Here is a 72089-nt window from a genome sequence, read left to right as displayed (position 1 = left end):
TGCTTAGTGGCTGCATCTGCCTAGTAAGCAGGAGGCCCAGGTTCGGTATCCGGCCTTGGTAAAAATTTTCACTCGCCACTTCAGTCTATACACATAAAATCGTATCTATATAAGACCAGTAAAGTCTCTGAAATTGTGTCATTTCATTGGCAAGGCGATAGATCAGGATTTCGGGGTGACCACTCCAAAGATGGAGACAAATTCCATTTATCAGGAAATAGCTCACTGAGATATTCTATAACGTCAACAGCAAATTGGCCTGGTGCTCCATCGTGCTGCAACCATACTCGCACGAGCAGTCCCCGACCTTGCATGTACGGAATAAACCAATCACGTGACGTATTGAGATACGTAGTGTGGTTCACAGCACAGTTAAAGAAATATAGGACTTCCAAGTGGCTTGCTGACGTTTCAGACCAGATAATGGCATCCGATTGGTTAAGTTCTTCATAAAAATGTTTGTTTTCTTTACTTCAGAAATAAATGTTTATTGCTATGCACTGCGATGTATTGCATACTCGTCCTAAAACGACACTTCCTCCCTTGATGGAAGAGTTATAACGGTATCGAAAACTCGCCCACAAATCTGATGACTTTTTGTATGTCACTATCACTCATTTCGCGACAAATGAAGGTTGAAATGCTTTAAATCATTCTTCATATGCTTTTTAAAGTCGAGTAAGGAGCTCACAATACGTGTGACCGCTTACGAGTGGTCATTTTTTGGCCAACGTTCGACGGACATATGTTGCTAGTCGCGTTGGTGGTCGTCCGAGCGGAGTTTATCTTTTATGCAACCAGTTGCAAAGAGCATTTTCTCTCACCATTAAACTGTTGTCTTGCTGGTGAAGCTGTTAAGTTACAGTTAAATGGTGGTGAATATCTCTCATCGATTATCTGCATGGGGTCGTCCGTGAGCGCACGTGCTCATTACGATCCGTTCCACCACGGTGTCAGCCATAATTTATGGAGGATGCTAAGTTCACCGGACTTGGATACGATGTGACGTCATTATGACGTATCACGCTACATCGAAAACGATAGAAACCGTATATCGACTAATCGACTTTTGTGAACTTTCGAGAGGTTGTGACAGGGTAGCGCTGTGCTCTGCGCCATTCGTTTAAATGTGTTTTGCGTTCCTTGCGTTTAAATCGTGTATTGCACTCTGTGTGTGTCCTGTGCGTTGTTTTTCGTTGCTCGTCTCTAATTATGTGTTCAGCATTCGAGAGACTAATGAGAGAAAAGCTGAAAAGAGTTCAGCATCGATGACGACGGGCAATTGCGTGGTTATTGTGAATCTCAAGCAGAAATTGATGTACTTCTGACCCAGTTGAAGTGCGTCCGTTATTCGTACTCGGTGAGAAGAAGCACTCAGCAGCCAAAATCTTTAGATGCGTCAAGACACTAACCTTTCGTTAAGATTACATTGAGAAATCCACTTCCCCTCGTATTTCATCTCCCGTCGACGATTTTTCTTCAACAATGCCTCATATTTTTCTTTTTAAGTTCGAAATTCAATCATTCTACACACCAGTCATTACTGGACACTAAGGTACCTGTCTCTGCGGTCCGAGTGTAAAATTACTTGGAATTATGGTTGATAAAAGACTACCTTGGGATGGACATATAAATTACTTAGCTAACAAACTTGCACGAGTTCTCTTTCAGCTATATAAATTAAGAAAAAAAAGTCAGAAAGAGTATGCTGCTACAATCTAATATGTGCTTACAAGACCAATTCGATGAAACCATACTAAAATATTGATAATAAATAAATATTATTTTCGGCGTAAGCATTCAATACAACAATTACACAATCTAATCTGGTCTGGACATAAGAAGACTTCACTTTTTTACGAAACGTGTTGTCCGTGGTGTTTTCAAGGCCACGGTCAGGAATATTTCTATTAATATCCAGCTCTTTTATTTTGGCGAAATACATATACGCTGCCACACTGAGCTGTTATCAGAATCGAACGTGTCAAAACAAACCACTAGCTGACGACAGTTTAGAATCTCGAACGTTCGTAAAAGTCGATAGGTGTGTTAATCGACTAAAGCGTATATACGTCATAATGACGTCACATCATATCCAGGTTGGGTGAACTTAGCATCCTCCATAATTTATATGTAACTCAGCACCTGTAACAATAATAAACAAAAATTAATTAACATCTATGCAACACATGGGAGACTGCGATCAATTTTTAGGCGATTGTTCCTCTCAACAACGAAAAATGCTAAAACTGATAGATGGGCTTACGCCATGCTATATGACGTACCAGTTTCATTTTCTATGACACAGCTGAAATACGTTTCTTGCCAAAATGTTCTGATATCGTCACATGCCAAGCACGTGCAATGCCGATGACCTAAAAACGTGGCGAGACGTGAGAGTGGTGCCTTATGTGATAGGCGAGCTGTCGGAGGACGCCGCTCCATCACAGGTGTATCTGACGGGAGTCGTCACGGGCGCTGTTTTGGTAGCGTAGCTGTCAGGCGCCGAAATAGAACTGTCAACCAGCCAGATCTCGTACACTCGTCAGATGCCGTCACGTCGGCCTCCTATCGATGCGTTGAATATCGCACAAATACTACAACCGTTCCACTATGGACAACGATGCTAAATAACATTACGGTTGTTTGTCACCTTGCGGTTTGTCGTCTTACGACATAGGGAGAAAATTTAATAATTAAAATGTGCGCCAGCGTTTCAGACATATTCGTATTGTTTTTCCTGTTAAATACACATGCTCTGTTGCGCATATAATACCACACTGCCGCTACTCTTACCGCCAAAATAAGGCAGAAAAAATGAACTCATAAATTATGTAGCCGAAACAGCTTTTCCTCTTTTCTTTTTCTTATGCCTTTGTCTCGCTTAGGTGCAGGATTGGCATGGTGAGGAACAGATTTGGCATCATTAACTTACGCGGTGGCCAGGTGCCCTACTTGTCACTTTGCAACACTTTTTTTTTTCACTAGCTGCTTATATTTTATGACCCACCGTCTAATTTCTTATGGTGGGTCGTATATTGCCACTTAGCCGCTGTGACTGGGTCCGGGGTCCGCAGTGACTGAAAGTAACACCACACCGGCTCCCGTCCCCACTCACACCGTTGCCTGTGTCCCGCCACGTGGAGGCGGGCTCTGTTTAGATCCATTTGATATCTTTTTTTTTGTGCAGCATTAGAAAAACGTATAACTAATACAAAATCAAGTAAGATATTAATAAACAAAACGAAATTAAATATTTAGAAAGAAGGAAGGAAGAGAACTGAATAGAGAAGTTATAGGTATAATATTGCCCGTCACCTGGTTGTGGGCGGCGGCCTGGGTCTTGGAATGAACCTCAAGACGCTGGCCGTTGCTCACCATGCCTTTAACATCTACTATCCTAAAAACTACCTTAACTAGAAGAGATTAGGGTACATTAAAGCTAGAAACTAAGACTAAGACCTCCATGTCCAGCCTACTAAACTATTTACGATATACAATAGAGAGGTAACTGATTTTGTGCTTGGGTCAAAGTTGCTAATGAAAGGGTACTCGTAGTAACACGTGTAACTGAGGCCAGACTTAGGTACCATCCCGGTATTCACGTAGTGGGATGTATGAAAGCGCGTAAGAACCACATCCAGGATGGCCGGCACACGGAGCCTCGTCGTCAATCTGCCGGACGGCTGCGCTCGGGGCCCCTCCCGGAAGCGGAAGCGGCGCTTTAACAAGCACGGCTATCAGGGCGAGTGTAGCCGAAAGAATCTACACGAATATTAATTCTTTACGAGTAAATTTCGTCTCTTACGCCGCTCGGTTTGGCAGTTAAAACTCAAACTTAAACGTTTACTGTTTGCTTCCGTATTGTTTCACCGCTGACGAGAAGGTGATAAGTTATTCAAGTCGCTAGCTGCTGCGACACGTGAATGCGAAACTTCAGCAACATATCTGTCCTTATAGCAGCATGAATGTGCGCAATAAATAACTCTTCGAACAGTTAACAGACAAATTACTGATCTTGTTGGGACCAGCATGTAGCAGTTGGGACAGTCGCAGTATTGGAGAGAGGGAAAAAGGGAAATTACACTAACGAGGTGCATTCAAGTTCTAAGGCCTCCGATTTTTTTTCTAATTAACTACGCACCCGAAATCGGTGGAACTGGCGATACCTCTCGACGTAATCGTCCTGCAGTCGTACACATTTTTCACAACGCTGACGCCACGATTCCATGGCAGCGGCGAAGGCTTCTTTAGGAGTCTGTTTTGACCACTGGAAAATCGCTGAGGCAATAGCAGCACGGCTGGTGAATGTGCGGCCACGGAGAGTGTCTTTCATTGTTGGAAAAAGCCAAAAGTCACTAGGAGCCAGGTCAGGTGAGTAGGGAGCATGAGGAATCACTTCAAAGTTGTTATCACGAAGAAACTGTTGCGTAACGTTAGCTCGATGTGCGGGTGCGTTGTCTTGGTGAAACAGCACACGCGCAGCCCTTCCCGGACGTTTTTGTTGCAGTGCAGAAAGGAATTTGTTCTTCAAAACATTTTCGTAGGATGCACCTGTTACCGTAGTGCCCTTTGGAACGCAATGGGTAAGGATTACGCCCTCGCCGTCCCAGAACATGGACACCATCATTTTTTCAGCACTGGCGGTTACACGAAATTTTTTTGGTGACGGTGAATCTGTGTGCTTCCATTGAGCTGACTGGCGCTTTGCTTCTGGATTGAAAAATGGCATCCACGTCTCATCCATTGTCACAACCGACGAAAAGAAAGTCCCATTCGTGCTGTCATTGCGCGTCAACATTGCTTGGCAACGTGCCACACGGGCAGCCATGTGGTCGTCCGTCAGCATTGGTGGCACCCACCTGGATGACACTTTTCGCATTTTCAGGTCGTCATGCAGGATTGTGTGCACAGAACCCACAGAAATGGCAACTTTGGAGGCGATCTGTTCAACAGTCATTCGGCGATCCCCCAAAACAATTCTCTCCACTTTCTCGATCATGTCGTCAGACCAGCTTGTGCGAGCCCGAGGTTGTTTCGGTTTGTTGTCACACGATGGTCTGCCTTCATTAAACTGTCGCACCCACGAACGCACTTTCGACACATCCATAACTCCATCACCACATGTCTCCTTCAACTGTCAATGAATTTCAATTGGTTTCACATCACGCAAATTCAGAAAACGAATGATTGCACACTGTTCAAGTAAGGAAAACGTCGCCATTTTAAGTATTTAAAACAGTTCTCATTCTCGCCCCTGGCGGTAAAATTCCATCTGCCGTACGGTGCTGCCATCTCTGGGACGTATTGACAATGAACGCGGCCTCATTTTAAAACAATGCGCAAGTTTCTATCTCTTTCCAGTCCGGAGGAAAAAATCGGAGGCCTTAGAACTTGAATGCACCTCGTATCACTAGGGAGAGTTGAAGTCAACGTGGGTGACATCGTACTGTGAGTGAGCGTGGGTGTTGCGCACACGATAAGCACTGAGAGAATTGCCGATTAAATCGTTCCAGACCGTCGGAACCATCTCCAAGGATGGGAACTGTCACGAATTGCGCACCCCCTCCCGCCGGATGTTCGAGTCCTCCCTCGGGCATGGGTGTGTGTGTTGTCCTTAGCGTAAGTTAGTTTAAGTAGTGTGTCAGTGTAGGGACCGACGACCTCAGCAGTTTGGTCCCTTAGGAATTCACATACACACACACACACAAGGATGGGCACTCTATGTACGATTGACCAGTTACTGGTTCAACGGTTTAACTTCAGTGACAGTGAGTTGCCTAAGATGCTGTTGCTGGGTTGCTATCGTTGTGAATTCATGTAAATAAAGCCGTCTGGATCGCTTAATACATCTATTTATTACTATGTTTCGGCTACTGCCATTATCATATTAAAACTTAGAACATGTGTAACAACGTTCAGTATTAGTTTTAGAAAAACCTGCGCCTAAATCTCTACTGCCAAGAACTGGAGTTCCAGAAAAGAAATCCATACTTGCTTCAATATTTCGTTTGATACAAGGGGGCCTATAACGCTACCATGGGGAACACCAGAATTCATTTCTGTTTTACTTGATGACTTTCCGTCAGTTACTACGAACTGTGACCTCTCTGCCACGAATTCACGAATCCTGTCACATTACTGAGACGATATTCCATAAGCACGCAATTTCACTGCAAGCCATTTGTGTGGAACAATGTCAAATACCTTCTTTAAATCTAGAAATTCGGAATCAATTTGAAATCCCTTGTCAATAGCATTCAACACTTCATGCGTGTAAAGAGCCAGTTGTGTTTCACAAGAACAATATTTCCTAAATCTGTGTCAAAAGTGTGTCAATAGACCGTTCTCTTCGAGGTAATCACAATGTTATATCATTATTAGGAAAATAAGGTAATTTTACAAATAAATAAACACTTACAATTAAGATACCCTTTAATTAAAATTATTAATAATTCCCTAGTCGACCTACCAGCACCAACAAATATTTCACTTTGATGAAATTTTGGGTCCTTATTAGGATTATGTTTAGTAATTCAAATGGTGACTGGACTATTTTTAGCTGTACGTTATACATCAAACATTGAAACAGCATTCAGTAGTGTAGTCCACATCTGCCGGGACGTAAATACGGGTGAATAATTTGAGATTTACATGCAAATGGAGCATCTATATTTTTCATTTGCATATACTTACATGTGGGATGAGGAATCTATTATGGATCTTATATGTATATACACACCTGAATAATTGGAATAGTAATCCTGTTCTTAGTCATAGCAACTACATTTAAAGGATATGTTCTACCTCGAGGTCAAATATCATTCTGAGGTGAAATAGTAATTATTAATTTATTGTCAGCAATTCTGTACTTAGGAACAGATTTAGTTCAATGAGTATGAGGAGGATTTGCTGTTTTGGTAGCTGTGGGCCAGCTTGACTCAGGAGACGACACAACAGCTACATGACACTCTTCCCAACCAAATCATTGCACTCATCCAAGCCAGAGGGGTTGCAATATCAGTACAACTGTTTTTTGTTTTCCTTTAATGGAATTTTTATGCTGTTCACAAATTGCAGCACCACCTAAACTTTTTACGCTAGTTAAGGCCGTAGAAGCATCGTCTTTTTCGAATGTACTTCTCACCAAAAAGCGAATCTGGTAACTGCAGTCTGAGGTTTTCGGTAATCCTGCCTTTTGAGTTCTTGTGGTAATATTTCCGTAGAAACTTTCATGCCATAACAAAGATTTCTTTATTTCCAAGAAGTTAGTAGTTCACAAACATTTAGCTTTACAAACGTTTTAATATATAGAACTGTTTTATTACATATTTTCATCCCCTATTTCCCTCCATCCCATAGGGACTGAATTTTCAAAACGACTGAAACATGAATTGTTTATTTCTAACAAAAAAGCGAAATACAAATTTTCATAAATTTAGCCACAAAAAAGCCTTCAAAATGATACATTTCCATAATAATTTTCATCTCCCATTTCACCCCCATGTCAGTTAAATTTCAAAACACTGAAAAACTTTTTTTTAACTTAGGAGCCAAATACCAATTTTCATGGTTGTAGCTGGAGTAGCTCTTTAATAATTATTCATTAAATAAAACACCTAGTGTTTCACCCCGTTTGGGGGTTAATTTCCCAAAACGCTGAAACATGGATTTTTTTATTTCCAACCGAATAGCCAAATACCAGTTCCACTACACGTTATTTCAAAAATGCTTTCGGAACGAAATATTTCGATATAAACTTCACACCGTTGAACGTCCAAGAAGAATGAAACACGTATTTTTTTTATTTGTAACCTAGATATCAAATATCAATTTTCATAGATGTACCTCAGTATGCTTTAGTAGCTCTTTGATAATGATTAATTTTCAAAATAACTTCACCCCCTATTTTACCCTTTGAAACGTCCCCTTAGACAAATTAATGATCTACTGTGCTGATAAACCTCTACGTTATTTGATTTTCAAACAGCTGAGCAAAACTGAACGTACTCAGAGATTACTCTCTTTACTTGTTCCGATTATCACTAAATTGACACACAATATTTTTAGCGCAACGCAATCTGACGTTCAAAAATCCCTACAAAAGAATGGCCCTGACTAACAATAACCTATACCTTTCACGAATCACTTACCTCACAAAAATCTTCGTTACTCGCACTACTGCAATACAGCGAACGCCAATAGTGCCAGCTAAATAAATGATTCTAACTACTGAAGTCACTAACTACTGATAGGCATAGTTAGCAAATTAAAGATTTTGATTGAGAACAAACAATGTATTTACCTTAATAGTGTTCGAAAGTCATTATATATATATATATATATATATATATATATATATATATATATATATATATTATCAGTCCATGACATCCATTCTTACAAATGATGATGATTAGGACAACACAACACCCAGTCCCTGAGCGGAGAAAATCTTTGACCCAGCCGGGAATCGAACCCGGGCCCTTGGGCTTGACGTTCCATCGCGCTAACCACTTTTTTTTTCATTTTGTTCGTTGTTGATCGTTGTGTTTGGTCGTTGCGGACGTCACATAACATCCGTTCAAGTTCGTTGTTGATCCTGCCACTCAGTTTTTTTTATTACAGAGGCCAACCAGCTCTCTGACCGAACACGCTGAGCTACCGTGCCGGCAAAAATTTGGAAGTGGAAAGCCGTGAATCAGCGCCCGGACAAACAATTCACTCGTGGACAGTGACATTAGTCTTTACGCTAGACTGACAACGTAAAATTTATGCTGCAGCCAGGACTCGAACACGGGTCTTCCTGCTTACGAAGCAGAAAGGCTAACCAGCACACCACCACAGTACAACCACTCAGCTACCACGGGCGGACGGAAGGGCAAATGAACGTATCTTAAACAGTGAACGCGGCTCGACGGACCGAGGTGAATGGTGTGGGTCTCTCTAATGGACACACGTCCAGATCAGCCGCTCTAAAAACTCCGCCTTCTCACTCCCCACATCCACCACTGCTGGCGGCTCACCTCCAACTGTGCAACGCTACGCGCTGTTAACATCCAACTGCCCAACACTGTAATAGCAAATTCCAACAATGCCACCCAGCCACAGACTTCACACAGCACAGTTAGTGATTTTCATATAGGGCGCTACGTGGCGTTACCAACATAAAAACCTAAACAGCCTACTTACACCTGTTAGTGGTTGTATTTCTGATCGAGAAATCACATACCAGTATTCGTAGTGCTAGCTTCAAAATTGTCTTAACAGTGACATATACGAGGGCAGTTCAATAAGTAATGCAACACATTTTTTTTCTCGGCCATATTTGGTTGAAAAAACCGGAAATTTCTTGTGGAATATTTTCAAACATTCCCGCTTCGTCTCGTATAGTTTCATTGACTTCCGACAGGTGGCAGCGCTGTACGGAGCTGTTAAAATGGCGTCTGTAACGGATGTGCGTTACAAACAACGGGCAGTGATCGAGTTTCTTTTGGCGGAAAACCAGGGCATCTCAGATATTCATAGGCGCTTGCAGAATGCCTACGGTGATCTGTCAGTGGACAAAAGCACGGTGAGTCGTTGGGCAAACACCATAAAGAGCAAAGGAGAACCATCTGTGCGGAATTGCTTGCTGGTCATGTGGCTGAGGGTGACAATTTCTTGTCAAAGATTGTTACAGGCGATGAAACATGGGTTCATCACTTCGAACCTGAAACAAAACGGCAATCAATGGAGTGGCGCCACACCCACTCCCCTACCAAGAAAAAGTTTAAAGCCATACCCTCAGCCGGTAAAGTCACGGTTACAGTCTTCTGGGACGCTGAAGGGGTTATTCTGTTCGATGTCCTTCCCCACGGTCAAACGATCAACTCTGAAGTGTATTGTGCTACTCTTCAGAAATTGAAGAAACGACTTCAGCGTGTCCGTAGGCACAAAAATCTGAACGAACTTCTCCTTCTTCATGACAACGCAAGACCTCACACAGGTCTTCGCACCCGAGAGGAGCTCACAAAACTTCAGTGGACTGTTCTTCCTCGTGCACCCTGCAGCCCCGATCTCGCACCGTCGGATTTCCGTATGTTTGGCCCAATGAAGGACGCAATCCGTGGGAGGCACTACGCGGATGATGAAGAAGTTATTGATGCAGTACGACGTTGGCTCCGACATCGACCAGTGGAATGGTACCGTGCAGGCATACAGGCCCTCATTTCAAGGTGGCGTAAGGCCGTAGCATTGAATGGAGATTACGTTGAAAAATAGTGTTGTGTAGCTAAAAGATTGGGGAATAACCTGGTGTATTTCAATGCTGAATAAAACAACCCCTGTTTCAGAAAAAAAATGTGATGCATTACTTATTGAACTATCCTCGTATTTAAAAACCCTTTCTTCCTGTATTTCACCCATTTAGCAGTAGAATTTCGAACGATGCCTTCTTAAACCACGGCTAAGGAGCAGAACACCCTCTCCCAATTTCAAGTTTCTGCCGTTAGCGGTTTGGGCTGGGCGACGATGAGTCGTCAGTTTGGACACTTCTTTTTACACTCCTGGAAATGGAAAAAAGAACACATTGACACCGGTGTGTCAGACCCACCATACTTGCTCCGGACACTGCGAGAGGGCTGTACAAGCAATGATCACACGCACGGCACAGCGGACACACCAGGAACCGCGGTGTTGGCCGTCGAATGGCGCTAGCTGCGCAGCATTTGTGCACCGCCGCCGTCAGTGTCAGCCAGTTTGCCCTGGCATACGGAGCTCCATCGCAGTCTTTAACACTGGTAGCATGCCGCGACAGCATGGACGTGAACCGTATGTGCAGTTGACGGACTTTGAGCGAGGGCGTATAGTGGGCATGCGGGAGGCCGGGTGGACGTACCGCCGAATTGCTCAACACGTGGGGCGTGAGGTCTCCACAGTACATCGATGTTGTCGCCAGTGGTCGGCGGAAGGTGCACGTGCCCGTCGACCTGGGACCGGACCGCAGCGACGCACGGATGCACGCCAAGACCGTAGGATCCTACGCAGTGCCGTAGGGGACCACACCGCCACTTCCCAGCAAATTAGGGACACTGTTGCTCCTGGGGTATCGGCGAGGACCATTCGCAACCGTCTCCATGAAGCTGGGCTACGGTCCCGCACACCGTTAGGCCGTCTTCCGCTCACGCCCCAACATCGTGCAGCCCGCCTCCAGTGGTGTCGCGACAGGCGTGAATGGAGGGACGAATGGAGACGTGTCGTCTTCAGCGATGAGAGTCGCTTCTGCCTTGGTGCCAATGATGGTCGTATGCGTGTTTGGCGCCGTGCAGGTGAGCGCCACAATCAGGACTGCATACGACCGAGGCACACAGGGCCAACACCCGGCATCATGGTGTGGGGAGCGATCTCCTACACTGGCCGTACACCACTGGTGATCGTCGAGGGGACACTGAATAGTGCACGGTACATCCAAACCGTCATCGAACCCATCGTTCTACCATTCCTAGACCGGCAAGGGAACTTGCTGTTCCAACAGGACAATGCACGTCCGCATGTATCCCGTGCCACCCAACGTGCTCTAGAAGGTGTAAGTCAACTACCCTGGCCAGCAAGATCTCCGGATCTGTCCCCCATTGAGCATGTTTGGGACTGGATGAAGCGTCGTCTCACGCGGTCTGCACGTCCAGCACGAACGCTGGTCCAACTGAGGCGCCAGGTGGAAATGGCATGGCAAGCCGTTCCACAGGACTACATCCAGCATCTCTACGATCGTCTCCATGGGAGAATAGCAGCCTGCATTGCTGCGAAAGGTGGATATACACTGTACTAGTGCCGACATTGTGCATGCTCTGTTGCCTGTGTCTATGTGCCTGTGGTTCTGTCAGTGTGATCATGTGATGTATCTGACCCCAGGAATGTGTCAATAAAGTTTCCCCTTCCTGGGACAATGAATTCACGGTGTTTTTATTTCAATTTCCAGGAGTGTATTTACAGAGACGATAGCTTTCAGGTGCGGTGTGGTGACGCGCGGCCTGTGCGTGTGCCCCCAGGAGCATGGCGGGCCAGCCGCCGGGTCCGGGCCCGGGCCGCGGGTGGGCGCGCCCGCCGCACCCGGCGTCGCCGTTCCGGCCGGCGTCTCCGTACGGCCCCAGCCCGCCGTTCGCGGCGTCGCCGTCGCCCTACGGCCCGTCGCCGCCGCCGCCGCCGGGGCTGCTGGTGCGCCGGCCCATGTCGCCCGCGCGGCTGCCGCCCAGCCCGGGGCCGTACCTGCCCTGTCCCAGGCCGCGGCCGCGCTGGGCCAGCCCGGGGCCCCTGCCCTACAGGATGCCGCCGCAGGTGAGTACGGCGACACCGCACACTGCGCCCCGCGGCAGCTCGGCAACCCTCAGGAAATATCGTTGCGATAATACCGTCACTCCTATCGTTCTTATCCTTTCACCCTGAATTTTTATCCCGCTCCTGAAACTTTGCTTCGTTGCCGCTATTGTTTCTTCTACCCTAAAGCAGGTGTTGACAGATGTGAAAATTACCGAACTATCAGTTTGATAAGTCACACTCGCAAAATACTAACGCGAATTCTTTACAGACGAATGGAAAAACTGGTAGAGGCCGACTTAGGGGAAGATCAGTTTGGATTCCGTAGAAATGTTGGAACACGTGAGGCAATACTGACCCTACGACTTATCTTAGAAGCTAGATTAACACAAATTCTTTACAGACGAATGGAAAAACTAGTAGAAGCCGACCTCGGGGAAGATCAGTTTGGATTCCGTAGAAATACTGGAACACGTGAGGCAATACTGACCTTACGACTTATCTTAGAAGAAAGATTAAGGAAAGGCAAACCTACATTTCTAGCATTTGTAGACTTAGAGAAAGCTTTTGACAATGTTGACTGGAATACTCTCTTTCAAATTCTAAAGGCGGCAGGGGTAAAATACAGGGAGCGAAAGGCTATTTACAATTCGTACAGAAACCAGATGGCAGTTATAAGAGTCGAGGGACATGAAAGGGAAGCAGTGGTTGGGAAGGGAGTGAGACAGGGTTGTAGCCTATCTCCGATGTTATTCAATCTGTATATAGAGCGAGCAGTAAAGGAAACCAAAGAAAAATTCGGAGTAGGCATTAAAATCCACGGAGAAGAAATAAAAACGTTGAGGTTCGCCGATGACATTGTAATTCTGTCAGAGACAGCAAAGGACTTGGAAGAGCGGTTGAATTGAATGGACAGTGTCTTGAAAGGAGGGTATAAGATGAACATCAACAAAAGCAAAACGAGGATAATGGTATGTAGTCGAATTGAGTCGGGTGATGCTAAGGGAATTAGATTAGGAAATGAGACCCTTAAAGTAGTAAAGGAGTTTTGCTATTTGGGGAGCAAAATAACTGATGATGGTCGAAGTAGAGAGGATATAAAATGTAGACTGGCAATGGCAAGGAAAGCGTTTCTGAAGAAGAGAAATTTGTTAACATCGAGTATAGATTTAAGTGTCAAGAAGTCGTTTCTAAAAGTATTTGTATGGAGTGTAGCCATGCATGGAAGTGAAACATGGACGATAAATAGTTTGGACAAGAAGAGAATAGAAACTTTCGAAATGTGGTGTTGCAGAAGAATGCTGAAGATTAGATGGGTAGATCACATAAATAATGAGGAGGTATTGAATAGAATTGGGGAGAAGAGGCACCCACGTACCTTGCTCATACTGTGGCATCAAGCAGTCAGGCCTGCAAGATGAGTGGTCTGCCAAGCGAGTGGATTCATTCTTATTTATCGAGTAACATGCGCTCTAGTACTCACAATTAAGTTACAAGTTATTCGCCTGTTTGAATATTACGCAACGGAAACGGAAACGCACATCTGACTATTAGTAATTTACACAACTCTGACTGTTCACTACGCACTGGCAATACCACATTTTCTTTCTTATTTAACAGCTTTGATCAACACGTGGCCATCGCAGTGAACATGACTGGTGCACACACTACAAATTCTATAACCTAAACACCCAAATTCTATAACCTACAACAATAACACATGAGAAATTCCGCCCATTGGGCATGGCTTTACATTGGTGATTCTCTATGTTATGGTCTCGTAATTATTTAATGCTACAGTGCACTTTCTGGATAGGATGGTGGATCTTTCGCTATATCTCACACTTCGACTCTCACAACCATCATCACGAAACTTTCCTCCAGACCGAGCGGTCCAAAAGGAACATGCATAACCCACTACCTCTGAAACTACCTTGCTACTCTCCCATGCAAACCACACATACTTAAATTACATGACATACACCACACTGCAACATGGAATACAACACAAGGAATAGTCACAACATTATAATCACATCACTTTCAGCTTTCCCACTTCAATTAAAATTCATCCCAGTTTCACACGACACTGCCCCACTTCGTAACTTTTCTTTCCTACTACGAACTCTGGAGGATATATGCACGTCTTCCTGTGCAATGCAAGCCAAGTGGCGTTGCTGGATAGACGGCTGACTCACCTTGCTTCACTCTCAGAGTATTATAGTTTGAATCAAGCGTCACACGGAAACATTACACGCAAAGTAATATTAAGAACATATTCATTATACTCGCGAGTCCTCAACTGATACCATGGACGAGTACTTCTCTTTATCCTTTGTCTCATACACAGATTGACACTCACACAGTACTCACCACGTGGAAGTACTCGTCTCTAATTTCAAGTCCTGCACACGCCATCTCTTAAATATTTCCATCTTATAGTACACTCGCTTGTAATTCAGCTTAAGCACTCGGAAGTATTTCAACTTATTGCTACACGTGGTTTCATTGTGACCGTTGGTCACTTCCGAAGATTACTAAGATCCCCTTAATATTGCTTGCCTGACATTTAATTCTCCCCACAAAAGTTCCTGAAATAGAGAAATTATTATTCCAAACTACTCTAAAGTATTTCATACGCGTACCATGTCTCCACTCTTTTGTCTTTACGGAGCACACCTAAGACAGGTCTTACCAACACAAGATCCAGCGCCAGAATGCTGAAACATGGCCGTTCTTCAGGTCATCTCGCACCTCTGTCGAGGTGGAGAGGACCATGCTACCCATTGGTCAGCCACATTTCAGGCGCTCTAAGCTCAGGTAAATTTCATCTCTTTGGTTCCACCAAAGGTGATCAAAGGACCGTCTCAAAGATGATCATATACTGCACATTCACTATCTGCGGTTAGCAGACGACCATACATTCATTCATTTCGCAGATATCACCAAATTGGATGTAGGGATTTATTTTGTGGGAGTGCACATGTGGTCAATTAATTTAAATAAATTGTCATTCTTTCCGACACTGGTATCCGGCTTCGGTGTATTAAGTGAAACTCAGTTATTATTACAAAAAAATTTGTTGTTCTGACAAGAATAACGAAGAATATTGTACCTATTTTCAATGTCGGGGCGGTACTGTACTCTTTCAACATAACTAATGAGGAGGTATTGAATAGAATAGGGGAGGAGTTTGTGGCACAACTTGACAAGAAGAAGGGACCGGTTCGTAGGGCATGTTCTGACGCATCAAGGGATCACAAATTTAGCATTGGAAAGCAGCGTGGAGGGTAAAAATCATAGAGGGAGAACAAGAGATGAATACACTAAGCAGATTCAGAAGGATGTAGGTCGCAGTAAGTAATGGGAGATGAAGAAGCTTGCACAGGATAGAGTAGCATGGAGAGCTGCATCAAACCAGTCTCAGGAGTGAAGACCACAACAACAACAAGGTGACAAAAAGTCGTGAGATACTGTCTAGTATCGTGTCGGCCCTCCTTTGGCATAGTGCAGCATCTCGAAATGGCATGGACTAAACAAGTAGTTGGAAGTCCTCTGCAGACATATTGAACCATGCTGCGTCCATAGCCGTCCGTAATTGCGGAAGTGTGGCCGGTGCAGGATTTTGTGAACAAACTGACCTCTCGACTATGTCACATAAATGGTTCAAATGGCTCTGAGCACTATGGGACTTAACTTCTGAGGTCATCAGTCCCCTAGAACTTAGAACTACTTAAACCTGACTAACCTAAGGACATCACACGCATCCATGGCCGAGGCAGGATTCCAACATGCGACCGTAGCGGTTTCACGGTTCCAGACTGTAGTGCCTAGAACCGCTCGGCCACCCCGGCCGGCACATAAATCTTCGATAGGACTCACGTCGGGTGATCTGGGTGGCCAAATCACTCGCTCAAATTGTCCAGAAGCTTCTTCAGACCAGTATAAACTGGCCCCCAGTCAAATAGCGCATTGTCATCCATAAAAATTCCATCGTTGTGCGGTAAGATGAAGTCTATGAATGGTTGCATAGGTCTCCAAGTAGCCAAACGTAACCATTTCTAGCCAATGATCGATTCAGCTGGACCAGAGGACCCAATCCGTTCCACGTAAACACAGGCCACACCATTATGAAGCCACCACCAGATTCCACAGTGCCTCGTTGACAAGTTGGTCCACCGCTTCGTGGGGTCTGCGTCGCATTCGTATCCTGCCATCAAGTCTTGCCAAGAAATCGGGACTCATCTGAGCAAGAAACGATTTTCCAGTCTTATAGAATGCAAACAGTATGGTCACGAGCCCAGGAGAGTCGCTGCAGGCGATGTGCTGTTAGCAAAGGCTGCTGTCATAGCCCATTAACGCCAGATTTTGCCGCACTGTCCTAATAAGGTCGTCGTACGTCCCACACTGATTTCTATGGTTATTTCACGCAGTGTAGGTTGTCTGTCAGCGCTGACAACTCTCCGCAAATGCCTCTGCTCTTGGTCGTTAAGTGAAGGCAGTCGGCCACTGCGTTGTCCGTGGTGAAACATAGTGTCTGAAATTTGGTATTCTCCACACACTCCTGACGCTGTGGATCTCGGAATGTTAAATTTCCTAATAATTTCCGAAATGGAATCTCCCAAGCGTCTAGCTCAACTATCACCCCCCTGCCCCCCCCCCCCCCCGTTCAAAGTTTGTTAATTCCCGTCGTGTGGCCATAATCACCTCAGACACCTTTTCACATGAATCACTTGATTACAAATGACAACTTCAGCAATCGACTACCCTTTCATACCTTATATGCACGATGCTACGGACACTATATCTGCAGATCGCTACCCCGTGACATTTGTCTCGTCAGAGTATATTCGTATAGAAAAATGAAATTTTACGATGGAAAAGATACTGACTACCACAATAGGCGACCACTGACACGAAAGTCGCCTCAGACTCGCTGTCGTATAGTTGTTCCACTACTGAGATGGTTGCATGGGCACGAGTCGAAAGCCAGTAAATTGCAATTAAAAAAAAAAAAAAAACTGCCTCTTTGGTGGCTTCAACTTTCCTAAAGCTAAACTATCGTCATCTCCTCGTATGTTTGCCAGAAAGAAGAAAGTTCTACGACAATCCACTCATCTCTCATGGGTCAAGGAACGAAATATATAACAAAATACTTCTCTTGGCGAGGTACGTAATTGTCCAGTAATTCTCCACTAAACAGTGATTTTTTTAAATAACGCCGTTGCAGTATAGCTGTACAGGTATCACAACGTAAACGTTCAAAATTATTAAGACATTAGTGAGATAGGGACATGCATGACATCTAGAATGGGCAATGCGACAAACAAATGCCTACCGCACATCGACGTTCACAACCATACACTGCGAGGGCATAAAAAGAAGACTTCTCTTACACCCATTGCTGTTATTACCTCAGTTTAAATCTCTGATTGCCATGTTTTAGATGTTCTACATTTCGTGACTGTAAACTGCTTATTTGCACTATAACTACCTTCTTCTTCCGCTATTTCTAGTTATTTGTAAGTGTTTAAGCCGGTATTAAATGTCTTTTTAAAATATCTGCGTCATAATGCAAAAAAAATGAGCACCACGTGGTTAGATGTAACAGAAAGCTTAACGACCCTAATCTAGCCAGGATAAACAAATAGATAACTAAAAATATAAGAATCAGTACGTGCCCTAATCTCTGTTACCTTATCCCCATAATCCATCGCAAGTTAGTCGCACAGTCTTCTTGAAATACGGGTTCTCTAAATTCACCTACGCAACAATGTTTCGCGAGGACTACGTCGAATTTCTTGCAAGGATTCTCATTTAAGTTACCTCAGGATTTCTGTTACACTTTCGTATGTGTTAAACCGACACGTTACGACCCTGAAGAGCGTGTCTCTGAATTCGACTGATGTCTGTTGTCATGTCTAATCGATAAGGACTCCAAACACTGGAACAATATTCTAGAATTGGCCACAGTATCGTCTTGTATTCGATTTTCTTTATACGCTCTAAGACAGAAGAAATGACGCACCACGAAGGAATTATCCGAATGGGACGGACATAAGCAGATGTCATGTACATGTACAGACAAAATATTTTCATAATTTCAGAAAAATTGGATGATTTATTCAAGAGAAAGAACTTCAGAAATTGAGCCACTCAGTAAAGCGTTGGTCCACCTCTGGACCTTGCGCAAAAAGTCATTCGGTTTGACATTGATTGATAGAGATGCTGGATGTCATTCTATGGGATATCAGCCCAAATTCCCTCTAATTGGCGCTTCAGATCGTCAGAATACCGAACTCGTTACAGGACCCTGCCCATAATGCTCCAAACGTTCTCATTTGGAGAGGTGTCCAGCGACCTTGCTGGCCATGATAGAGTTTGACAATGGCAGTGTTTGGTAGGCACTAAGGGATGCATTGGAAATTCTCTCCGTGTGCGAGCGAGCATTATCTTGGTGAAATGTAAACCCAGGGTGGCTTGCCAAGATGGGCAAGAAAACGAGCCGTAGAATGTCGTCGGCGTACAGCTGTGCTGTAAGAATACTGCAGACGACAATCAAAGGTATCCTGCTATGAAATGAAAAGGCTCCCAGACCATCACTGGTGGGCGACAATCAGGCGGTATCCCCAGATCTTTGCTGGTCATCGGGGCTCAGGTCGAAACATGAGACATCACTAAACACAATTCTACTCTCGTCAGTGAGATTCCAGGCCGTAGACGTGTGTGAAGGCGCTCTAGATAGCCGCGGGATACCAACCTGATTGCTGCCAGCCAAATGGCCCCGCAACCAGCAGGGATTGTCTGTGACCCCTTTGGCTGCCGTCTGTGGCACCCTAACAGCACAGAGGTATCACGACAATATTCTACGTTCCGTTCTGTCGCCACTTTGGGCTTAAATTGCCCGCTCGCATACAGCGAGAATTTCTACCGCTTGTCTTCGTGCTTGCCAAACCATACCTTGACCAGCACGGTCACTGGACCTCTTCCCAATCGAGGACGTTTGGAACATTACGGCCAATGGCTTTGCCATTCTGGTTACACCGGTTTCCATCAGGTCACCGAAGTTAATCTCTGTCGGGCTAGGTTAGCCCTTGGATGGGCGGCTGTCCGGTCTACCGAGCGGTGTTGGCAAGCAGGATGCACTCGCCCCTTGTGAGGTAAATTGAGAAGCTACTTGACTGAGAAGTAGGGACTCCAGTCTCGTAAACTGACAATGGCTGGGAGACCGGTGTGCTGATCACATGCCCTTCCATATCCGCATCCAGTTACGCCTATAGGCTGAGGATGACTCGGCGGTCGGTCAGTAGCCTTGCGCCTTCAGATGCCAGTTCCTCTAGAATAAATCATCGACTTTTTCTGAATTTGTAATCGCTTGTTTGTCTATACATGTACATCACGTCTTCCGATTTCCGTCCCATCCGGATAATTCCTTCGTGGTGTGTCTTTCTTTTTTGTCTTAGAATAAATATGCTCTGCATTTTCGCAGAACCCTTCCAACAAACGTGTCTTCGATCTGTCTTCCCTAATACTGACTTTACGTCACCGTCCCATTTCGTAACGCTGTTTAGTATTACACCAAATTACCTATTCCATGTGTCTTGCTCAAGAGTTATAGAAGCAAGATTGCGCGAGGAGACTGTGGTGTGTGAAGAACAGTTTGGGTTCATGCCTGGAAGAGGAACGACTGATGCAATACATGCTTTAAGGCGGATAGTGGAGAGACACGGGGACCTACAAGCCGATCTACATATGGCTTTCATTGATTTGGAGAAAGCATATGACAGAGTCCCAAGGGACGAAAAATGGAGAAGCATGAGACAGCAGTGCGTTCCAGAGAAGTATGAGGCTAGTGAAGGAAATGTACAGAGGAGCAATGACACAGGTGCGAAGTAGTGTGGGCACGACAAAGGAGTTTCCAGTAAAAGTAGGGTTACATCAAGGGTCTGCGCTTTGTCCCTACCTCTTTGGCCCGATTATGGATGTGCTGGTGAAAGATGTGAAGAAGTAAGCACCGTGGAATATGATGTTTGCGGATGATGTGGTTCTTTGTGAGCAGAGCATCGACAGGCTTGGGGAAAAGCTGGAGGATTGGAGGAAGGCACTAGAAGAAAGAGGGATGAAAATTAGCAGGACAAAGAATATTTAGCACTGAAGGACGTGCAGACGAGGTCTTGCAAGATCCAGGATGATGAGCAAATTTAAATACCTGGGGTCGTACATACAGAGGGATGGAGGACTGGAAAGCCAGATATAACACCGAATAAGTTGCGGTTGGAACAACTGGAGGAAAATGAATGGATTGTTGTGTGACAAGAAGGTGAGCATTGGGTTGAAAGGGAAAGTGTACAAGTCAGTGGTAAGGCCTGCTATGATATACGGGGCAGAGACATGGCCAATCACAGTAGCCCAGGAAAGGAAGATGGAAGTGATGGAAATGAGGATGCTGAGGTGGATGTGTGGGCTAACAAGAAAGGACAGAATTAGAAATGAATTTGTTAGAGGAGCTGTGAAAGTGGGACCCATGGGAAAAAAGATACAAGAGAGCAGACTAAGGTGGTACGGACACTTACAGAGAAAAGGGGAAGAGTATGTCGGAAACAGAGTTGAAGATATAAAGATTGAAGGAGCGAGAAGCAGAGGAAGACCGAAGATGAGGTGGAAGGATAAGATATCCGGGGACCTAAGGGAGAAAGGATGGAAGAAGGAAGAGGCAATGGATAGAGAACTATGGCGGAAAAGGATCCAGACGAGCAGCGCCGACCCTACGTGACGTGTGACAAGGCGACGATAAAGAAGAAGAAGAAAGATTTGTCTTGCTCAAGAAGTTCACCATTAACTTGTAATCAGACACTACACTTTTCTTTTATTGTTATAACGATTACCTTACATTTATCAATTTAAAGAAACAATGGACAGAGTGCTGCAAGGCACAGAGAGGTCCACGACAATGATTCGTTGGCACGGGAAAACTTGAGATGGTGTTGGTTCGTATCGGAAAATATTCATTGAAAAGCGCGCGTCAAGTTACAAATGGAAAGCACTCTGCGACAAGAGAGGAAATCTGGAAGAGCAATGGTGAAGCAACGATTACAATCGTACCATAAACATTGTGTGAAATTAATTGAGCGCGACGGTTTTGAACCCCAGTCTATCTTCACAAAGCACTGAGACTAGTGACGATCTTCACTTTGATTAATTGCTATGAGTTTCACATAAGGAGTATTTCTTCATTTAGATAAATATTCAGTTCAGAATCCTCTAGCACTTGTACAATTTGGTCAATAAATGACATAAAATTGTTACTCGAGTTAGCGATCATTGTTATTAGTCAAAATAATTGTCTTAATCGCTCTATTTTTTAGTTATACATATTTACACTAGAGTGCATTACAGCCACAGTCATCTTCAGAAATTGGCAGATTATAAACAGAACAAATCAGGAGTAGGAAGTATATATAAAATCTCGTGAGTGTATTTCCAATTCTCATCTATGGGTGTTAGACGTTGTTAAATGAAAATAGACTTGTCACGTTAAAATTCAAACTAACGCCAAAATTTTTCCTAGTATTAATCAGTCTTTCCATAAAACAATCTATTCAAATAATAAAATGAACAAATGCGTCGATCAAAACAATTTAACATATGGCTAACAATTATGCAATCAGAGAAAAACGTAACTTTTCGCTCTACTGTAAAGTAAAATCATGATATTATTACAATGTGCAGAAAAAACTAGATTGCACGTCTCCTTCGAAAAGACTGAATTCATGACCAACGTAAGTACTATCATCGTTGACACAGAAATGGGTTCCGGGCGACATAGCGCAGTGATTGGCACACTGGACTCGCATTCGGAAGGACGACGGTTCAGCCCCGCGCCTGGCCATTCAGGTTTAGGTTTTCGGTGATATCCCTAAATCACTCCAGAAAAACGCCGGGATGGTTTTTTGAAAGGGCACCGCCAATTTCCTCCCCCACCATTCTTGACACAATTCGAGCTTGTACTCCGTCTTTAATGACCTCGATGTCGACGGGACGTTAAAACCAATCTCCCTTCCTTTGTTTCAGAATTTGGTTGCATCAAACCTTGTTTGAAAATTTACCTTAGTGAAATCATTTCAGAGAACATCAGAGAGAAGAGACAACCAAGGCTCACATTATTAAATTAGAAACAGCACACAGGACTACCATTGAACTCTCCTAGGGATATAATAGCAGAAATTCCCAACCCGTTTACATTACCTTTATTGGGCCACTGGTATATTATGCTACACAGACACTCACACTAGATCAGAAAGTCCCACTCAACACACTGGAGCTCAGAGGACGCCGATTTATCAGCAAGATATTAGGACCTAGTGGAACATCAGAAGTAATATGGAAGTGCATCAATTAACTGTGATGTCATATGGAAACGACGCCAAGTTCTACAGCCATGTAAAAAGCATGCACTCAAACAGATTGACAAAGAGGATACTGATGTAAATATTGAAAGTAAAGCCTGTATCATTTGTATAACTGCGGCTGTGGAAAAGAAGTCTAAAAAGAGGCAACCAGTTTTAAGAGATGAATCTAGGAATATACTTCAACGCACTACGTATTGCTCCCGTAGTATTGTGAGGACAAGGGTACATTAACTACAGAGTGCGCAAAGGAACTGAAGCAATCATTCTTTATGTGCTCCATACGTGAATGGAAAGGGAAGAAGCCCCAACAATTGATGCAGTTGAAAGTACCCTCTACCAGGCGTTTCACAGATATTTGCAGTATATGGATTTAGATGTAGCTGCAGATGAGAAACTCCATTCACACTAGGCGTTTACTGGAGATACGTTGACAAAATCGGAGAATACCTAGCCCAGTCCGGCAATGCACAGGACTACACACAGAAACAATATTGAGAAATGAGTGACAGGAGTGAAGAAGAAATTCTTCGATTAACAGATACAGGAGATACGCCAGCACATGAAAATTTCTGGCAAAAGAGAAGGGAAGTCTGGTTCTAAGTGAGCCGGGTACTAACGTACTAAAAAAAAAGCAAGTACGTTAGAATACTGACATGAAAAATCAAAATTATAACTGTAGACACTGTTATGAGCACCATCTCGCGGCTGCTGTGTTTACCTGTGGTGCTGACGCTGGAAGTGCAGCCATATCCGCCGCTGCCCGCGGGTGACACACACTATGGACGTCAGGCACGCAACTCTCAAGTCAGCCAGCCCCATTCGCCGCACTGCTACACTAGTAAGACTTAGCAGACGTCAAAGTAACAGTTTAATCTGAAATCAGTTTGTTCGTCAAGCACGCTCTATTTTGCCGTGAACTAATATTTCCATTTCTTCTAGTATATTTAAGGAGTGGCTTTTTAGGTATCTTACGTAAAACTTCCAAATTATCTTGTACAATGTTGACTGTCAAAGTACGCAGACTACACGAATTGCAGTCTCTACGTGACTTATCCACTCCCTTCCCAACCACCTCTAGTCCCTCCTCTTCCTTCAGTCACGGTCACATATGGCACACCGGTAACTATTCGTCAGAGAAAATATTCACCGGATTCGTCTTGGTGACTTATCCTTATGAAAGCACACTGCTTGCGTCGTTCTACTGCAGAAAAGTCAATACATATCGAGAATTGCGATCTCACCGGTATACAATTTCTCTCTTTCCTCACTTCACCCCTCACATGTTTCTCTGATGCTGTCAGGGATTTTCTCTGCCTCGTGATGACTGGGTGTTGTGTGACGTCCTTAGGTTAGTTAGGTTTAAGTAGTTCTAAGTTCTAGGGGACTGATGACCATAGATAGTGCTCAGAGCCATTTGAATCTCTTTTTTTTCTCTGATGCTTCATAATCGGTGAGTTTTCCTTTATTCTACCTAACAGCACATTTGGTACTTCATGTTGCTATCTTCTGCATCACACCCGATAATTTAACATACTTCATCATCCGCAATTTTGGTGGTGGTAGTGGTGGTCTCCGCGTTGTCAGAACTCCATGAACGGAATATCTAACACACGCTGTTTCAGAGTGCATAAGAAATTAATCTATTTTCGCAATACTTTCATCACCATGATCAGCAAACAGCGTCTGAGAAGATACGTGATTCGCAGTCGAAGTTCTCGTCACTATGCACATCCACCAACTTTGAACAATCACATTAGTATATGTCGTTTCCCCGTGCACTCCTTTTGATGATATTGCTTGCCTCGTTGTTGTTGCCGGCCGCGGTGGTCGTGCGGTTCTAGGCACGGCAGTCCGGAACCGCGGGACTGCTACGGTCGCAGGTTCGAATCCTGCCTCGTGCATGGATGTGTGTGATGTCCTAAGGTTAGTTAGGTTTAAGTAGTTCTAAGTTCTAGGGGACTGATGACCTAAAATGTTAAGTCCCATAGTGCTCAGAGCCATTTGAACGTTGTTGTTGTTGTTGTTGTTGCTGCTGCTGCTGCTGCTGGTGCTGTCGTCGTCGTCTTCAGTCCGAAGATTCGTTTGACGTATCGCCTGAAGCCAATCTATCCTGTGCAATCCTCTTCGTCTCTCCATAACAACTGCATTCTATCTCCATTTTCATTTGCTTAATTTATTCAAGCCTTCCTCTCACTCTACAACTTCTACCCCCTCTCCCCCACCACCACCATCTATTTTACCAAAATGACGTTTTCTTTATTTCCTTCTTTTACGCAAGTTGTGACAAAATTATTTCTACCAAATTAGATTCATTACTTTCTAGTTAATTATTTGATCTACTCACCTAATTTCATTATCCTCCGGTAGCACCACAGTTCAAAAACTTATGTTCTCATCTTGTCGAAACTGTTTATCGTCCGCTTTTCACTTTCACAAAAAGCTACACTCCGGGCAAATAGCTTCAAAAAATACTTTCCAACACTTAAATTCATATTCGATGTTAACGAATTCCTCTTTCTCAGAAACACTTTTCTCTCAGTTGGCAGTCTGCATTTTATATAATTTTTACTTCGGCCATCTTCAGTTATTTTCCTGCTCAAATTACCCAACTCACGTGTTTCTTTTTACTGTCTCACTTCTTTTCCTTAAGCCTTTGTCCAGCAGGCTCAACATGGTTATTTATGGTTTTACCATGGTTAATTTGAAGAGGTGTCCGGATGCCATTCCTGTCTTCACATTTTTAGCGTATCATTTCCTAATCTAATACCTTCAGTAACGCCTGTTTTAACTCCACTTCATCCAATTACCATTGTTTTACCTTTGTTGATATCCATCTTATAGCTTATGCAATCCGTTCAACTAATTTTGTAAGATCTTCGCCGTCTGACAGAATAACAGTGTCTTCGACAACCTTCAAAGCTTTCATTTCTTCTTCCTCACGTTTAATTCCTTTTCCAAATTTCGCCTTCGTTTCCTATACTGCTCGCTCAAATTTCAGATTAAACAAATTCAGGGACAAACTGCAATCCTATCTAAGTCCATTCCCAACTACGGCTTCCATTTCACGTCCTTAGAACTGCAGTCCAGTTTCTGTATAAGTTTTCGCACCCTGTATTTTAGCCCCACTACTTGAAGAATTTTGAAAAATGCATTCTACCCAACAGTGTCAAAAGCTTTCTCTACATCTACAAATACTATAAATGAAGGATTGGCTTTCTTCGGTCTTTCACGATAAATCATAGTCAGTATTGCCTCACCTGTTTCTACATTTCTCCGGAATCAAAACTGGTCGTCCCCGAGGCGCCTTCTACGAATCTTTGACGTGTACTGATTTACTTTTCTTTTGTTTATACCGCCTATTTACAGCAGCGAGTAAAGTCACACGGAGCCTCCCTTACACCATACGTGACACGTATTCGTCATAGATACTCTGTACGCAAAGTCTAACGCTATGTCAAGAGATTATTTTGTCGCTTTAAATTATGAATGTGAAGAGAATTCAAAGTTTAAATGAACTGTGCCTTAGGAAAAGGAATGTGAAAGTGCGAAGAAACGGGTGAAACTAACCGGACTTTGGTTAAGATAATCTTTTCTCTACTTCTACATCTATACTCCGCAAGCAACCTTACGGTGTATGGTGGTGGGTACTTTGTGTACCACTGTCACTTCCCCCCTTTTCCTGTTACAAACGCATATGGTTCGCAGTAGAATGATTGCTGGTAAGCCTCAGTGTCGGGTCGAATCTCTGTAATTTTATCTTAATAATCGTTTAGGCGAGATGTATCCAGGAGAAAGCAATATATTTGGTGACTCTTCGGTGGCTCTCGGAACTGTAACAGATCATAGCGTGATGCAAAACGCCTCTTTTGCCAAGCCTGGCACTGAAGTTGGCCGAGCATCTCCGTCGCACTTTCGCGCTCACTACATGAACATGTAACGAAACGTGCTGCCTTTCTTTGGAGCTTTTCTATTTCCACTATCAGTCCTATCTGGTGCGAATCCCGGATTGACGAGCAATATTCAACTATTGGTCGAACAAGTGTTTTGTCAGTAACTTCCTTTGTCGATGGACTACATTTCCTGAAGATTCTACCAATGAATATCAGTCTGGTATCTGCCTTACTCGTGATTAAATTAATGTGACCTTTCCACTTCAAATCGGTGCGTATGCACACTCTTAGATATTTTATGAAAGTAATGCTACCGGTGATTGCTCTGTGATTTTGTAATAATTCAATAAAGGATCGTTCCGTCTGTGTATTAGCAATACGTTAGATTTCCTAATGAAGAGGATCAATTGCCTCTCCCAGGACCAAGTGTCGATCCTCTGCTGGTCTTCCAGCATTTCGCTACAATTTTACAGCGTCACGACTTCACTGTATAGAACAACATCAGCGGAAAGATCCAAGGAACTTACGTCATCTACAAGGTCATTTATCTGTATTGTGAAAAGTAGTGGTTCTATAACACTTCACTGGGGCACGCTCGAAGTTACTTTTACGTTTGAAGACTTCTCTCCATTCAGACTCGCATGAAGTGTTCTGTGTAGTAGAATCTCTTCAATCTAGTCACATAGTTGAGCTAATATACCGTAAGGTCATATATGGTTCATTGGACGGCAGTGCGGACCTGTATAGGATGCCTTCCGAAAGTCCAAGGAACATGGAATCTACCTGGACGCCTATACCTGCTGCTTTATGGGTCTCGTCGGTGATCATTGTTTTGGAAACCTATGTTGGTCTCTATGGAGGAGATTTTCTGTTTCCAGAAGTATCATCATACGCGACCGTAAAACATGTTCAAAATTCTTCAACAGACGGACCTCATGGATATGGGCCTGTAGTCCTGTGCGTCTATTCGACGACCCTCCTTGAAAACTGGAATGAATCGCGCTTTTTCTAATCATTAGCAATGCTTCGCTCGGTACACTATTGCTGGAAGAGGGCAAGTTCTTTCGCATACTTCTCTGAGCGATTTGTTGCTTTTCTATCCCTTAGTCTCTTATTTTTTAATCTGTCAATTCATCGCTCGTGAGACGATTTAAAGGAGGGACCATGGTGCAATCTTCCTCTGTGAAACAGTTTTGGAAAAAGAAGTTCAGTATTTCGGCCTTCTCTGCCTTCCTGTGTCATTCTCTTATTCATTGCCATTATCTGGACAGCTGACTTCTGTCCGTTTACTGATTTAACGTAAGACCAGTTTCTCTTAGGATTTTCTGTCTTACTTGTAGATAAACTTTTACTTTCGTATTCGTTGAATGCATAGCCCTCCTGACGTTAATTTTAGGTTCGTTAAGTTTTCGTTGTCTTTGAGGCTTTGGCTACGTTCAAGTTGGCAGTGAAGCTCTCTTTGCTTTCGTAGCAGCTTCTTGAAACGGCTGTCAAACCACGGTGAGTCTTCCCCATTCCTCATAATTATGCTCGGTACATACTTGTTTAAATCCTGTTGCACAATGCTCATGAACTTTATTGATGCTCAACATTTTCGGTGCCTGAGACGAAGATTTGTTATTGACCTGTCAGGTGATCTAAAATCTGTCTCTTGTCGTTCTTGTTAAACAGAAAGATCTTTATATTTTAGTTTTTGAATCAAACGGTATATCAGCCAAACAGGACACATTCGTCTCATTCGAAGAAGAAAGTATGATACACGTATATATGTCAAACGTTTATTTCTTTTGTGTACTAGCCTGACACTCTAGCTAGATATCTGGCATAAACGTCGAGGGGCGTTCAATAAGTAATGCGACACTTTTTCTGAAACAAGGTTTGTTTTATTCAGGATTCCAATATACCATATCGTTCCCCAGTCGTTTGGCTACGAAACCCTATTTTTCAACGTAATCTCCGATCAACGCGACGCCGTTACGCCACCTTACTGGAAGGGTCTGCAACCCGCATGGTACCACTCAACTGGTCGACGTCGGAACCCACCCCTTGCTGCATCTACACTCCTGGAAATTGAAATAAGAACACCGTGAATTCATTGTCCCAGGAAGGGGAAACTTTATTGACACATTCCTGGGGTCAGATACATCACATGATCACACTGACAGAACCACAGGCACATAGACACAGGCAACAGAGCATGCACAATGTCGGCACTAGTACAGTGTATATCCACCTTTCGCAGCAATGCAGGCTGCTATTCTCCCATGGAGACGATCGTAGAGATGCTGGATGTAGTCCTGTAGAACGGCTTGCCATGCCATTTCCACCTGGCGCCTCAGTTGGACCAGCGTTCGTGCTGGACGTGCAGACCGCGTGAGACGACGCTTCATCCAGTCCCAAACATGCTCAATGGGGGACAGATCCGGAGATCTTGCTGGCCATGGTAGTTGACTTACACTTTCTAGAGCACGTTGGGTGGCACGGGATACATGCGGACGTGCATTGTCCTGTTGGAACAGCAAGTTCCCTTGCCGGTCTAGGAATGGTAGAACGATGGGTTCGATGACGGTTTGGATGTACCGTGCACTATTCAGTGTCCCCTCGACGATCACCAGTGGTGTACGGCCAGTGTAGGAGATCGCTCCCCACACCATGATGCCGGGTGTTGGCCCTGTGTGCCTCGGTCGTATGCAGTCCTGATTGTGGCGCTCACCTGCACGGCGCTAAACACGCATACGACCTTCATTGGCACCAAGGCAGAAGCGACTCTCATCGCTGAAGACGACACGTCTCCATTCGTCCCTCCATTCACGCCTGTCGCGACACCACTGGAGGCGGACTGCACGATGTTGGGGCGTGAGCGGAAGACGGCCTAACGGTGTGCGGGACCGTAGCCCAGCTTCATGGAGACGGTTGCGAATGGTCCTCGCCGATACCCCAGGAGCAACAGTGTCCCTAATTTGCTGGGAAGTGGCGGTGCGGTCCCCTACGGCACTGCGTGGGATCCTACGGTCTTGGCGTGCATCCGTGCGTCGCTGCGGTCCGGTCCCAGGTCGACGGGCACGTGCACCTTCCGCCGACCACTAGCGACAACATCGATGTACTGTGGAGACCTCACGCCCCACGTGTTGAGCAATTCGGCGGTACGTCCATCCGGCCTCCCGCATGCCCACTATACGCCCTCGCTCAAAGTCCGTCAACTGCACATACGGTTCACGTCCACGCTGTCGCGGCATGCTACCAGTGTTAAAGACTGCGATGGAGCTCCGTATGCCACGGCAAACTGGCTGACACTGACGGCGGCGGTGCACAAATGCTGCGCAGCTAGCGCCATTCGACGGCCAACACCGCGGTTCCTGGTGTGTCCGCTGTGCCGTGCGTGTGATCATTGCTTGTACAGCCCTCTCGCAGTGTCCGGAGCAAGTATGGTGGGTCTGACACACCGGTGTCAATGTGTTCTTTTTTCCATTTCCAGGAGTGTATAATCGTCCCATTATCCACGTACTGCTTCCCGCAGAGTGCAGCCTTCATTGGACCAAACAGACGGTAGTCGGAAGGTGCGAGATCAGGGCGGTAGGGTATTAGATTAGATTAGATTAATACTTGTTCCATAGATCATGAATACGACACTTCGTAATGATGTGGAACGTGTCACGTTAATAAAAGATGTCTGTACAAGATATTACATTACACAAAATATTGCATTACACTAATGTTTAAGTTGTTTTTTTTCCTCCCTTAATTTATATCTAAAAATTCAGCCAATGAGTAGAAGGAGTTGTCATCTAGAAATTCTTTTAATTTATTTTTAAATGTTGGTTGGCTATCTGTCCGGCTTTTGATGCTGTTTGGTAGGTGACCAAAGACTTTTGTGGCAGCATAATTTACCCTTTTCTGTGCCAAAGTCAGATTTAACCCTGCATAGTGAAGATCATCCTTTCTCCTGGTGTTTTAGCTATGCACACTGCTATTACTTTTGAACTGGGTTGGATTATTAACAACAAATTTCATAAGTGAATATATATACTGAGAGGTTACTGTGAGGATCCCTAGATCCTTAAATAGATGTCTGCAGGATGACCTTGGGTGGGCTCCAGCAATTACTCTGATTACACGTTTTTGAGCAATGAATACTTTTCTACTCAACGATGAATTACCCCAGAATATGATGCCATACGAAAGCAGTGAATGAAAGTAGGCATAGTAAGCTAATTTACTGAGATTCTTATCACCAAAATTTGCAATAACCCTAATAGTATACGTAGCTGAACTCAGACGTTTCAGCAGACCATCAATGTGTTGCTTCCAGTTTAACCTCTCATCAATGGACACACCTAAAAATTTTGAAAATTCTACCTTAGCTGCAGACTTCTGTTCAAAGTCTGTATTTATTACTGGAGTTGTGCCATTTACTGTACGGAACTGTATATACTGTGTTTTATCAAAATTTAAAGAGAGTCCGTTTGCTGAGAACCACTTAATAATTTTTTGAAGAACATCATTTACAATTATATCACTTAGTTCTTGGTTTTTGGATGTTATTACTATACTTGTATCATCAGCAAAAAGAACTAACTTTGCATCTTCATCAATGTGGAATGGTAAGTCATTAATGTATATCAAGAACAGTAAAGGACCTAAGACCGAACCGTGTGGGACCCCGTACTTGATAGCCCCCCAGTTTGAGGAATCAGCTGTTGTTTTAACATTACATAAACCACTTATACAGGGTGAGTCACCTAACGTTACCGCTGGATATATTTCGTAAACCACATCAAATACTGACGAATCGATTCCACAGACCGAATGTGAGGAGAGGGGCTAGTGTAATTGGTTAATACAAACCATAAAAAAATGCACGGAAGTATGTTTTTTAACACAAACCTACGTTTTTTTAAATAGAACCCCGTTAGTTTTGTTAGCACATCTGAACATATAAACAAATACGTAATCAGTGCCGTTTGTTGCATTGTAAAATGTTAATTACATCCGGAGATATTGTAACCTAAAGTTGACGCTTGAGTACCACTCCTCCGCAGTTCGATCGTGTGTATCGGAGAGCACCGAATTACGTAGGGATCCAAAGGGAACGGTGATGGACCTTAGGTACAGAAGAGACTGGAACAGCACATTACGTCCACATGCTGACACCTTTTTATTGGTCTTTTTCACTGACGCACATGTACATTACCATGAGGGGTGAGGTACACGTACCACGTGGTTTCCGTTTTCAATTACGGAGTGGAATAGAGTGTGTCCCGACATATCAGGCCAATAGATGTCCAATGTGGTGGCCATCATTTGCTGCACACAGTTGCAATCTCTGGCGTAATGAATGTCGTACACGCCGCAGTATATCTGGTGTAATGTCGCCGCAGGCTGCCACAATACGTTGTTTCATATCCTCTGGGGTTGTAGGCACATCACGGTACACATTCTCCTTTAACGTACCCCACAGAAAGAAGTCCAGAGGTGTAAGATCAGGAGAACGGGCTGGCCAATTTATGCGTCCTCCACGTCCTATGGTAATGTACATGTGCGTCAGTGAAAAAGACAAATAAAAAGGTGTTAGCATGTGGACGTAATGTGCTGTTCCAGTCTCTTCTGTACCTAAGGTCCATCACCGTTCCCTTTGGATCCCTGCGTAATTCGGTGCTCTCCGATACACACGATCGAACTGCGGAGGAGTGGTACTCAAGCGTCAACTTTAGGTTACAATATCTCCGGATGTAATTAACATTTTACATTGCAACAAACGGCACTGATTACGTATTTGTTTATATGTTAAGATGTGCTAACAAAACTAACGGGGTTCCATTTAAAAAAACGTAGGTTTGTGTTAAAAAACATACTTCTGTGTATTTTTGTATGGTTTGTATTAAACAATTACACTAGCCCCTCTCCTCACGTTCGGTCCGTGGAATCGGTTCGTCAGTATTTGATGTGGTTTACGAAATATATCCAGCGGTAACGTTAGGTGACTCACCCTGTATATGAGGAAGAACAGTCCAATGAAGTTTTGTGAGCTCCCGTCCCCTGTACAGACTTGTACGGGGCCTTGCGCGGCTGAGATGTCTAGTTATGCAGCGAGGTGTTTGATTATGATCAGTCGATCACCGTATGCATGTGTCCACATGCTGCGACAGGATGAAGTCACAACTTTGCGCGGCCAGTCGTTACGTGGGAGATCGAACAGGTTTGCGCGATCTTGTTGCGATGATGACGACAGATGCATCGCCCAACGACCCGGCTCGCTTTTGTTCACTGCCTCGTCTCCGCAGTCATTCGGCAAGGACCTATGAGTATCTCGATGCTCTCGTTCTCCGCGAAAAGAAACTCAATAACTGCTCTCTTCTTCGAACGCACCTCCGTTGCAGACGCCATTTTGAAGATTACGTATAGTGTCACCACCCATCGGAACTTCAAGAATCTCTATAGCACCTGAAGCTGGAAGATTCCATGATGCCCCACAACAAATTCCACATTTTTTAAACGAAACTGGCCGAGAAAAAAATGTGTTGCATTACTTACTAAACGTATGGTGTGACTGAGTCGTGCACGGATAGACAAATGGTCTCGCGATAAGCAGAAATCCGGGCTCGAGCCCCAGTCCGGCAAAAATTTTCATTGTCGTCATCCTTAGATGGCTGTCGAACTGACTTACGTGGGCTCCTGTGAAACGTTTGTTTCATGTCCTCCACTGCCTCTTCCGGAACACTACGGCGTACATTGCCAGGATGATTCAGATCACTTCCAGTTGCCAGAAACTTGTGACATGATTCTTTGTTTTCACACCAGGTGGCTCACATCCGTATAACCTGCAATAATTTCTTTGAACAGTTGTCAGCGATTTTGTTTCTGGAAATCACATTACTGCTTACGCGCTCTGTTGTGGAGTCGCCGTTTACACTTCATGCGACCATGCTGCACTCTGACGACTATAGTTGGCATATCTGATGCGGGAATATAAATTCTTTGAGATGATCTAGCATAGGCTTGTTCACCGATCTGCTTGGGTGAGCTGACTCGTGCTCACACCTCAACAATAAACAACCGGCCGGCTCACAGCGAGTAATGGTGAGGAAAGGGCGGGGAGGGGGAGGGGAGGAGGAATCGGAAGAAGGCAGCTTGGAACGAGATGCTATTGTCGGCGAGTCTATTCTACAGTCATTAATGTTTGTTCTGCGGGGTTGTACCGCTTCTTAGTGACCAGTTAATCACTTTCGTGGCAGATTTATTTCCTAAGATAGTTGCATTGACGAGATATGACAGTGGAACGAAACTTAACGTTTCTAGTAACTGAACTGATAAAATCAGAAACCCCTTATATCCAGTACCATAAATTTATCAGGAGAAACAAAAACATGACTGTCAGAAGGACCAATAACAAAAACTGGTTGCGAAAGATTCGACATTTTCTGCTACATGGTACGCCTATGTTACTCTAGACACAAAAACATTGCACATGCCAATTATAGGAACCGAAATATTAATATGTATAGCTATTGGACATGAGGGGTTTCTGCTCAAAAGTGTGGACATGAGGATTTCGACATCAAATAAAATGCAACAAATGGCGTTTAAGTGTGATTTAGTAATGTATCAATAACAAAACAAAAAAATGGTTCAAATGGCTCTGAGCACTATGGGACTTAACTTCTGAGGTCATCAGTCCCCTAGAACTTAGAACTACTTAAATCTAACTAACCTAAGGACATCACACACATCCATGCCCGAGGCAGGATTAAAACCTGCGACCGTAGCGGTCGCGCGTTCCAGACTGAAGCGCCTAGAACCGCTCAGCCACACCGGCCGGCAATAACAAAACAGATTACAATATGTGCTGCAATGTATATCATGGGCTTCGGACAAAACGTCCTTCCCCTTTGATTTGTGTATTTTCTATTTTTCCGTCTCGCTTCCTTTATATCACATTTACGTGTGCTGCGAATGCCTTTCTTTTTATTTCTTGGTTGTTCTAAATCACTCATATTAAAAACGCCTTAACAATACAGAAGTAATAGCTAAACAATTTAATAATGTAATATTACTTGCACTACAGTCATTCAATGTTTATGTATATTATTGATAGTCAGCTGTTTATTAGTCAGTACAACAACCTTAGGAAACAACGTAAACTACCAATGAAACCAACGAGAAACCAAAGAGAATGATATTGCCACTCATTAAATGTAGAAACGCCGTATGTAACTGGACACGAGGCGTTTCTGAACAAAATAGTAAAATTTACCATCTCATAACATTGAAATCACTAAGTAGACATGAGGCACTTCTGTCACAATCAATATCGCTACCTTCAAACATACATAATCACCCATTATGTTATTTTGCAAAAAATGTGGACATCAATGATTTCTCAGTTTATCTATTCAATTGATGAGGCGAAGAACGCACTCCAGCTGAGTACGAAACCTGATAATTTTTATGAACGGTGCAGCATTACGAAAAATGTCGTTTCTGGACGAAGTTCAAATTGACATCAATGTGTGACTATTTTATTCGCATTTTAAACATTAAAATACTGGATGTCAATGAAACCTATTAATTTTACTTTGCAGTAAAGCATTAGTGTCTGGTACCATTTTCTGAACACTGTTAATTGAAAAAACAAGTTTTGAAGTTGCAGTCTATAAATGAGCATCTGCGGGTAGATTTTGTTCTTTTGCAGCATGCTGCAAGAATTGCGCGTCTGTTAATCAGTACAACGAAAAAAAAAACAGCCAAAGTTGCAAATTACTTTACTTTACTCGATGACTAAATTCGGGCAGGGACCCATTTTTAAATCATCCAGGTAGTCAAAATGGTGTTTCAAAAATTCAAGAACCATGCCAAGATAAATATATACGTATTGTGAAGTGCGAATGAACATTTAGAGTACGTACAGGTAACTGTAAGCGCTGTAGCTGTTTATTTGCACTTATTAATACGTGAATATTTATCTTTACGTTGTTCTGTGAATAGATGGGTGGGTGGAGTAAGACAAGGATTGCTGCAATTGGAGGACAGAGACAGGCAGCAGAAGACAAAAGCAGATGGATAGCGGCCGTCTCGGCCTAGTTGCGTAATCTAACAAAGAGCACCTTTTTAGTGTGATAAAATACTGGAATGCTGTGATCCTGCAGACATTGAAGGAAGTAGTGTCCGAACCCTCGTACGAATAAAATGAAGGAATGCCCGTATTCATAGACTTTCAAAGAAACTATTAAATCACAACCGAATATTTAATGATCATAGCCCAGATGCGGTCAAAGTGATACCGGCAACGTTAAACAGTTATTTTTGTTTACGCATGTGGCATCCGCATTTCGCGATCTTCGCCGACGAAGGCTGCGTGTCATGCGCAAGACTTCGTTACACAAGGATACGTGATATTTGCCAAATTAAAACGGTGGGTAACTTTAGTATATGCCCGATCTACGCAGAACAAGGATGTTAGGTTAGGATTGTTGTTGTTGTTGTTGTTGTTGTTGTGTGGAAAATGAGTTCAACACAAGACGAAAGAACATTGTTATTAGAGTGCATCGAAATGTGTAAATCACTGGTGGCATTGTGGAATGCTAAGAATCATCAATCGCATAATTTGTTGCTAAGAAAATATAGGGAATGGCCATGAAGGAAAATGTTTTGGAGATATTTAAATTATGCCAATCTTCTATTAATCCATCTCCTCCTTCTGTCTCTCTATTAATCTCCTCTGTCCCGCCCTCTGTCCATTTGCGCCTTCCCCCCCCCCCTCTGTCAATCTTCTCCTCCCACCCCACCCCTGCCAGCCTGTCTGCTCCTCCCCACCACTGCCTGTCTGCTCCTTCCCCCCTCTGTCCATCTGCTCCTCCCCCCTCCCCTGCCAGCCTGTCTCCTCCTGCCCATCACTGCTTATCTGCTTCTTCCCCCCTCTGTCCATCTGTTCCCCCCTCCCCTGCCAGCCTGACTGCTCCTCCCCACCACTGCCTGTCTGCTCCTTCCCCCCTCTGTCCATCTGCTCCACCCTCCCTCCCCTGCCAGCCTGTCTGCTCCTCCCCACCACTGCCTGTCTGCTCCTTCCCCCCTCTGTCCATTTGCTCCTTCCCCCCTCTGTCCATTTGCTCCTTCCCCCCATCTGTCCATTTGCTCCTTCCCCCCCTCTGTCCATTTGCTCCTTCCCCCCCTCTGTCCATCTGCTCCTCCCCCTCCCCAGCCAGCCTGTCTGCTCCTCCCCACCACTGCCTGTCTGCTCCTTCCCCCCTCTGTCCATCTGTTCATCCTCCCCTCCCCTGCCAGCCTGTCTACTCCTCCCACCACTGCCTGTCTGCTCCTTCCCCCCTCTGTCCATCTGCTACTCCCCCCCTCCCCTGCCAGCCTGTCTGCTCCTCCCCACCACTGCTAGTCTGCTCCTTCCCCCCTCTGTCCATCTGCTCCTTCCCCCCCTCTGTCCATCTGCTCCTCCCCCCTCCCCTGCCAGCCTGTCTGCTCCTCCCCACCACTGCCTGTCTGTTCCTTCCCCCCTCTGTCCATCTGCTGCTTTCCTGTCTGTTCATCTGCTCCTCCCCCCCTTTGTATGTCTGCTCCCCCCTCTATCTCCTCCTCCTCCTCCTTCTCCTTCTCCTCCTCCTCCTCCACTCTGTCCATCTCCTCTTTCCCTCTCCCTCTCTTTCACTTTCTCTGTCTATCGCCTCCTCTCCCCTATCTCTGTCAATTTCTGCCTCCCCTACCTCTGCCTATCTCCTCCTTCCCCATCACTGTCTGTCTCTGTCCACTCCCTTTTCTCTTCACATTATCATGCTCATCCCAATGGGTGGTTGGAGGTTCTTACCCCTATAGTATTTCTTTCCAGATTGCAACTAACACAGTGGTCAAAATAAATGTTGCATATTGCTTTCTTGTCAATACTGGATACAATAGGAACAACTGATTTTGTTCGTTCAGTTAGTCATAAGAAAACAAAAATAGAGAAGATAAACACATTTCCAATTGATAAATACAGACAAACAGCAAAAACGAATCCTTACAAAAAGATTATAGTGGAAACACTAAAGTTTTCTCTTTGTCATCTTGCCTAACACTTTTTTTATGAACCAACTAGCCCTCTTCATAATTAGAGACACTTTTGAATGCACTTAGGCATATTCCTTAACAAGTTGGTCATATAAGCCTGTGGGATGTTGTCCCATTCTTCCACAGCGTCCTCTATGAGGCCCTGTAAGGTCTCAGGTTGGACAGAAAGACTGCTAATCGATCGTTTTAGCATGATCCATGCAGTCTCAATGCAGTTGACGTCGGGGGCATATGTAGGCTATTCCATGCAAGTGATTCTATGCGCGACTAGGAAGTTGTTTACAAGATCGTGATTAAGGGGATGGGCATTGTCGTACATCAACTTGAGTCCCACTACAAAACGTTGACCAAATGGAACAACAATGCATGCGAGGATGTCGTCCCGGTACTTCATCCCTGTCATCTTCCCATGTATTGGCACAATGTGTGATCTGCGACTATACATGACTCCACACCAAAAAATGACTGAACTAGCTTGATAAGGGTGGCGGCCTGCAACACAGGTACATTGTCAACGTTGTCTCGTTGCCTCCACACAAGAATCTCGTTGTGATCAGCGTGGAGGCTCAGAAAAGAGTGTTGTGTCCCACTACTTCCCAGTCCACAGAGTGCTTTCTAGACCCTTGCCAAACGAGGCCGACGCCGATTACAGGAGGAGTCTCGATAGGTATTCTGACACGTAATCCCTGCTCATGCAGTCTGCTTCGTATCGTTTGTGTTGATGTCTGCACTCCTCTATCTGTTTAGAACTGCTAACGTAGACTAGTAGCGTTGAGGGTTTCTGCTTCCGTTATTCGCAAATATCGGTCCTGAAAACCTGCGTTTTTCTTCTGCGGACACTTCTGTGAAGATCCTCTCCTAATCTCCGAACCATCCTGAAGCCATACAACACTCCTTATGATACACAAGTACAACAGTGTTTACGGGTTACACGGTGGCCATAGACTGCACATACAAAAATGGACTGTTTCCGCTAGAATTATACTGCAAACAAATCGATGTTTGACAACACAAAGTGTTTCTGGATCACAATGCATTCAACATTACATTTACGGCAACATGCGACATTTATTTTGACCACTGTATGTGATCAAATATGATTGAAATCGTTCCAAGGGTTTGAGATGAGCTTTTTACCTCTGACTTTGCCCGCATACGCACATGCCAGATATACAACGTATGTCATACGTAGACCACCTGTTTGTCTATCTACGCTGAAGTTTAAGAGGCGTGTCAGCAAGAATCAACACACAAAGAATTGTGATACGGAAGTACTGAGGAAGGAAGAGATACGCTTTAAGTTCTCTAAGACTATAGATATTGCGATAAGGAATAGCTCGGTAGGCAGTTCAGTTGAAGATGAATGGACATCTCTAAAAAGGGAAACTTCACAATTTTGAACGTGGCTGTTACTCAGCAAACGTATACTATTTTCAACATAGCCAACCGGTTGCTCATAAAAGATAGGTACTTTGACTTAGGTTTGGACACCTACTACGGGTGCTGAAATCTAGATGATGATGTTTGGTTTGTGGGGCGCTCAATTTTGTGGTTATCAACACCCGTACAAATTTACAATCTTTACTCAGTCCAATCTCACCATTTTCATGAATGATGATGAAATGATGAGGACATTACAAACACCCAGTCCTCGAACGGAGAAAATCCCCAACCCGGCCGGGAATCGAACCCGGGACCCCATGATCCAAAGGCAGCAACACCCAAACGTACCGCTCATCTGCAAAAGATTGGCTGTTTAATCCTATGTTTGAAAAAGGGAAATCACGGAAGTTTGAAAGAATAACGTAGGTACAAAGAAGGTATTATATAAATTGAAGAAGTAGAGGGGAGAAAGGAAAGGGAAGGGATTATTGAATCAGCTGCATCAGTACTTAGTGCGGCATCAGTAGCGACGAGTGAAAATGAGTGCCGGGCCGGACCGGGATTCAAACCCGGGATCTCCTGCTCCGAATCCCCGTCCAGCACACATTTTCACTCGTCGCTGCTGATACCGCACAAAGTTCTGATGCAGCTGATATCAATAATCCCTTTCCTTTCCTTTCCTTTCTCTCCCCTCCTCCCTCAATTTACATTATATGTTCCATAGCTGTGGCTTCCGCGTGATGTCTGTTCTTTCGGACTTTCATATAACAAAGTAGGTAACTACATAGAAACCAAGGGTAATATAAGAAATCAGTTGATTGATGAAAGAAGGAAGTACAAAAACGATCAGGGAAATTTTGGAATGTAATAATATAAGTCGCTTAGGAATGAAAGAAATAGAAAGTGTAGGGAAGCTAAGGCGAAATGGTTACACTGAAAATGTGAAGAAATTGAAAAAGAAACTGTTGTCGGAACGACTGACTCAACATACAGAAAAGCCAAACAACCTTCGGTGAAATTAAAAGCAACAGCGGTAACATTATGAGTGAAATGGGAATTCCACTGTTAAATGCCGATGGGAGGGTGCATCGAAGGCCTCTGTGAGGAGGAAGACTTGCCTGATGACATGATAAACGAAGAAACGGGAGTCGATATAGAAGAGATAGGGGGTTCAGTATTAAAATCGGAATTTAAAAGATCTTTGGCAGTCTTGAAATCAAATAAGGCAGAAGGGTCAAATAACATCCCATCAGCATTTCTAAAACCACCGGAAGAAGTGGCAACAAAACGACTATTGACGTTGGTGCGCAGAATCTGAGTCCGCCGCTCGTGGTCTCGCGGTAGCGTTCTCGCTTCCCGAGCACGGGGTCCCGGGTTCGATTCCCGGCGGGGTCAGGGATTTTCACCTGCCTCGAGATGACTGGGTGTTTGTGCTGTCCTCATCATTTCATCATCATCCAGGAAAGTGGCGAAATTGGACTGAGCAAGGTTGAGAAATTGTACAGGCGCTGATAACCACGCAGTTGAGCGCCCCACAAACCAAACATCATCATCATCAGCAGCAGAATCTGAGTCTGGCGGTATACCATGTGGCTTTCAGAAAATATCATCCACACAGTTCCGAAGACTGCAGGGCTGACATGTGCGAGAATTATCACGCAATAAGATTGTTAAGATGCTGAAAAGAGACATATGTAGAAGATTGGGAAAAAAAGTTGATGACGTGTTAGACGACGATCAGATTGCTTTAAGAAAGGTAAAGGCACCAGAAACGCAGTTTTGACGTTGCGCTTGATAATGGAAGCAAGACTAAATATAAATCAAGACAAATTAATAAGATTTACCCAGCGGAAAAATGCAATCGACAATGTAAAATGGTGCAAGATGTACGAAATTCTGAAAAAAACACGCGTAAGACATTGGGGAAGTCGGGTAATATGCAGTATGTACAAGAGCCAAGAGGGAACAATAACGTCCCCCTTTACATTATCGGCCGGCCAACGGCCTTGCCGCAGTGGTAACACCGATTCTCGTCAGATCAGCGCTGGCGGGCTGGGCTAGCACTTGGATGGGTGACCATCCGGTCTGCCGAGCGCTGTTGGCAAGCGGGGTGCACTACACTCAGCCCTTGTGAGGCTAACTGAGGAGCTACTTGATTGAAAAGCAGCGGCTCCGTAAACTGGCATACGGCAGGAGAGCGGTGTGCTGACCACATGCCCCTCCATATCAGCATGCAGTGACGCCTATGAGCTGAAGATGACACGGCGGCCTGTCAGTACTGTTGGGCATTTATGGGCTGTTCGACAGCAGTTAACATTACCGGCTTTCGTGAAAATATGTTTGACCCTGTTCTGACAAGGCTGTCGTTTCCAAAGGAAAACGTAACACCGATTACTGAGGGATAGGTCTGTTACAAGTTATCTCTGAGGACAAGTTGTTCCGTTTACTCTACTTTCAAATAAATGTTGGTCAATTATCAAGAATTGTATCATCATTCACGTATAGTTCCAACGAAAAGGATTAGCACAGGATTGTAGATACAAAACAATTAACTTTACTAATGCTTTTAGAATAAATGAAAAAACGTTCGCCAGCCAGTTTGGACACTGTCTAATCACTAAGTAATTAAAATTGAGAGCAGTATGAGCAAGTAATAATTTGAATACGCCCGGCAACAGATGGCTACACACATGTTTGTAGTAACAAAACACGGCACGAAATGATAATGAGAAAAAAGTTCAGACATTACTACACTCGTTACTAAACACAATGAAATGAATTTGGAATAAATAAATCTCACACTGACTGACTGTTATGCTACTGCCTACTGTTATGGTAAATAGTTGCGTAAGCTCACAGTAGCGTTTAGTCATTTTTGCTAACTTGGGAACTGGTAATGAAACATGAAAAAAAACTTAAATCGTCTTTAGGATTAGTTACCTTTTAAATAAAATCTGTAGTTTGAAGTGCCAGGAATTAATTTACTTTCAGATAACTGAATTTACTTTTGATCTTCAAGAATAACTGTTCCTCTAAACAATATTTATCTCAACAATGAAGTTACTGAACTGCGTTAAAAATAACTTTACTTCTGCTTTCAAAATTATTTTTGCTTTTCAAATAAACTACACTCGGAGTGTTCTAGTAACAGGTATGAACATGGTCCTCTTGGTAATAATGACTTGTGCGACAATTATTAGGTTAATGTTTCTAACTTTTGCACACATTATTATTAAAACGAAAAGTTTACCCATATCACTGGGTACTGCCGTTACAATACTTAAAAAAAAGCGTGAATTAAGTGGAACAGTCTTACTGTCGTTCGATGTTGAATAGATGAAGCCGTACTGGTCGTCGACAATGAAGCAGTAGTTCCAGACAAAATTTGCGAGCACATATTTAGTTAGCAATGACCACTGGCGGACCAAAATTGTATCACTGTATAGCACATAGTTCAGGAGGAACAAGGTCATGAACATTGTGCTGCGTGAAAATTAAACTCTTGGGCTAAATTTACTAGACGCTTGAGTCATCAGTCTTCTGTCTGATCTTGTGGGACACGCCATGAGTTCCTGTGCACCTTGATGTGAATGGAGCTGCCTTTTCATGTGCCCACGCTCATCAATTGTTATCATGCCGCCAATTAAAACTTCTTCTCACAATGACTTAGCACGCAACTCGTGCGTCCGATCACGTGAGTCCACACACAGCCAAGTGCCTGTGCAGCGCGCACCTTCTGACGTCATTCCACTCGCGTCTAGGTACGCCGCTGAAAAGTGCGTTTTTTACTCTTTGATGCATATCCGTAACATTTCCCAAATCAGTATTAATCCAGTGTAAATTTCAGTTATTTACATTATGCTTACACAGATCAGTAAACATTCTTTACACATACAAATGTCTTTCGACGTTTGCAAGAAAACCGAAATACAATATTTATAGCATATAGAGGAAAAAAATTTTATATACGTACATCTGCATTTGAGCGTTACAAGACCAAGAACGAAGTACTCGGATTGAAAAGGGTATAACACAGGGATGTAGTCTTTGACCAGTCAATCTATACATTGAAGAATCAATGATGGAAATAAAAAAAGTTGAGGATTTGAATTACTCGGAGCTAGGTGGTGCGTGGAAGCACACTGGTGTATTTCGCCTTTTTTCTTTAATGGAAACATTCCACGTTACTTTTTATGACACGGTAATTCTTTCATTGACGTTGTTCTTGGAATTAGATTCGTATCTTTATCAGACACAACAGGCAATGCACATAAGCCATAACATCTGGGAACAGATTCTAAACAAGACTCAACCGCGCAGAGCCGTAACCACAACCACATTTCAACAGAGACTGCTACACATGGCCTCAACAATAATTTTCAAAGAAGTTACAGCATGAATGTAATGCCGAAACTGGTAGCACATAAGAAGTTCATTAAAAAAATTTCTACAATACATGCGGGTGTTAGTAAATTATTGCATCAAGAAATCCATGCCAACCGTTGTCCCATGGTCCATAATGGATCAAAGAAGATCGAATGAGTGTGTCCGCACGTTCCATCATTTTTGTGCGGCTGGCCGGGAGGCGGGAGATCGGACAGTTTGCGCGACCTAGTTGCGACCGTGAGACACCTCGCCCAACACTCACCACGCTCTTGTTCTCGGCCAGGTCTCCGTAGACATTCTGCAAGCTCCTATGAATATCTACGATGCTCTGTTTTCCGCGAAAGGAAACTCAGTGACAACTGCCTGCTTGGAGCACATCTGCATTACAGACGCCATTTTGAAGGCGACGTATGGCGCTGCTACCTACGATAACTTCACGAAGCAATAGTGGCTGAAGCGGGAATATTCCGCAGTTTTCAACAACAAATTCCGCATGTTTTTAACCGAAACTCTCCGAGAAAAAAAGATGCATTACTTAGAGAATTCACCTCGTAAAAATGTCTGGATGGCTAGCTTTTTTGGGATGCACATATTTTTGCTTAACAAGCATACCGAATATTTTCATAACTATCCGATAGGATAAAAAAAAAATAGAAATATTACAACAAAAGCCAGCCTCTCCGGCAAAATCTCAGATTCTCGCAAATACTGAACAAAAATGGTACCGAATGATTCCTAACAGTGAGACCGTAATCTACAGAATTAATTTCGAAAACAGAAAATCACCCCTGCGTTGATATATTCTCCAACAAGATAATTTCTTAAATTACCGCTATTAAATCCGAAAAAAAAGAAATGGAAACCTAATCATGTGTTTTTCTCCTATCTACATATATACTCCGCTAGCCACCAAGCGGTGTGTGGCGGAGGGCACAATTCGCGCCAAAGACATATCCCCCCCCCCCCCCCCCTCACGTGTTCCACACGCGGATCGCGCGAGGGAAAAACGACTGTCTAAACGCCTCAGTACGAGCTCTTATTTCCCTTATCTTTGAGTGATGATCATTACGCGATTTGAAAGTTGGTGGTAATAATATATGCTCTACATCCTCGGCGAAGATTGGATTTCGGAGTTTAGTGAGCAGCCCCTTCCGTTTATCGCGTCGTCTATCTGCAAGTGTTTCCCACTTCAAACTTTCTATGAGATTTGTAACGCTCTCGCGATGGCTAAGTGTACCAGTCACGAATCTTGCCGCTCTTCTTTGGACCTTCTCAATCTCTTGAATCAGACCCAACTGGTAAGGGTCCCATACAGACGAACAGTACTCTAAGACTGGACGAACTAACGTATTGTAAGCTATTTCCTTTGTTGGACTGCATCGCTTCAGGATTCCACCAATAAACCGCAATCTATAGTTCGCGTTACCCGTTACTTTTGGAATCTGATCATTCCATTTGAGATCATTTCGAACAGTCACACCCAGATACTTCACTGATGTTACCGCTTCCAAAGACTGATCATTTATTTTGTACTCATACATTAATCGGGATTTTCGCCTTGTTATACGCAGTAGGTTGCATTTACTAATATTGAGAGATAACTGCCAGTCATTACACCACGCATTTTTTCTGCAAATCCTCATTGATTTGTTCACAACTTTCGTGTGATACTACTTTCCTATAGACTACAGCATCATCGGTAAACAGTCTCAGGCCGCTGTCGGTACCATCAACCAGATCGTTTATGTAAGTCGTAAAAAGCAGCGGACCTATTACGCTGCCCTGGGGCACACCTGAAGTTACTCTTGTTTCTGTTGAAGTTACCCCGTTCAGGACGACATACTGCTCCCTGTCTGTTAGAAAACTTTCTACCCAACCGCATATGTCACTGGATAGACCGTAAGCGCGCACTTTTTGTGGCAAGCGACAGTGCGGAACTGAGTCGAACGCCTTTCGAAAGTCGAGAAATATGACAGCAACCTGGGAGCCGGTATCTAGAGCCTGCTGTATATCATGCACAAAGAGGGCCAGCTGTGTCTCACATGACCGCTGTTTCCTAAAACCGTGCTGGTTTCTGCAGATGAGCTCCTCAGAGTCTAGAAAGGTCATTATGTCTGAACACAGAATATGTTCCATGATTCTACAACAAATCTATGTCAGTGAATTTGGCCGGTAATTATGTGCATCCGATTTTCTGCCCTTTTTATAGATTGCTATGACCTGGGCCTTCTTCCAGTCCCGTGGAACTTTCCGCCGTTCCAATGATCTCTGACAGATGACGGATAAGAATGGTGCCATATTTGTAGCATAGTCAACAGAAAATCTTACGGGGATAACGTCTGGGCCAGATGCCTTTCTGGCGTCTAAGGATGGCGCATGGTGCAGGGAATGGCAATTGAATCTCAATGTAGACAAGTGTAATGTGCTGCGAATACACAGAAAGATAGATCCTTTATCCTTTAGCTACAAAATAGCAGGTCAGCAACTGGAAGCAGTTAATACCATAACATATCTGGGAGTACGCATTAGGAGTGATTTAAAATGGAATGATCATATAATGTTGATCGTCGGTAAAGCAGATGCCAGACTGAGATTCAATGGAAGAATCCTAAGGAAATGCAATCCGAAAACAAAGGAAGTAGGTTACAGTACACTTGTTCGCCCACTGCTTGAGTACTGCTCAGCAGTGTGGGATCCGTACCAGATAGGATTGATAGAATATTTAGAGAAGATCCAACGGAGAGCAGCGCGCTTCGTTACAGGATCATTTAGTAATCGCGAAAGCGTTACGGAGATGATAGATAAACTCCAGTGGAAGACTCTGCAGGAGAGACGCTCAGTAGCTCGGTACGGGTTTTTGTCAAAGTTTCGAGAACATACCTTCACCGAAGAGTCAAGCAGTATATTGCTCCCTCCTACGTATATCTCGCGAAGAGACCATGAGGATAAAATCAGAGAGATTAGAGTCCACACAGAGGCATACCGACAATCCTTCTTTCCACGAACAATACGAGACTGGAATAGAAGGGAGAACCGATAGAGGTACTCAAGGTACCCTCCGCCACACACCGTCAGGTGGCTTGCGGAGTATGGATGTAGATGTAGATGTAGATGTAGATCTTAACTGTTTTACAATCCCAGATACACTAAACACTATGTCAGCCACCCTTTCGTTTGTGCGATAATTGAAAGGGGGAATGGTGCTGCAGTCCTCTATCGTAAACGAGTTTTTGAAAGCTAGGTTTAGAATTTCGGCCTTCTGTTTACCATCATCAGTTGCATTACCCGTACTGTCAGCAAGAGAAGGTATTGGATTATTTGTATCGTTCATAGATTTTACGTACGACCAAAATTTTTTGGGGTTATTTTTAGAATCTGCAGATAAATCATTGCTTTCAAATTCGTTAAAAGAGTCTCACATTGTCCTTCTGACAGCTGCTTTCATTTCGCATAATTTGTCAGCGGGGCAGTGACTACGTTTAAAATGACTGTGCAAAATTCTCTGCTTTCTCAGCAATTTCCCAATATGTTACGTTGTACCAAGTTGGATCCTTTCCCTCCCCTATACTTTTGCTGTTATACGCACTGCAAGCAAAATTTCGTTACTTGTTATTCTTTGTGGTGTGGTGGTTTTAGTAGCTAACAGTGTATCAGCCAGCTGATGAAGGCGTTGTGTGCTGCAGAGCCCGTCGCCGGTGATGTGTCCGTCGCCGGAGTACCTGTACGCGTTCCCGCCGCCGCCGCCTCCGGGCTACGACATGATGGGCTACGTGCCGCTGGAGCCCCCGGGGCCCCCGGAGGACCCGGCGGCGCAGACCGCAGCCATCATCGCCAGCCAGTCGCAGGACTACGTCGACGAGAAGCTCGCAGAGTACCAGGCCACCATACAGCAGCTGCAAGGTCGGTCTCTGTGCGGTTTTCCTACATCATATTTATGCCAACGCAGGCTCACCCACCAGTATGACTCTCAAGGAGACCACACGACCGTGGGATTTTACTTTTTTTTTATAGTACACTACTGCCCATTAAAATTGCTACACCAAGAAGAAATGCAGATGATAAACGGGTATTCATTGGACAAATATATTATACTAGAACTGACATGTGATTACATTTTCACCCAGTTTGGGTGCATAGATCCTGAGAAATCACTACCCAGAACAACCACCTCTGGCCGTAATAACGGCCTTGATACGCCTGGGCATTGAATCAGAGCTTGTATGGCGTGTACAGGTACAGCTACCCATGCAGCTTCGACACGATACCACAGTTCATCAACAGTAGTGACTGGCGTATTGTGACGAGCCAGTTGCTCGGCCACCATTGACCAGCCTTTTTCAGTTGGATCTGGAGAATGTGCTGGCCAGGGCAGCAGTCAAAAATTTTCTGTATCCAGAAAGGCCCATACAGGACCTGCAACATGCGATCGTGCATTGTCCTGCTGAAATGTAGGGTTTCGCCGGGATCGAAGGAAAGGTAGTGCCACAGTTCGTAACACATCTGAAATGTAACGTCCACTGTGCCGTCAGTGCGAACAAGTGGTGACCGAGACGTGTAACCAATGGCACCCCATGCCATCATGCCGGGTGATACGCCAGTATGGCGATGACGAATACAAGCTTCCAATGTGCGTTCACCGCGATGTCGTCGAACACGGATGCGACCATCATGATGCTGTAAACAGATCCTGGATTCATCCGAAAAAATGACGTTTTGCCATTCGTTCTCCCAGTTCGTCGATGAGTACACCATCGCAAGCGCTCCTGTCTGTGATGCAGCGTCAAGGGTAACCGCAGCCATGGTCTCCGAGCTGATAGTCCATGCTGCTGCAAACGTCGTCGAACTGTTCGTGCAGATGGTTATTGTCTTGCAAACCTCCTCATCTGTTGACTCGGGGATCGAGACGTGGCTGCATTATCCGTTAGAGCCATGCGGATAACATGCCTGTCATCTCGACTGTTAGTGATACGAGGCCGTTGGGATCCAGCACGGCGTTCCGTATTACCCTCCTGAACCCACCGATTCCATATTCTGCTAACAGTCATTGGATCTCGACCAACGCGAGCAGCAATGTCGCGATACGATAAAACGCAATCGCGATAGGCTACAATCCGACCTTTATTAAAGTCAGAAACGTGATGGTACGCACTTCCCCTTCTTCCACGAGGCATCACAACAACGTTTCACCAGGCAATGCCGGTCAACTGCTGTTTGTGTATGAGAAATCGGTTGGAAACTTTCCTCATGACAGCACGTTGTAGGTGCCGCCACCGGCGCCAACCTTGTGTGAATGCTCTGAAAAGCTAATCATTTGCATATCACAGCTTCTTCTTCCTGTCGGTCTGTAGCACGTCATCTTCGTGGTGTAGCAGTTTTTAATGGCCAGTACTGTAGATGAAGTTCAAAACCCAAATATCAATCTCGAGAAAATATAAAGTTTTCCATGTGCCTTTAATTCGCTAGAGTTAGGACGACTTCTTGTTGGTGGGACAGATTGCTCTGTGCTGAGATGTTCGCCTTCCACGAGGACACTCTAGGTTCATTTCTCGAGCGATGCAACTTTATAAACTAAGCATGTTCTAAGAGTGTGTCTGTGAACTATAAAATGTATACAAATGAAAGAAAATCGGGGGCGCTTGAGGCTGGTAATTGCAGGATACGTCATTAAATTATAAAATTCATCAAATACATGATAATTAACTCACATCGATTTTTTAAATGCATTTCTTCTTACTTCTAATTATACAGGGTAGAGCAGAGGAAACGCATATTTTTCACTATTGAATGACTGGGACACGGTTTGATAAAAATAATAAAAACAAGCATTAAGTGATGGATTTTTAATGCAGTTTTGAAATATACGCACTTTAATTAGGTTCGAAAAATAATGTCTTGGAGATGACGTCCTTCCTTCTGGATACAAATTTGAATCCTCTCCAGAAAGTTACGCATGACTTTGTCCAACATTTCATTCGGCACGGCTTCAATATCCTGACGAATGGAATTCTTCAGGTCATCGATTGTGCGAGGCTTATTCATGTAGACTTTTGAATTTAAATATCCCCACAAAAAGAAGTCGCATATCGACAAATCGGGTGAGCGAGAGGGGCCAGTAAACATCACCATACATCGAAATAACATGACTTGGGAACATTTGTCGAACCACTTCCATGGATGCTCTCGCCGTGTGAGCTGTAGCACTGTCCTGCTGAAACCATATTTCTCTCATGTTCACTTGACGCCTTTCGTTTTCGAATTGGTCTTGAGGATAGGAAATGAATAACTGAATAAAAAATACAGGGTGTCATTTAAAAAAGTCGTACCGCTGTTCATATCTTTGAAAAAAAAAGCAAAGCTACAACGAAGGCAATCATGCTGATTGATGTCCCTCTGACGGCTAAAGAACGTTTGCATGAAACATTTTGCAATTTGCGTCTGGACCAACAGTTATTTAGGGTGGTCAGGATAAATGGGACACTCTGTATGTATTTACGCGATTCGTGCCCGTGGCTTCTTTCTCCTAATATACTCAAAATCTAACGTCTCGATCATACTTAATCACTGGATTAGATAATGTTTAACTTTATGAAGTACCTAATACGTGCGTGTTGGGAGGGGGGGCGGTTGGAGGCAGGGGGTCGGCCAAGGCGTCAAAAATGATACTGCAGAAGCAAGAAATTACGGCAGTCTCGCTATGGTGTGTACATGTTACTTCAGCACTTGCGAAATATTGTTTCAGTATTTGCGCTGGTTTTCGCACGTAGAATTTGGTGCTTCCTGTGGATCGATAGCAACCTCAGAGAAAAGGTGGAATATTTTCGACTTGAGAAATGGAGCTGATATTAAAGAAATTATGTTTTGTTATGTTGGCACAGGCGACTCATTTTTGTTTGCACCGTCTTTTACAGTAATGGTGACATACATACACTCCTGGAAATTGAAATAAGAACACCGTGAATTCATTGTCCCAGGAAGGGGAAACTTTATTGACACATTCCTGGGGTCAGATACATCACATGATCACACTGACAGAACCACAGGCACATAGACACAGGCAACAGAGCATGCACAATGTCGGCACTAGTACAGTGTATATCCACCTTTCGCAGCAATGCAGGCTGCTATTCTCCCATGGAGACGATCGTAGAGATGCTGGATGTAGTCCTGTGGAACGGCTTGCCATGCCATTTCCACCTGGCGCCTCAGTTGGACCAGCGTTCGTGCTGGACGTGCAGACCGCGTGAGACGACGCTTCATCCAGTCCCAAACATGCTCAATGGGGGACAGATCCGGAGATCTTGCTGGCCAGGGAAGTTGACTTAAACCTTCTAGAGCACGTTGGGTGGCACGGGATACATGCGGACGTGCATTGTCCTGTTGGAACAGCAAGTTCCCTTGCCGGTCTAGGAATGGTAGAACGATGGGTTCGATGACGGTTTGGATGTACCATGCACTATTCAGTGTCCCCTCGACGATCACCAGTGGTGTACGGCCAGTGTAGGAGATCGCTCCCCACACCATGATGCCGGGTGTTGGCCCTGTGTGCCTCGGTCGTATGCAGTCTTGATTGTGGCGCTCATCTGCACGGCGCCAAACACGCATACGACCATCATTGGCACCAAGGCAGAAGCGACTCTCATCGCTGAAGACGACACGTCTCCATTCGTCCCTCCATTCACGCCTGTCGCGACACCACTGGAGGCGGGCTGCACGATGTTGGGGCGTGAGCGGAAGACTGCCTAACGGTGTGCGGGAACGTAGCCCAGCTTCATGGAGACGGTTGCGAATGGTCCTCGCCGATACCCCAGGAGCAACAGTGTCCCTAATTTGCTGGGAAGTGGCGGTGCGGTCCCCTACGGCACTGCGTAGGATCCTACGGTCTTGGCGTGCATCCGTGCGTCGCTGCGGTCCGGTCCCAGGTCGACGGGCACGTGCACCTTCCGCCGACCACTGGCGACAACATCGATGTACGGTGGAGACCTCACGCCCCACGTGTTGAGCAATTCGGCGGTACGTCCACCCGGCCTCCCGCATGCCCACTATACGCCCTCGCTCAAAGTCCGTCAACTGCACATACGGTTCACGTCCACGCTGTCGCGGCATGCTACCAGTGTTAAAGACTGCGATGGAGCTCCGTATGCCACGGCAAACTGGCTGACACTGACGGCGGCGGTGCACAAATGCTGCGCAGCTAGCGCCATTCGACGGCCAACACCGCGGTTCCTGGTGTGTCCGCTGTGCCGTGCGTGTGATCATTGCTTGTACAGCCCTCTCGCAGTGTCCGGAGCAAGTATGGTGGGTCTGACACACCGGTGTCAATGAGTTCTTTTTTCCATTTCCAGTAGTGTATTTAGCCGGCCGCGGTGGTCTAGTGGTTCTAGGCGCGCAGTCCGGAACCGCGCGACTGCTACGGTCGCAGGTTCGAATCCTGCCTCGGGCATGGATGTGTGTGATGTCCTTAGGTTAGTTAGGTTTAAGTAGTTCTAAGTTCTAGGGGACTGATAACCACAGATGTTTAGTTCCATAGTGCTCAGAGCCATTTGAGCCAGGAGTGTATTTAGTTAAAAGCGATATATTAAATGTCGAATTCCATGTCTTGGACACCTTATTACCAAAGAAAACTCACCTAAGAATGGAGAAAGTTGTAAGACGACTCCGAGCAAATTTTCCACATTTCAAAAATAAGTTTGACAATTAACAGACATTACAAAAAAATGGTTCAAATGACTCTGAGCGCTTTGGGACGTAACATCTCAGGTCATCAGTCCCCTAGAACTTAGAACTACTTAAACCTAACTAACCTAAGGACATCACACACATCCATGCCCGAAGCAGGATTCGAACTTGCGACCGTAGCGGTCGCGCGGTTCTAGACTGAAGCGCCTAGAACCGCTCGGCCACCAGCGGCCGGCAACAGACATTACACACACACACTATTTTACAGAATTTCTCTATACGAGCTATAATTTATATGAAACTACAATTACAAAATGTGAAGTAAAAGACAACTATTTTACCTTTTTTTCATATATAATGACTAACAGTCGCTGATTCTCCACCATTAAATTGCTAATTTAAACCTCTGATTTCGCTCCACTATTTTCACATATGTTGCTATCTACGAGGTGAGACAACGTGTGGTTAAGCATCTCGACACAGTGAGTTTCGCGGTGCATGTTTTGAGCGCGCACCAGCGGCGGAAGAGTTAAAACAGAGTCCACAGATGGGGACGGTCGCGAATATTCGGTCCCAGTCGATCCGAGGAAGCAGTCGAGTGGTAGCTGAGTAAAGAATTGAATTTTACTGCGACGTGTCAGACAAAGAGGAACAATAATAATAACAGTGGTAGACAGTAATTCGCAAGTAGGGAACGTAGTCCTAGATTGAAGCACTAGGTGAAGTTTCTTTCGAATCTCGGGGCATAATTTTGTTACTCTAATTCAGTAATCAGCTGGAACAGAGGGCATAATAGATTAATGGTGATATTGTACTGAAATGTGTTTAATAAACTCCATACAGCCGATAATCACATAATGGTAACAAATAAACAATCAGTAATCGACAAGGAGTGGAATAATTATAAAGAAAGTGAGCAAGGAGAGTGCTCATAGATGGTTGACAAAATGAAATATTTTTCGAAACAAAAGTACATACAAGAGGGGAATTCGATTTCTGAAAATTACTTCGGAAGTGTTTTAAGTTATGCACTTTTTAAAACAAACGTGTACTCTAGATTAGTTACGTAAACCTGCTTCAATGTTTAACCTTCAAACAACGAAAGCTGATGGAAGTAAATATACTATCTGCACATTTTTCCACTTAAAATTTTCAGCACCCCCCCAAAATTGCTGCTTTCCTTCAAATTCTCTGTAAGTGCAGTGTGTTAAGACACCATGAGAAACGACTGTGGGTCGGTGATCTGTTGCGTAACGAAGGAATCTTCCTCCGGAGTGACACATTTGGTGCGGACACCAAGTTTAGAGCGTGAGCGACGAAAATACAGCGTCATCTGAACAGCTTTATTGTCCCCGTTGGCGGGATTTATGCGTTGCTCCCAATCGCCCCAATTACCGCGAGATTCCGGTACCGGGAATAGAGGATAGCTGCCTCTCCGTCGTTTATAACGCTTCCGTCGTGCAGGTCGGAATATAGGTCGCCTTTCGTCATAGAAGGTTTGATACGCAGCCAAGATTCGTAACGCTCCCGCTTCGCAATGAAGCAAGCAGACAAAATTAGCGCAGGAATCCAATTATTTGTCAACGGCTAAGGCGGTCCACGTTGTCAGGCCGTGATTGATGTACGTGTGACCTGTTGCAGAACCATCTCAACTGTTAGCCCTTTAAATGACACTGGAAAAAGTGTCACATATTACAGGAGATAGTATTTCTCAAAACTAGAAATAAAGATCCTGTCCGGAAACCAGTACCTGTTGAGAAAGGAACGGGTCTGTCCAGTCATTTCCATCTATTATATCATCATCATCATAATCATCATCATCATCATCATCACCATCAGCATTCAGCCTTCAGTCTGGAGCATAGTCCCCCTTATAAAATTCCTCCATGATCCCCTATTCAGTGCTAACATTGGTGCCTCCTCTGATGTTAAGCCTATTACTTCAAAATCATTCTTAATCGAATCCAGGTACTTTCTCCTCGGTCTGCCCCGACTCCTCCTACCCTCTCCTGCTGAATCCATGAGTCTCTTGGGTAACCTTGCTTCTCCCATGCGTGTAACATGACCCCACCATCTAAGCCTGTTCGCCCTGACTGCTACATCTATAGAGTTCATTCCCAGTTTTTCTTTGATTTCCTCATTGTGGACACCCTCCTGCCATTGTTCCCATCTACTAGTACCTGCAATCATCCTAGCTACTTTCATATCCGTAACCTCAACCTTGTTGATAAGGTAACCTGAATCCACCCAGCTTTCGCTCACATACAACAAAGTTGGTCGAAAGATTGAACGGTGCACAGATAACTTAGTCTTGGTACTGACTTCCTTCTTGCAGAACAGAGTAGATCGTAGCTGAGCACTCAATGCATTAGCTTTGCTACACCTCGCTTCCAGTTCTTTCACTATGTTGCCATCCTGTGAGAATATGCATCCTAAGTACTTGAAACCGTCCACCTGTTCTAACTTTGTTCCTCCTATTTGGCACTCAATCCGTTTATATCTCTTTCCCACTGACATTACTTTCGTTTTGGAGATGCTAATCTTTATACCATAGCCCTTACATTTCTGATCTTGCTCTGAAATATTTCTTTGCAAACTTTCAATCGAATCTGCCATCACAACTAAGTAATCTGCATATTTTGTGTTCACATATCTTAATCTCACCCAACCAGTCTATTGTTTTCAACATATGATCCATAAATAATATGAACAACAGTGGAGACAGGTTGCAGCCTTGTCTATTACATAGAAGCAGAAGTTATACGCAGCCTTTGATTCGTTTACCGCGCATCTCCTAACACATCCTTCAGCCCTCCTTTGCAGTGAAATAAGCAATCAATCAAATACAACAAGTTCAATTCGGATCATGTGAAATGCATTGGTCACACGGTCCTATGACGCCTGCGTGTTGTCGATCGATTGGGCATATACCAGTGCCAGAAACTCCACCGATTCAGATCCTGTGAACAGAAAGGTCATGCTACCAGGACCTCTGCGACCGATTCATGGTCCATGAAACGTTGCTGTGAGGTACCCTCGTACGATCCATAGGAAATGGATTAATGCCCCATCAAGTCGTTGACTTTTTGCAAAGGTGGGGTTCTCAAACATCGCTAGTAATTCATCGCATAGAAATCGGTGATACACAGTACCGTTAATCTGTTTGGTAAAGAGTATCGTCTCACTGCCATCGACGACTGCTGCCCATACATTCATTCTGAAGCGATCCTGACGGTTTACCTCCACTATTACTCGAGGATTTGCATCCGCCTGTATGCTCGTATTGTGGTAATTTACGAGGGGGCGTTCAATAAGTAGAGATGGTTCAAATGGCTCTGACCACTATGGGACTTAACTTCTGATGTCATCAGTTCCCTAGAACTTAGAACTACTGAAACCTAGCTAACCTAAGGACATCACACACATCCATGCCCGAGGCAGGATTCGAACCTGCGACCGTAGCGGTCGCGCGGTTCCTGACTGTAGCGCCTAGAACCGCTCGGCCATCCCAGCCGGCTGTTCAATAAATAATGTAACACATTTGAGCCGTGCGCGGCCCGTATTCGTGCCACTTATTGTTGGTCATCTTTTACGGTACTGCCGCCTCGTTTTCTTATTCCATTTACTGGCGTCACTAACTTCTGCCTTACTTGGCCGTGAGTGGCAGCAGCAGCGCTTATCGATAAGTGCACTGTCTCGGGAGCGGCCATAGTATTTACGGGTCGTCGTGTATCTGGAAGTCAGTTGGAGACGGACCAGTTGTGCAGTCGGGCACGGAGCAGCGTTGGGGACGGAGCGCCGGTGAGGTGCGGTCAGACAGTACTCGCCGACCGCTGGGGACACACATGTACTGTCCGACGGAAGGAGACTGGAGCGGGAACGACCGTTGGTTGGTCGTACGGTCGGTTGTCTCATCGGCCTACGTGTATTTGGTCTTTTGACCGATTCCGTGTGTGAGGCAGTCGGTCGGTTGGGGCAGAGCAGCGAGCAAGTCTCTGTGGCGCGTAACAGGCCGCAGCCGCTGGCGGTGTGCACGCGCCGTTGGAGTTGTGGGGCGCTTCTTGTGAGGGTTACGAAGTTCGTCGCCCACCGATCCTGGACACTAAAGTTGAGTGCTCACTTAACCTACTGTCAAGCCTCAATTGCTATCACATCTCTTCGTTTGATGCTCGTTGTCGCGTTCTGGGAGATCCCCGCGAGCAACAATGTGTATGCATTGTAGTCAGCTAGAACTACAGCCGTCTTCCTGTGTCGTGTTTACCTTAATTCATTCCTTCATTAATGAAGTGTACCAGCAGTATCTTCCGCCTTGTGGCCGTTGACATTCCGGTGACTTGCCCTAGTCGTTGACATTCGGGAGGACGACGGTTCAATCCCGCGTCCGGCCAATCTGATTTAGGTTTTCCGTGATTTCCCTAAATCGCTCCAGGCAAATGCCGGGGTGGTTCCTTTGAAAGGGCACGGCCGACTTCCTTCCCCGTCCTTACCTAATCCGATGAGACCGATGACCTCGCTGTCTGGTCTCCTTCCCCAAAGAACCCGACCCAACTAGTCGTTGACATAGTTTTTGGCAATGTATTTTCCTCGGCGTGTTGATGCTGTCCAGCACGGCGTGTAGCTCGACAGCTGAGGTGTTGTTGGTAGCTTTGGGCGTTTATTTTGACTTGGCTAGATTGGGCACCAGTATCCAGAACGTTGTGCTGTTGACATATTGTTGTCGTTCTGCTGGTCGCGTGGAGCAGAACTGGTCCTTTTTTTTTCCCCTTAAGAAGTGAAACCTCCAGAAGAACTCCTGTACCTCAGTTGTATGCAGTATAGGCCTTGTGCCTTGGATTTTGGATGTGACCTTCAGCCGATCTAAATTAAATGAAAGGAGGTCTTTCGTTAAAACCTTGAGAGTTTGTGATTCTTGCTTGTGTTCAAAAATGGTTCAAATGGCTCAGAACACTATGGGACTTAACTAATGAGATCATCAGTCCACTAGAACGTAGAACTACTTAAACTTAACTAACCTAAGGACATCACATACGCCCATGCCCGAGGCAGGATTCGAACCTGCGACTGTAGCGGTCGGGCGGTTCCAGACTGTACCGCCTAGAACCGCACGGCCACACCGGCCGGCCTTGCTTGTGTGGTTGTGTGTTTTAACATACACTCCTGGAAATTGAAATAAGAACACCGTGAATTCATTGTCCCAGGAAGGGGAAACTTTATTGACACATTCCTGGGGTCAGATACATCACATGATCACACTGACAGAACCACAGGCACATAGACACAGGCAACAGAGCATGCACAATGTCGGCACTAGTACAGTGTATATCCACCTTTCGCAGCAATGCAGGCTGCTATTCTCCCATGGAGACGATCGTAGAGATGCTGGATGTAGTCCTGTGGAACGGCTTGCCATGCCATTTCCATCTGGCGCCTCAGTTGGACCAGCGTTCGTGCTGGACGTGCAGACCGCGTGAGACGACGCTTCATCCAGTCCCAAACATGCTCAATGGGGGACAGATCCGGAGATCTTGCTGGCCAGGGTAGTTGACTTAAACCTTCTAGAGCACGTTGGGTGGCACGGGATACATGCGGACGTGCATTGTCCTGTTGGAACAGCAAGTTCCTTTGCCGGTCTAGGAATGGTAGAACGATGGGTTCGATGACGGTTTGGATGTACTGTGCACTATTCAGTGTCCCCTCGACGATCACCAGTGGTGTACGGCCAGTGTAGGAGATCGCTCCCCACACCATGATGCCGGGTGTTTCTCCCTGTGTGCCTCGGTCGTATGCAGTCCTGATTGTGGCGCTCACCTGCACGGCGCCAAACACGCATACGACCATCATTGGCACCAAGGCAGAAGCGACTCTCATCGCTGAAGACGACACGTCTCCATTCGTCCCTCCATTCACGCCTGTCGCGACACCACTGGAGGCGGGCTGCACGATGTTGGGGCGTGAGCGGAAGACGGCCTAACGGCGTGCGGGACCGTAGCCCAGCTTCATGGAGACGGTTGCGAATGGTCCTCGCCGATACCCCAGGAGCAACAGTGTCCCTAATTTGCTGGGAAGTGGCGGTGCGGTCCCCTACGGCACTGCGTAGGATCCTACGGTCTTGGCGTGCATCCGTGCGTCGCTGCGGTCCGGTCCCAGGTCGACGGGCACGTGCACCTTCCGCCGACCACTGGCGACAACATCGATGTACTGTGGAGACCTCACGCCCCACGTGTTGAGCAATTCGGCGGTACGTCCACCCGGCCTCCCGCATGCCCACTATACGCCCTCGCTCAAAGTCCGTCAACTGCACATACGGTTCACGTCCACGCTGTCGCGGCATGCTACCAGTGTTAAAGACTGCGATGGAGCTCCGTATGCCACGGCAAACTGGCTGACACTGACGGCGGCGGTGCACAAATGCTGCGCAGCTAGCGCCATTCGACGGCCAACACCGCGGTTCCTGGTGTGTCCGCTGTGCCGTGCGTGTGATCATTGCTTGTACAGCCCTCTCGCAGTGTCCGGAGCAAGTATGGTGGGTCTGACACACCGGTGTCAATGTGTTCTTTTTTCCATTTCCAGTGGTGTATAAAGTTTAGATGTTGAGTGCAACTGACAGTAACTTATTTTGGCCCCTTTCCACAAACATAACAGCATCCGCTCTGTCCTGCCAGCCCACGAATTTCAACATTTCTTCTGAAAGTACGTTGGTTTCACTCGGGACTCCGAAACACCACATTATTCATCAATCTTTTGGCTATAAAACCCTGATTTTCATCATCATCTCCAGTCAATGCAACCGTCTTACGCTACCTTATTGGGAGGGCCTGTTTGCCAACATGGTACCACTCTGCTGGTAGACATTGGAGCTAACGTCTTGCTGCAGCAATAACTTCCCCCATCATCCAGGTACTGCGTCGTTCATTGGGCCAAACACATGGAAATCGGAAAGTGGCATATCCTGGCTGTAGCGTGGATGAGGAATAACAGTCCAACGAATGTCTGTGAGCTCCTCTCGGGTGCGCAGACTTCTGAGAAGCCTTGCGTTGCCATTGGAAGCAGAAGTGTACTTGTATCTCTCGATCACTTGGAATGAGAACGTCCACACATCTCAACAGTGCATGAGTCAGCTGTGTGCGGTCAGCTGGCAAGCGGGAGATGGGACAGGTTTGTTGCGACGATGGCAGACACCTCGCCCAACGGCTCACTGTGCTTTTGTTCACTGCCAGATCTCCGTAGAAAGTCTTCTGTGGAAGAGGCACCATTTCAGCAGTCGCGATAGTTGATATTTCTCACCACATTCAGTATAGGGCGGATAACTGGAAGGATTATTCAGGCTTCGTTAATTGAAAAAGTTGACAAATTGCTGGGGAATTTATATTTGTAGCCGACTTCGTGCAGCGTCCACTTGAATCGATGACTGTGTGCTTCAAGGTTCGTCTAGGTTGTTGCTGAACTAAAATCTAACCATTTAGGATAAACTAAAGCGCAACGATGGGGGGCACGCCACAATCTGCGTGTCTTAAACGGTATATGTATCAATAGATACTGGTTTCCGGACATTTCGTTAAAGGAAATTTTCTTCTTCTAGTTTTGACCAGTACCACCTCCTGTAAGAATACGCGACACTTTTTTAAAGCACTCTGTATATACCGCTATGACTATCATGCTTCTTCCATGTCAATTTTTTTGTTCTGATTCATTAGTATGAATATTACACAACCCATGTCCCATGGTGGAGTTACAAACAAAGAATAAGTTGAGCTGTTTCAATTACTGTTACCAAAGAGTACATGCTGACACGTATTTCATTGTTATGCTAGAAAAAAACATTTTGTCGTTTACACGGTTAAGTAACAGTCATTCATCTTCGATACGTGCACCCATTTACATCCTCAAAGACAGCTGGGCACTATGTTGCGAGGGACGCTTCTGAACATAATTCCTTTCTTTGGTTATCAGAGACGGGAATGATTACATTATTATTCTCATCTTCCGGACTTCTCCCATGCGTTGTGGTTTTCATCTGTGTGCATCCACGTTGCTTCTGAATGTTTTCTAATACTGATATCAAATAATATTTCCAGTCTTTCCTCATCTTTTGGAATCTATTAAAAACGTTTTTGGTCTACCTACCATCCATTCTCTCACAAATTCAATACATTTTCATGGTTTCCTTTTCGTTGGGGCTTTATCTTGCAAAGCAACTCGGGTCATAATCGCCCAAGCCATAATTTAAATAAGGAAATCACTCCCTCGTTCTTGAAATTGGTTGACACAAAGGAGTAAAAAAATTGGAAATTTGTGGTAAGGTCTTACGGGACCAAATTGCTGAGGTCATCGGTCCCTAAGCTTACGCACTACTTAATCCAACTTAAACTATCTTACGTTAAGAACAAGACACACACACACACACACACACACACACACACACACACACACACACACACACACACACACACATGCCCGAGGGAGGACTCGAAGCTCCGACGGGAGGAGCCGCGCGGGCCATGACAAGGCGCCACAGACCGCGCAGCTACCCCGCGCAGCCACAAAGGAGTCTAAACAGTATTAGTAGATGGGTAAAACTGTAATGATCTAGCGACAGGGCGTCACAGGGGTAGCATTAACTATCTACGGTCGAACAACTTATGTAGAGCAGCAGTAATATACATACAAATATTTTTATGATTTACTGCGAAGACTTAGATATAAAATTTCTTTATTGGACAGTCAGTTTGCGTCCACGGACCATCACCAGGTCCGCGAACGCATTTTCATCATCATACCAGGCGATACCATACCAGAATACCAGCCGGCCGCGGTGGTCTAGCGGTTCTAGGCGCGCAGTCCGGAACCGCGCGACTGCTACGGTCGCAGGTTCGAATCCTGCCTCGGGCATGGATGTGTGTGATGTCCTTAGGTTAGTTAGGTTTAAGTAGTTCTAAGTTCTAGGGGACTGATGATCACGGATGTTAAGTCCCATAGTGCTCAGAGCCATTTGAACCATTTGAACCAGAATCCCAACAGTAGTACCAGAAATTAGCTTGAAGACACGGACACAAAAATGTGGCAGGAGACTTTAATCTAAAATATGTATGGATAAAAAACGTATCTATAGATTCTGGTAATAATAATTCCGTGCGGTTCAAAGAAGTCTTGCAAGTCTCTCAGTTGGATACCACTTCGGCAACTTGCGTGTCCCTAACCTACGCCAGTTATCGAGCTGGGTAAAGGGGACCTACTACAGTTTAACGTGGAATCCGAAATACGTGTCGTTTCTAGCTAACCTCCACGTCACTGAGAGGTGAATGCTAGGTTAAAAGGCGCGCTGAAAAAACCGTGATTAGACCGGGATTCGAATCCCAACCTTTCAGTTCGCAGACGCTAGATCACCAAGCTTCGCTGATCTCTGGAGTTGTGTCGGCTGTTTACTGCTTTACCTGTCAGATACCGCCTCCTCTGTAGCTGACCAGTTGGGAGCTTCCATAACTGTCACCAGACGTCACTCCAAACGCCAAATAAAAATGTAACACCCAACCTTACTTATATTGGACACTCATAATTACTTAGGGGTCATAACTACAGTTGTTCCCGAGATTAGCTTGATCACAGAGGTAGAAACGACGGTGGGGGACATTAAATTATAATATGTGCAGATATAGACACATAATTATCGATCTCAGAGCTGACCAATGTGTATCACTTAGAAGCGTATGAGAGGTGTCTTACACGGATCGCTACGTCTTTTCGAGTGAGGTTTGCGTTCTGCGCAATTCAGTTGTGTTTTTTAGCCACAGAAAAATCAAAATCGTCGTGTCTGATAGGGCTCTCAAGCAACAGGCGAGAATGTGTTAGTTAGCAGCACAGATAGCTCAGGGAACGATGAAGAGCCAGGAATCCACCCGGGGTGGTCGATCGATGTTCTTCTAGACGACGGCAGAACATCAGCGCAGAACCAGAAAACGCCGTCACGGGCATGTAGCGGTCCTCCGCGGATCTGCTGTGGTCGACATCTCTGACGCACGATGTTTGTTGTTGCTGTTGTGGTTTGGCAGGAGAGCCAACACCGGGTACTAGAGGAAGCTGAAAGGCACGCAGGCTGGCGTGAGGTCTGGAACAGGACAAGGAAATTAGACTAGAAAAACGGACGTAGCTGGTGGAATACTTAACTTTAATCCATTAATGATGAGCGTCGCTCTTGACTGTACATGATTACAGTATCAATAGTAACTGGTAATGGCGCCTTGCTAGGTCGTAGCAAATGACGTAGCTGAAGGCTATGCTAACTATCGTCTCGGCAAATGAGAGCGTATTTTGTCAGTGAACCATCGCTAGCAAAGTCGGTTGTACAATTGGGGCGAGTGCTAGGAAGTCTCTCTAGACCTGCCGTGTGGCGGCGCTCGGTCTGCAATCACTGATAGTGGCGACACGCGGGTCCGACGTTTACTAACGGACCGCGGCCGATTTAAAGGCTACCACCTAGCAAGTGTGGTGTCTGGCGGTGACACCACAGTTACCTACTGTATACGCCTCACTGTTCGTTACATCCGTACCTCAGGTGGAGCAGTCACAAACATCCTCACTGTAACGGCGACTAAATTTCGAGTTTTCATGATAATTAATGTTAACTCTTTGCTCAGTCGAGCACTCCTCATTTCTTGCTGCGTTACCGAAGACACGATAGTTAATAACGTCTCTGGATGTCATTTATTAATTACTAATAATACGTAACTATGAAAATCACTTTAGTTTTTTTATTACCGACATTTGATAATAATTAAATGATCACGAATGATTGCGTTTTGTATAGAGGGAAAAGGGAGTTGTTCCTACAATTACTCTCAGCAGTTACGGCAACTAAAATGTCCGTGGTTTTTATAGTTCGTCATTCAAAGACATCATAGCACCTCGCTACAGTAATTCAAACTTCGTATGGTTTTATTTTCACAAAGCTAATTCTTATATTCAGTTTCGTATAGGCCACAGATCCTATTATCAGTTATTCGGAATGTAATAGAATTTAATACTGAGCGCTACTTTTCCTCGCGCACAGAATTCCTCAGATATTCTTAGTCCTTGACCTTACAGCAAAAGTCTGTCCCGTATAAACTATAGTTGATTTTCTCGCAGTTTAACTAAAGTGCCCTGATCCCTTCCGTATCATATCACACGGAAATGCCCGCCATGTCGCTCACCGCAGCTATGTAGACTTATTCAGAGCGCAGCAAACTAGACAAGAGCGCTTGCAATACCCGCGCATGGTTTATATAGTAGAATTTAGCATTAAACGCTCTTTGATTTCCCTGAAACGCTACTTCGCTGCGGGGGTTATTCTGATGAGAGGTTATAACCCATAATTTTAATTAAAACCTTTTCAATGCTATTAACTATTACCGATATTACCGACCATATCTCACCTATATGAAAATAAACCTGATGATATTGTTCTTCACTAAAAGAGCGTTTATAGGCTACATAAGAGACAGCCCAAAAACTCAGTGCTGCAGACGATACAAATGAGACGGAAGATTTATGCTTCTGATTGATTCAAGAAAAAGTCGTGTAACTCTAACACGAAAGGGAGATCAAAGCACTAGAAGCTGCGATCATCAAAAGGGACTTCGAGAAAGACCCAACATCAGGTCCGGAATTTTCTTCAGACAGAGACGAACGCTAAACGAACACCAGTCACATCCTATCGATGTCCAAGAGGACCAACCAGGGAACGAGCAGGCATTTTAAACTGCTCGCTACACGAAAAGCAACAGCAAACGGGAACAACCCATGGAGAAACTATCAGACAGCAAGAAAATCACACAAACAGCAAATAAATCAGAGCCGCCTCACACCACAGATAAGAACGCTGCAGAAACCATCGCTTTTAGCCACTAACCAGCTACCTACAATATTCCGTCGATAACGATCAACTATGCAGGGAAATATGTACAACTGTGTCCGCTCTGAACACACACACACACACACACACACACACACGCTATTGAGAAACATTCCCCGCCTTTTTTAATGTCAAGGGACCTTCAGAAACAGCGGTTACTTCAGTATGTCTTTGAATAAAAGTGTCAGTTGTGTGTGTGTGTGTGTGTGTGTGTGTGTGTGTGTGTGTGTGTGAGAGAGAGAGAGAGAGAGAGAGAGAGAGAGAGAGAGAGAGTGAGTGAGTATGCGTATGTGTGTGGGGGAAGGGGGGTGTTTCTACACTGTAATAGTTCTGTGTATGCCCCAAGTTCCATCGAGACGTGTTACTTGGCAATGACACGTCATACGAAAGTTACTTTTGTCTTTAAGTTTTACACACCAGTGTATAAACTTTACCCTTTCTGTTGTTAATCAACAAACGGACATAAATGCCGTCTGCAAGTGTACGTTCAAAACATTCTTCCTACGCACAGTAAAGCGTTATTAGCACGGCAAACATCGTCTCTCTTTTCCGGAAACCCGTGCCCTTGCAGCACACCCCTGCGTCGCCGGCCCCTAGTACTTCGTGGCCAGCGCTCCACCTCTGAGCTCAGCAGCGGCTCCTGCAGGTAGGCAGTCATTACAGCGCCACTGTCTTCCGTGCTGCCTCGACCTCTGGCGGAAGGCGCCGGCGGTTAACAAGTCGAAAACGAAAGATCAGAGGTCAGCTCGTAAAAATAGCACTGCAGCCATTCCCCACAGCTTCTCCAATTTCGTCGGCAGTCACGAGGAACTAGCGTTTCGTTTCAAGCCGTTTCCAACGCCAGTTTCCGAAATTACAAACCATTCCAAGCATGAATACTTCACAGTCCATTAATTCCGTGCCGAATAAGCAGTTTTATACGACCGTACTGGTGACAACCATTTTTAATGTGTTACCTACACTGTCTACCGACGAATAATAAACGAAAAACGTTGTCCTCTGAAAACGTGTAGGTCACTTTATTATGATGCAGTGTATGTTTTTCTTGGAAAATTTCCACGTGGCCATCAGTTCAGTCTGTTTAGTTTCCCAAGTGCTCCACTCACCTGCTAGCGACGGGGTAAAATGAAATTTTGCACGAGAAGACTGCATTATCCGTGGATACGAAAATTATGCAGTACGTGGCCACCATAACATTTATGATGAGCAAAATGGCTTCAAATGGCTCTGAGCACTATGGCACTTGACTTCTGAGGCCATCAGTCCCCTAGAACTTAGAACTACTTAAACCTAACTAACCTAAGGACATCACACACATCCATGCCCGAGGCAGGATTCGAACCTGCGACCGTAGCGATCGCGCGGTTCCAGACTGAAGTGCCTAGTACCGCTCTATAATGAGCACATAAACGGATTCGAGGCGGATGGAATAAAAGTAAATAAACTGTTTATTGTTTCAAATGTATTCGCCGTAAGTGTTAATATTGTGTGACAAGACAGTCAATGACTTCAAGGAAAAGTGTTTGTGGTTGCCTATGGAACAATAATTATACCCAGGCATGCATCTCTTCGTCTGAAGCAAATTGATGCCCACGAATGTGGCTCCAAAAATATGAGGACTATTCCGAAAGTAAGGTCCTATCGGTCGTGAAATGGAAACCACGGTGAAAATCCGACGAAACTTTGCATAGATGTGTTTGACAGTGTCTCTAGTATGCCCGCCTATAGCGTCACGTCACTCTTTTCGATATTGAGAACTAAAGATGCCCAGGAAATAGTGTCTTCTGCCTGGGAGAGATTTCGGCTGATTTCATGCAGCCCTCACAACGTGTCTGTCATGCACTGCCTTCTTCATAACAATTCTCGGTCGCACATTGAGGACACTGCAGCGTTTTCCAAGGGACGTGTTCGATCACTCATCTTACAGCCCGGACTTAGCTCTCTCAGATTATCGGTTCTAGGGGCTACAGTCTGGAGGGGCTACAGGTTCGAATCCTGCCTCGGGCATGGATGTGTGTGACGTCCTTAGGTTAGTTAGGTATAATTAGTTCTAAGTTCTAGGCGACTGATGACCTCAGAAGTTAAGTTGCATACTGCTCAGAGCCATTTGAACCATTTTTTCTCTCAGATTTTGATCTCTGCTTACATGAACCGCTGGCTATGAAAACAACATTTTAGCACAAATCAGCGTAGAGAATTGGCAGTAAGTACGGGCGGCTGCCTTCTGCGACAAGGATATTGGAAAGTTGGCACAATGCTACGACAAATGTCTCAGTCGGAGCAGCGACTTTGTAGAGAAGCAGCTAACTGTTGCGAATAAAACATTTATGATTTTCGGAGTGGTTTCCATTTCGCGACCGATCGTACCTTACTCTCTGAACAGCCCTCGTATGAAAATCCCATTGGTTGAGTTCAAGACTGTATGAAGGATGTGCTACGGCTTTCCGGCGAAACTTATACAGCGTAGTCAAAGCGGCCTTGGGTGGGTATTATCACGCGAGAAAATGATGTCATCGGTCAAAATTCCTGAGCGTTTAAACTTGATGGAAACACTTCAACCTTTGCAAAATTTCCATGTACCGCTACGCGTTAATTGTGGTGCTGTGATCCAGAAAGTCAATGAGCAGCGGTTCTTAGAGTCAAAGGAAAAGTCGTCATGATTTTCTCGGAGTTGGGGCGCCTGCTGCAGAATAATGCCAACCCACTTGTTTCAGAATTGGATGACAAATTAAACACCTTTCAGCTGTCAATTTTCAACCTTATTTTATTTGGCAACCAGTTTCAGCTTTTACTACGCCATCTTCAGGCCCCTGGCCGACGTGCAGCAAGAATCTACCCCGGTTGTGATCAAAACAGGAGCCAGCAATACTGATATTTGCTACAGTGAACAGCCGAGTCCCTCAACCATCTCAAGAAAGATGGACGCACAGAGACTTGTTGCAATATTGCTTCGTCTCCACTGCAGATACTTCGCGACGAAGTGGTGCACACCTGGGTACAATCGTTGTTCCGTAGACAACCGCAAACACTTTCCATGAAGGCACTTAACGTTTTGTCTCACAGAAGAATAACTTTATTAACAATTATGGTGAATACTTCAGAAACAATAAATCGTTAACTTATTTTTTTTCCATATATCTCGTTCTCATTTGTCGGCCCCGTACAACTTCACTCTGAAAATCATCGAAGTACACTAAAGAGGGTACTTCCGACTGTGCTAATATTAGGGAAGAACGATAACTTGAATGACTCTGTGCGCACTTTAATTAGTCCAGTCTTAAATTCATAGTCCCTACGAGAGCGGTACATAGAGAATTGACATATTTCTTACTTAATACTGGTTCAAATGGTTCAAATGGCTCTGAGAACTGTAGGACTTAACATCTGAGGTCATCAGTCCCCTAGAACTTAGAACTACTTAAACCTAACTAACCTAAGGACATCACACACATCCATGCCCGAGGCAGGATTCGAACCTGCGACCGTAGCGGTCGCGCGGTTCCAGACCACCATGGCCGGCAATACTGGTTCCTGATAGTTTATAAGAAGGTATTCGCTGGACAGTTGGCGTCTCTCTTCAGTGTCTGCCGGCCTATGTTTTTCAGCACCTACATCACGCTCTCTCCAGTAGGAGAAACAAACCTATGAGCATCCGCGGTGCATCCCCTCACAAGTTCGATATAACCTGTTAGTCCCATTTGTTATGGGTCCCACATACCTTAAAGCCCACGAAGTAGATAAAAGTAATTCTCTCTGCAGGAGCACAATTTGGACATCCACTGGTTTAATATTCAGCAAGTCATCTCATGTGTCATAAAGTGACAGAAACAAACGTTCACATATAGACAGCCCTATTAACTTCATATGGAACAATGTAGTCCCAGAACAAAAAGCTAAAAATAGCTTCCGTTTCGTGGTAACTACCAAGATATTCTGAAAGTTCTCGTGGTTAGCAGGCGAATTCTCGGAGTGAAAATCCCCTATTCCCCTTTTACCAGCTCGCTGGAAATTGCCAGGAGTTAAATCAGAATTCATCTACTGTCCGCCTTTGCCACATGAGTGGGAAATAGAAGAAAAAAAGAAATTTCCCAGTGTTACGAAGAAACTGTAGGAGAAGAGACATAATACGTTAAATAAAATGCACTGCTGTTAAAGGGTCGGATCGACACGAATTACAGTAACTCAGTTTTATCCATTATGAATGGTGATGGAAAAAGGTATGTGTTACTTGAAAGAAAAAAGCTGATTTTAGTCAGAATACAAAAAAATCACCATTCGTGACTGAAGGCAATTTTTCCCTACATTTTACGACAGTTCAGTAATGCTGCGCTGGAAGTTTTCCATAGCGGGCAAAATGCGCAGTCGTGCTTAAAACTGGATCTGTCTTGGAAGTTATGTTCTCCCGTCCCTCAAGTTTTGCGGTAAGCTGAACCTTGATGGAATACTATCCTTAAAAAGGTTCTTGCTTTAAAAAACAATTCTTAGTTTTTCCATTACCTTGCTAGCTGCTCCAGTCCTTTTATTTTCGTTCTCAGCAACGTCTCCACGTGGCTCCTCTACCAGAAGTTCCCAACTATTAAAGCAGAACAGTGGAACGGCCGTCTTTCCTACCACCGTAGCAGGACTGGCTAACGCGACCTCGTGCAACTAGACGGTGACTTTTCGGCTAGTGTTGCCAGCTGCCTCCTTAATAAGTGTGACTACTTGTGACGTCTCTCTCTCTCTCTCTCTCTCTCTCTCTCTCTCTCTCTCTCTCTCTGTTTTTTGCTCGTTGGGTCTGTGGCTTTTACATGGCAATGGCGCCTTCAACAACCCATGAGTAAATTGGGTGACAAGATTAACCACTAGAGTATATTGTTGGAAATGTCTCAAAAACTGTGATCTTCACCGAAAGCGTATCCCAGTACAAAATTTAACTACATTAAATTTCCAACAGAAAGATCCTGTTCAGTTTTTCTGTAGGTTTAACAGTTTGCACGTAGCTAGTCAGAGAATACGAAAATTTAGTCCATGGTATTTGAAGGTGTTGCGGGTTGCATAAAACCCAGAGGTAGGAGAATCTGAAGACAGGCAGCGTGCGGCTACATTTAACAGATGACTAAACAATGTAAAATTACAACCAACGATACACAAATCACAGATACAGAAGCACTGAGAAAATATATTGAGATTTGGTGTACGATTTGAATAAACAAACATCATGAGAAATAAGAACGTCCACGTGTCCACATGGTCCCAAAAACGCTTCGAATCTGTAATTGACCATTCGACGAGCTGTGATTTAAGTACAGGACTCACGAAACAAACTGCAAGTCGTACAGCTAAATTACGCCTCTAGTTTTAATGAATTATTAATGAAAAGAATAAGGATAGTTTCGAAAAATACAGAACCAGAGAAATATTAACTAGTTCAACACTATGTCAACAAATGCATCTCCTGAAACGACTAGAACGAGAGTTTCACGACTGCGTGTTGATCTCTCTAGATGATGCAACGTCTACAGCCCCTGGTAATGGAAAGGCCAATCGCAACATACATAATGAATAACGAAAAGTTTCGTTGCCAGTTACACAGTTCGCAGCGTGGTCCTTCAAATGTGCCCAGAGCAGACATTCTCTCTACCACACCACCAGGAAAAGTCGCATCTCACTCAAACATACCTATGTTTCCGCCAACGGAAGTTGACACATACTCTGGCCAACCATAACAAAAGTCTAATATACTCATGGCCCGAGCTCAAAAACTTTCCAGCCGCAGAGATGTATCAATAACATTAAGGAAATCTCTGCTTCAATACACTTTTCATGTTAAATGGTATCCAGTTTTGAAACTGCCATCACTGTTAATCCTTAGATTGGCCACTGTGTGTCATTGTTCCGGTCGTGGGTGTCTTACGCTTTTACTGTCCTAAACGACAGCGGATTTCTGACCCGAGCTGGAGAGGAAGTCCTCATTGTCGAGTCGACGAAGGAAGCTCGCGCTAAATGCTTGAGTGAGGTGTGAGCGGAAGGGCGAGCGTCGCTTGCGTGTAAACTCTTTTGTCATACAGCTGTGAAAACTGTGGTAGGTCTGGTAGTAAGGAGTTACTGTAATATGCGGCCATAGGAAGGATTGTTCATGTAAACTTCTATAGTGCATATTTGCAGTCAAAAATGGAGGTATAAACCGAGTCTCAGACTGCATGATTGCAAATTGTCGTACGTTATAGTCGACTATAACTTCAACATGGAACATAAATACATATTATTATCGCTACCTAAAAGAATAAGGTTTCTAACTTAGACGTTAGAAACTGTTTGCTATGTCACCTAGCTGGAAAACGAATTTGTTGGAAACTGCCATTCTTGTACAGTCTGATTGTAGTTGACATGTGGGTGGATATGCGTGAAGAGCCTGTGCTTTTATACTAGGTGCATTCAAGTTCTAAGGCCTCCGATTTTTTTTCTAATTAACTACTCACCCGAAATCGATGAAACTGGCGTTACCTCTCGACGTAATCGCCCTGCAGTCGTACACATTTTTCACAACGCTGACGCCATGATTCCATGGCAGCGGCGAAGGCTTCTTTAGGAGTCTGTTTTGACCACTGGAAAATCGCTGAGGCAATAGCAGCACGGCTGGTGAATGTGCGGCCACGGAGAGTGTCTTTCATTGTTGGAAAAAGCCAAAAGTCACTAGGAGCCAGGTCAGGTGAGTAGGGAGCATGAGGAATCACTTCAAAGTTGTTATCACGAAGAAACTGTTGCGTAACGTTAGCTCGATGTGCGGGTGCGTTGTCTTGGTGAAACAGCACACGCGCAGCCCTTCCCGGACGTTTTTGTTGCAGTGCAGGAAGGAATTTGTTCTCCAAAACATTTTCGTAGGATGCACCTGTTACCGTAGTGCCCTTTGGAACGCAATGGGTAAGGATTACGCCCTCGCTGTCTCAGAACACGGACACCATCATTTTTTTAGCACTGGCGGTTACCCGAAATTTTTTTTGTGGCGGTGAATCTGTGTGCTTCCGTTGAGCTGACTGGCGCTTTGTCTCTGGATTGAAAAATGGCATCCACGTCTCATCCATTGTCACAACCGACGAAAAGAAAGTCCCATTCGTGCTGTCGTTGCGCGTCAACATTGCTTGGCAACATGCCACACGGGCAGCCATGTCCATGTGGTCGTCTGTCAGCATTCGTGGCACCCACCTGAATGACACTTTTCGCATTTTCAGGTCGTAATGCAGGATTGTGTGCACAGAACCCACAGAAATGCCAACTCTGGAGGCGATCTGTTCAACAGTCATTCGGCGATCCCCCAAAACAATTCTCTGCACTTTCTCGATCATGTCGTCAGACCGGCTTGTGCGAGCCCGAGGTTGTTTTGGTTTGTTGTCACACGATGTTCTGCCTTCATTAAACTGTCGCACCCACGAACGCACTTTCGACACATCCATAACTCCATCACCACATGTCTCCAACTGTCGATGAATTTCAATGGGTTTCACACCACGCAAATTCAGAAAACGTATGATTGCATGCTGCTCAAGTAAGGAAAACGTCGCATTTTAAGTATTTTCTCATTCTCGCCGCTGGCGGTAAAATTCCATCTTCCGTACGGTGCTGCCATCTCTGGGACATATTGACAATATTAATTACTGATAATTTTTGTTATTAGTTCGAATGAAGGTCTGAATGTGAAGTAATACAATAAATGAATATTATCATGTCTGTTATCTGAGAGCGCGAGAGCTGTCGCTGTAGAGACAGAGCGAATCATAATCTCAGCGGAATTAGCCAGTTCATTGTACTTGTAAAGCAAGAAACGTTTCACGATAATTCAGGTATTTAAAGAGGGAGTTATTTTGATATCTGTGGACTTCATAAATTCATTCTTTTCTTAAACCGCTCATAAAAGCTATTATGTTGTGGTCGGTTCTTTGTAGAAGGTGCGGCATTGCGCAGTTTCATTCTGGTATAGGATTGGCTATAATTTTTCTCAGCGAATCAGACGGCAGTAAGTCAGGGCGTAATTTGTGAGATAAAGAACTGCTTTGTGATTTCTAGGACAAGTTCGGAACACGGCCTTCGTCATGTTCGGACGTGTGTATAAGCTCTTAACAGATGTAACGATTT

General features: G+C 44.7%; 1 protein-coding gene across 1 annotated transcript; it reads left to right on the top strand.

Moving 5' to 3' along the window:
* Window positions 1–12033: 12033 nt before the first annotated feature.
* On the top strand, window positions 12034–53757 carry LOC126092663 (uncharacterized). Its single transcript, XM_049908385.1, has 3 exons — window positions 12034–12315; window positions 47098–47314; window positions 53732–53757. Exons 1-3 carry the CDS (start codon window positions 12034–12036, stop codon window positions 53755–53757), a joined length of 525 nt encoding a protein of 174 aa, XP_049764342.1.
* Window positions 53758–72089: the final 18332 nt, after the last annotated feature.

This window comes from Schistocerca cancellata, chromosome 7 (assembly GCF_023864275.1).
Source record: "Schistocerca cancellata isolate TAMUIC-IGC-003103 chromosome 7, iqSchCanc2.1, whole genome shotgun sequence".
Taxonomy (NCBI): domain Eukaryota; kingdom Metazoa; phylum Arthropoda; class Insecta; order Orthoptera; family Acrididae; genus Schistocerca; species Schistocerca cancellata.
This window is presented reverse-complemented; position numbering and strand designations above follow the sequence as displayed.

Excerpts from the sequence above, each read along its gene's own strand:
- LOC126092663 (XM_049908385.1), top strand. The coding sequence starts at position 12,034 with ATGGCGGGCCAGCCGCCGGGTCCGGGCCCGGGCCGCGGGTGGGCGCGC. Across the intron at positions 12,316-47,097 it reads CCTACAGGATGCCGCCGCAG|AGCCCGTCGCCGGTGATGTG; the intron begins GTGAGTACGGCG and ends TGTGTGCTGCAG. Across the intron at positions 47,315-53,731 it reads CACCATACAGCAGCTGCAAG|AACCATCTCAACTGTTAGCC; the intron begins GTCGGTCTCTGT and ends GACCTGTTGCAG.